Source organism: Megascapheus bottae, chromosome 17 (assembly GCF_031878675.1).
Source record: "Megascapheus bottae isolate mThoBot1 chromosome 17, mThoBot2.hap1, whole genome shotgun sequence".
NCBI classification, from domain to species: Eukaryota; Metazoa; Chordata; class Mammalia; order Rodentia; family Geomyidae; genus Megascapheus; species Megascapheus bottae.
The window spans coordinates 35,079,211-35,150,319 of record NC_143525.1 but is presented as its reverse complement, the minus strand read 5'-3'; the positions used below and the strand labels follow the sequence as shown (position 1 = coordinate 35,150,319).

The following is a 71,109-nucleotide window of genomic DNA, read 5'->3' as shown; positions in this document are numbered from 1 at the left end:
ATTTTGCAGGTGACTAGTTATTCCAGCATCATTTGTAAAAAGTCCATTCTTTCTCCATTGCATAGCTTTACAACCCTTCCAAAATCAGCTGACCATGGGGGGGTGTGTATGTGTGTGTGTGTGTGTGTGTGTGTGTGTGTGTGCACACGCTTAGTTCTGTGAATCTCAATTCTATTATTGGTGAATTCTCCATTTTCAGTTTCAATTCTCATATTGTTCTATGTGTCTCTCCAGGCTTCCCTGAACAGGATTTAAGAACAATTATCCAGGAAGTATAAGAAATCTGAACTGCTCATGCATGGAACAGCGTTTCTATTCTGTCACAAGATGTAAAATGAGTCTTATTTAATAAGGTTATGGGCCTGATTCTCTATTTGGTCTTCTGTTTGAGGAAGTATCTTATTCTCCTATCAGTAGTCAGAAAATTTATTTGCAAAGTTGCAAAACGAATTAGTGCATTAAACATTTGCATTCAAGTCAAAGCATGCCCTAGTAGAGAGGCCAATCATGATTAAGATAGAAGAGACTCCTTTATGACAATGCCTTTTCAGGAAGACTAGAACTACTTTATGGGCTAGGAGCTACCCAAACTGCATTGACTGAAGTGTGCAGAACCCCGTCTGACCCTACTGATGTGAATTGTGTACGTATAGGTTCCATGATTCTGAAATCTTTCACCAAATTCTTAGAAATTTTGCAATGACCAAAGATGATAAAATAAGGACTGAAACTCAATTATTTGAAATGATATCTAAAGTGAAAGTTAAGGGGGAGAGAGATTTCTGTCATTCTAGAGAAGGGATGTAAGCCTCCCCTTCGTACTTGCTTAGAATTTTCACCAGCAGTCCGTACAGTATACTGTTCAGGTGTTTCCTTCCTTACTCGAGTCCTCAAAATATCGAGGGTTTCAAATTTCATTTTTTTCTCATTTTTTTTTTTTTGCCAGTCCTGAGACTTGAACTCAGGGCCTGGGCACTGTCCTTGGGCTTTCTCAAGGCCAGTGTTCTACCACCTGAGCCACAGTACCACTTCTGGCTTTTTCCATGTATGTGGTATTGAGGAATAGAACCCAGGGCTTCGTGTATGCTAGGCATACACTCTGCCACTAGGCCATGCTCCCAGTCCCTCTCATTTTTTTTCGACTAAAATCGACCTTTTTTTTTTTTTTTGGTTGTCCCAGTTATGGATTTCTCAGTTTACTGGCAAACACTTTTCCATGGGTCATCTGCCAGAATGCATACTGCATGTTTTAAAGATGCCAGGTATAAATTGTGGTTTGGGAACGATCTGGATCTTCCTTCATGCTTCAAAACAGTTCAAATAACACAGTGTTTCTTTGCTCCTCTTAGGTTTGCTAGAACTTGCCGGTAAAATCATCTGGGCCTCCCCCTGTAAACAGTGCTCAGCATAGCCTGGACATGCTCTTAACTAAATTCTTCCTTGTATTTATGCCTCCCGCACGTGAGAAAAATATGACAGATACCCACCATCCAGAAATGACCTCTGCTTTGGAGCTTGAAAAGTATCCTCAAAATAAAGTATCATCCATAAAGCCTAAGTTCTTTTATACTTTCCTTCACTTCCTTTTCTTTTTTTCTTTTCACAATTTTATTATATTTAGCCCAATTAATTTATATTTAGTCAATTAATTTATATATAAAAGTGAGACAAGCTTCAATGCTTATAATGCAAGTCTGAGGACTTACAGAAACAAGGTGAAATAATGTCATTCACTTTTTTTAACTTCACTGTTACTTGAAATCAGGGCCTCATGGTCTTGTTCTGCTCTAACACTTGAGCCACACCCCTACTTTTGGATTTTTGCTGATTAATTCAAGATTAGAATCTCATAGTTTTTGTCTGCCTGGGCTAGTTTTAAACCTTGATCCTCAGATCTCAGCCCCCTTTTTGAATAATAGCATTCCTTCCTGCACTAATCATCTATTTTTGCACGACAAATTCTTTCCAAACCTAGTGATCCAAATAATCAACATATACTATCTTACCATTTCTGTGGGTTCAGAAATATGGATGTGTCTTAGAATCTGAGCTAAAGGTAGCAACTAAGACCCTAAAATCCGAGTTCATTTTAACTATGGTATGGCCTCCTAGCAAGCTTTAGACGCTGTATGTGCAGAATATTCAGTGGTGAATCTGTCCCCAGCTCTCTGTCTAACTGCCTTATTATGATTCCTATTCAGACTTCCAGCTTGAATTTAGTGTCAAGGGCTCATTATCATTAGATAAAATAAGATGCCAACATTAACAGTGAAATAGATCATGGTCAATTACCTTTGAGTTTAATCAAATTTTCTGAATTATCTGTTGTGATTTGGTGTCATTGGTCATATGTTTTATCTTTTTTTTTTCCCTAGGTATTCGTAAAGGATCACTTGAACAATTCATTTTAAGGAGTTTCTTCTGAGACAGACAAAAATCAAGCTTATAGGTATACATCCTATAGAAACTTGAAAAAGGTAGAATGGCATTTGCCCATCTCAACACACCAAGCACCTCTCATTCTCTAAAATTTTCTGAAATATCAGTGTGTTAGAAACTGGAAGTGGGCCGGGAGTTTGGCCTAGTGGTTAAAGTGCTTGCCTAGCATGCACAAAGACCTGGGTTCGATTCCTCGGTAGCACATACATTGAAAAAAAATAAAAAGCTGGAAGTGGTGCTGAGGCTCAAGTGGTAGAGTGCTAAGCCTTGAGAAAGTCCAAGGATAGTGCTCAGGCCCTGAGCCCAAGACCAGTACTGGCAAAAAATAAATAAATAGAAACTGGAAGTGTCTAGTCTAACTTAATCTGCACAGTCTATAGCAACCTGAATGTGTTTAAAGAATCTAAGTGTTTGTAAATTTATTTGTACTTAAACATGTTTAGTCTTTTCCCCTATACTAGTATTCCCCATTTTCTGAAAAGACAGAAAACAAATGAAAATATTTCCAGCATAACCCAGCCCATCAGGAGTCCTCAGATGTAATCTTTGTAATTTCCTCTCGCCATACCTGGTTCTCATATCGAAACAGAGCAATTCGGCTATTTGTTAAAAAAAACAGACAATTTTCCCATGTCCTTGTCTATCTGTCTTGGTTCAAACAAGAATAAATGAACTACAGTGTACGTTTGAGTGACTCACAGCAGGCAGAGGGAAAGGAAAAGGTGTGTGTGTGTGTGTGTGTGTGTGTGTGTGTGTGCGCCATTCATTATAAGTTGATGATATATAATCAATGAGTGAAACTGATACATTAAAAAAACTAAGGGTCAGTTCAGCATGATGATACTTCTGAGAATTCCTTTTATTTTACTTATTTATTTATTTTATCAATCATGAGACTTGAACTCAGGGCCTGGGTACTGTCTCTGAGCTCTTTTGCACCAGGCTAGAGCTCTACAACTTGAGGCACACAGCTCCCCTTCCAATTTTTGTTGTTGTTTGTTTGTTTGTTTTTGGTTGTTATTTGGAGATAAAAATCTCACAGACTTTCCTGCCCTGGCTGGCTTTAAAGCGAAATTCTTAGATCTCGGCCTCCTGAGTAGCTAGGATTACAGGCGTGAGCCAATAGTGCTCAGTATTTTTTTTGTTTGTTTACAAAGGTCCCCATGTTGCTTGAAATATCATCAATAGCTAAAATCTGTTTCTAGAGCAATGAAGTAGTTGAAAACATGGATTCCATCATGCATACTCACATTAAGTGAGGGTCCACAGATCTCAGCCTCCTGCGTAGCTTGGATTACAGGCATGAGCCACCAGTGTTTTGTTTTTTAAAATAGAAGGGTATCTTTAGAATCTACTGTACCATTCTACCACTGACTAAGAGCTGATTGAGTACATAAAACTATGAAAGTGTTAAGGATATATAGAAACTCAGTATTCAGGCGAGTGCTGGAGCAAAAGCTTTCCCTGCTCACTCAGTCAAGCAACTGCCACAGAGGGAGAGGGTGGGTCCCATATAGAGTCACATTACCATTGCGCTGGTGAGATCAATCCGTGCAGTCAGCATGTCCAGTGTTCTCCAACTTTTGACTCCCTTAATTCCCTGAGCTGATTCTTGGCTAGTGGTTATTAAGAAGTTCCTGCTAGTCAGTTCTCTTGTAAGGTAATAAATAGATGCTCTTGCTTTATGGGCTTGCTTAGGGCAAGTCTGGTCCACAGGAAAGCTTGGTATGCTTGGTATGTAAACAAAACCAGGTTTGTGAGGCTGCAAGTCTGAAAGACAGCCCCTGCTTTATGTATGGGGTTTGTAAATTCTGTCCCGAATGCCTTTTGGAAGATAGCCTTTAAACATTTTTTTTTTCTCTTCAAGAGAATTCCATTTATCATGACAATGGGTTTGTTTGCCTCATAGCACTGTGTTTGAATGCTTATGGACTTTTAATAATAATAATAATAATAATAATAATAATAATACAATCTAGGGCAAGACAAGAATTTATGGGTGCTTAGGAGGAATCCCAGGCATGGAAGGAATCTTGATAAACTCCCTGCTGGGGAACTGACAGACTCAATATCTGAATCTACTAATGACAAATGAGTAAACCCAGGTGGTCTGGTCCACTGATTACAAATGTGTAAGTAAACTCAGGGGATCTGGTCCATCCTTACAAAGCTCTTCTAGGGTTTCTTCATCTTTAGACTACATTCATGATAAGGTCCCTAAATGTTTTTCCTCACAGACCATGCACATCTATATATTTAGAATGACCTTTCTGAGCTCTTCTCTACCCTCATCCAGCTCTCTTCTTTCCTGGAGCCTTTTGCCAAGAAATCAGATTTCTCCCTGCAACATGTGGCATCTTTCTGCTCCACTAGATCACTCTTCCAGTCAAGCAAACATTTCTCTGCCTTACTGATGCTTTTTTTTTTTTTTGAAGATGGCTCACTGTTAAAATTGAGAGGTTTACCAGAAAGCCCAAACGCTTTCTATCCCCCATTCAATCTGAGATCTTGGATAGGAATTGTAATAGAAGGGCAGTTAGGCAGAGAGTTAGGCACAGATGCACTGGCACTTTAGCTCTAGGTACTCATGTCTAGACCATGAAGCTTCATACATTCAAACAGGCTTTTATCCTTACCTCACCAAGGCTCTTGGGCAGGTGCCTTTAGGTATACAAGTGAACAAGTGTCTAAATCTCTATTAGCCTTTTTCCTTTTCATCTTATGTAAACGTGGGGAGACTCAAAAGCCTTGCTGATGCTATCAGAAAGTTGGCTGATCAAGAAACACACAAACACATGTAAAACACAGCTTGATACTGGTCAAGATACATTGTACTCATAAATTGATAGGCTGAATTGGAACCCTTTTGTACAACTACTAAAAATTAATAAAAGTGAACAGGCCCAATGCAAGCTTCTCTGTAACTTTTGGGAGACCAACTACTCTGAGTTGTGAATTTAAATTTCCAAAAGATCATAAAATAAACTCTTGATTTGTCTAAAATTATAATTAGATTGGTTAAGCAAAATAAGCCAGACTCAGAAAGATGAATTGCACATGTCTACACTCCTATGTGGAATTTAAATAAGAAAGAATATCAATGTAGAAGGTATTTGTCAAAAGGACAGGAAGGGAATGATGGAAGTAGGTGGATCAAGAATGAAGAGGTATTAGGGATGTTGAACATGATCAAAATATGTTATATAGATGGATCAAATGCCAACGAAACCCATTATTTTATGCCATTAATATATACTAATAAAAGGTAATTATACTTGGAGGACAGGTAATACTATAATTGGCTTTAAAATGTTATGTTATGAAGGAATCAAATGAAAAGGTTGCCAGAGGGTTTGTGTGTGTGTGTGTGTGTGTGTGTACATGCACACACGCATGCATGCATGTGCATGCTACTAGGGATTGAACTCAGGGATTCATGCTTGCTAGATTGGCGCTCTTTCACTCAAGCCACTCATTTCTTCCCTGAACTATATTGGATAATATTCTCCGTATTTATGCTTTCATGTGTAGCTAGATCATAGCCATAAGCAACATTCATGTATGTTGGGATGGAGGTCTCGTGAAGTTTTTCCCTGGGCTTTACTTGAATCACCATCTCAAAGCCTGATTCTATAGCTTGTCTGTTTTGAATATTGCTGCTGGAAACACATATACAATTGTATGCTGATGTACATTTGTTTGGATCTATTTCCCAGGAATGATCTCAGCAGGATCATTATGTATGTCTATCTCTAGGCTTTTTCTTTTTTGTAGGTCATGGGCCTGGGTGCTGGCCCTGAGGTCTTCAGCTCAAGGCTACTACCCTATCCACAGCCCCACTTCCCGTTTTCTAGTGATTAGTTGGAGATAAGAATCTCAGGTTCCTTAGTGCTAGGGCTGGCTTTGAACCATGATCCTCAGATCTCAGCCTCCTGAGTAGCTAGGATTACAGGTGTGAGCCACTGTGCCTGGCTTATCTGTAGACTTTTTGAGGAATTATCATAATGACTTCAGTTGAGGCCACACTAATTTATATTCCTACTGATAGTATTTTGCCTTTTCTTGTCTTCCTGTCCCTGCATCCCATTTGTGTCTTATTTGTTTTCTTGATTATTGCCTCTTTGACTGGAGTGAGTTGAAACCTCATGATTTGCATTCCCTTTATGGCTAAGGATGTTTCACCATATATGAAAAAGTGAAAACGGTTCTTTCCATTTGTTACTTGCCAGTTGGGTTGCTTGTTCTCTTTCTTTTGAAAACTGTTCAATTTGTTTGTCATTGGCTAATTGGATAGCTTGTTCTACAAGTTCTTGATGTTTGAACTTTTTATATATTCTGGATATTTATCTTCTGTATGATGAATAGTAGCAAATATTTTACCCCCATGTTCTAAGTTGTCATTTCATCCTGGTAGTTATTTCCCCGTGATATATAGAAGCCTTTTTACTTTGCTACAATCCCATCAGTCAACTCGTGCTCTTATTTCCCAAGCTACTGAAGTCTAATTCAGAAAATGGTTGGCTCTGCCTACATCTTTAATTATATATGTATTTTTATGTTTCATAGACAAAAGCATATCAGAGCTCAACTTCATCAATGAACTCACCCACTGGGAGTCTGCTGAAGGACTACTGGAAGGTAAATCCTAGTTAAAGGAAGAAAGTTCCCAAGAGTGTTTTTGAAGGGACTATATTGTTATTGGACATTTCCTCTGTGTCTACTTCTTGGCTGATATGAAATAAACATGGTAGAGCTGATTTATCTGCCATGCTCCTGAACTCATGGCAGAAATGGACTAACTCAAGATGCAGCATGCCTGGGAATCTATGTTAAGAATGCTGTACAATGAAACAAAACAAACATAGAACAAAAATGGTTCAGAAGTTTTTTAAATTAGCTAATTATCTGCGTTACTGGGAGGATAACTCCAAGTGATTATGAAAAATAAAAAGCACAAGGCAGGGAAATGTGAGTGCAGTGAAAGGGAAAACACAATTATACAGATTCTCAATCAGTTGCAGAAATCTAGGAGAAAGCTGTGAGACTTTATTTTCCTAAGTTACTTGGAGAGAAAAGTGTGAAGGCATTGGCTCTGAGTCAAAGATGACACCCTAACTCTCAACTGAGGACAGGGGAAGATGTTTCTTAATCCCCAAGACATAGGAAAGAAGAAAATCAGGATGAATCACTCTGCACATGCTGATTCCTAAGGGTGGTAGCTGTTGCAAGGCAACTCAATCAGGAAACAAAGCGAAGCCGCATTTTGAGAGGTCTAATCCGAAGTCTTTATTGGACTGCAGGTGGGCACAAAGAACTTCAGCCTTTCGAATACACCGAACATTGTCAGAACACTGAGCTACGAGAGGAAAGAAACAGCAGAAAAACCATACCAGAAAACCAGATCAAGCTCAATGGAAAGCTGAAATGGGACACCATGGTGATCGGAGGAGAGCCAGGAGACACAAGAATATGAAGCTTGGAGTAATGGTACCTGATCAGGTCTTGGCCTAAATAGGGTCTGTCACAGAAAATGACTGACAGGTTCAGTAACCTATCATTCAAGTCCCCGCCCCTGCCTCTAGGAATACAGGTTCGCCTATCACCTGGGAGGTGGGACTTCACCTTTCTCTACCACGAAGACAAACTGGTACTAGTAAACCCAATTCCCTATCATCCACCACATGGACAAGATGGTGCCAGTTGGACCCAGCATCCCCACTTTAAAACAAGCAGCTGGACAATAGAAATCTCAGTGACAATATGGGCTTGGAAGCAAATCCAGTGGTGGATTGTTGCACGAGGCCTATCATGTCCTCTGGGGAATTAATCAGCAGCAACAAGGCTGGCAGCAGGTAGCCCTGTAGCCCTGGGGCAGGCAAGTGGTCATGCAGACACAGGTGAGGTGGTAACAGGTTCTGGTACAGTACACAGGCCCAGAGCAACCTGGCTGGCAGCAGATGTGGCAGCAGCCAGACTCACCACAGCTGGGTTGGCAGCCACAACTGGTCATACAGGTTGATCTGCAGCAGGTAGCCCTAGAGCAGGTAGACTGGCAGCAGGTGGGCTGGCAGCAAGGGGAACGCCAGGAACTGGTCCTATACCTGGACTCCAGAATTGGACCAATTGGTAAACATTTTCCTTGTTGCTTGTTGATGTGTTTTTCTGTATTCAGTTTAGGAATTGACCTGGAGGAAGTTTCCCCCCTCCCTCAATGGTATGAGTCTTCTGAAAGCGTTTAATCTTTTTTAAATTAGGTATAACTCATAGAGGCCTTTTTTTAGATAAAAGGAGGGAGTCATGTCACCAGCATCTTTCTTGTGGTGATCATCATCTGATCATGTGGTACCTCTTGCTGACCTGGGAGTCTCCAGATATTAGTTCCTCTGTGACTTTGCTTCATTGGCTGCGCTTAGATTATCTGTGGTTTGGAAGGGGTGTGGCTGACTGTGTTATATTGTCAGTGCTGCACTGAGAACATAAATGTCTGGTTTCATGTCTGTGTGGTTATACCAGTATAGGTATTTACTCTGTATTAGCAACCCAACTTGTGTGTCAAATACACTGGAAAAAGGGTATTTGGTAAAATGAGTTCCCACTTATAGAGCAAAAGCATAGCAGGTGGGTAGAAGCAGAAGGATTACCCCCCCTTCAATCCACCTCTTCAAGGGATGACACAGATCAAGATACATTGTATACATAACTTGCTCTGTTAAGTGGCAAAAAATCTGATACAAAACATAAAAATTTAAGAAAAGTAAGGATGGGGTGAAAGATGTAGGTAAGAATAATAAAATGCGTGACATTGATCTGATCTGATCTGGTTTTGTCCAATTTGATACGGTTTTGTCCAGTTTCATCCAGTCTTATACGGTTTGATCCAGTGTGAACCTGTCTGATCTGGTCTGAACTTGTTTGCTCTGGTTTGAACCTGCCTGATCTTGTTTGAACCAGTTTGAACCAGTCTTATGCAGTCTGAACCTGTCTGATCAGGTTTTGTCTGGTCTGGTCCATTTTTGTCTTGTCTGAACTGGTTTTGTCCAGTACTGACCAGTCTTATCCAGTCTGATCTGGTTTGATCTGGCCTTATCCAGTCTGAATCCAGTTTGGTCTGGTCTCATCCAGTCCGGTGTTGTTTAGTGTGGTTCAATCCGGTCTGGTCTGCTCCCATCCAGTTGGGTCCCTTTTGGTCCGGTCTGGTATGGTCTTGTCCAGTCTGGTTTCACCCAATTGTGTCCAGGCTGGTCCAGTTAGGTTCAGTCTTGTCCAGTCTATTCTGGTTTGGTCTGGGCTCATCTGGTTGGTCCGGTTTCATATGGTCCGGACCAGTCTCTTGTCCGGTCTTGTCTGTTTTGGTCCTGTCTCATCCAGTCTTGTCTGATCTGATCTGGTCTTGTCCAGTTTTGTCTGGTCTCATCCGGTCTGGTCTGGTCTGGTCCTGTGTGGTCTCAGCTTGCCCAGGAGAAGTTTCTGACCACAGGTCCAGTCTCCAGGGTTCTGTGAGGTTACCAGTGTATCAGGATGTTTAATTATAATGCTTTCTCTGAGACCTGTGATCTTATCCTCCATTTTAAGCTCCCTTTTGTATTTCCCCATCTCTCATGGCTAGATGCTACCCAACACTACCTCAAAAATCTTTTTCTGTTTGTTTGTTTTTAAGCCTGAAAATGTGGCTTGGTGGTAGACTATTTATCTGACAAATGTCAGATAAAAAATGTCCCCAGTTGGGGCCGGGAGTTTGGCCTAGTGGTAGAGTGCTTGCCTAGCATGCACTCAATACCCGGGTTCGATTCCTCGGTACCATATACATAGAAAAAAAAAAAGCTGGAAGTGGTGCTGAGGCTCAAGTGGTAGAGCTCTAGCCTTGAGAAAGTCCAAGGACAGTGCTCAGGCCCTGAGCCCAAGCCCAAGACTGGCAAAAAAAAAAAATGTCTCCAGTGTCTCTCTGTTGTAAATTTTGGCTCCTCCAGTCATGGTGGCATACACTGATAATCAACAAGGAATATGAGGCAGAAGGATCATGAGTTCACTACCAGCCTGGGGTACATCTTTTTTAAAAAAAGGCAGAAGTAGAGCAGTGGGTCAAGTGTTAAAGTGGTAGCCTGGAGCACAAAAGCCCAAGGATAGCACACGCACACAAAATCAGCTCCTACTTTCAGTTCCAGGTAACCAAAGATCTTTCTGCCGCTACAATTTGCCTTTATAATTTTTAAAAAACTATTTTGTGTCTAACTTTTTGTTGTTGTTGTTGGTGGTGGTGGTGGACATGGTCTTGGGGCACTGTCCTTGAGCTCTTTCATTCAAGGCTTGCATTCTTCCACTTTAAGCCTCAGCTCCACTTCTGGTTTTCTGATGGTTAACTAGAGATCCAAAGGCAGGTGTGGCACGGTATCAACAGCACTGAGAGGAGCAAAACATGCCCCCTGCCTTCCAGACTTATCCAGTGAAGGGAGGAGGAGGTCTGATTTTCCATAAATCCCAATGGGCAAAATTGTAGTTAAAATTAAAAACAGTCATGAGGTTTAGGGTTTGCTATGGCTTTTTTGGTGGGGTGTGGGGGCGGAGAAGTGGGGTCACTCATTGGGCTTGAACTCAGGGCCTGGCTGCTGTCTCTGAACAAATTCCCTCAAGGCTAGCACTCTATCACTCTGAGCCCCAGAAGTATTTCTAGTATCCTGGTGGTTAGTTGGAGATGAGAGTCTCATCAAGGGCCGAGAGTTTAGCCTAGTGGTAGAGTGCTTGCCTAGCATGTACGAAGACCCTGGTTTGATTCCTCGGTACCACATACGTAGAAAAAGCTGGAAGTGGTGAAGTGGCTCAGGTGGCAGAGTGCTAACATTGAGAAAAGCCCAAGGACAGTGCTAAGGTCCTGAGTTCAAACCCCACGACTAGCAAAAAAAAAAGTCTCATCGATTTTCCTGCATGTGTTTTGAATTGCAATCCTCAGATCTCAGACTCCTGACTAGCTAAGATTACAGTCATGGGCCTCTGGTGTCCGGCTCTATATAATAGTTTTGTTTTTTAAAAAAATACAATTTTACTGTCAAAGGATGTATACAGGGGCTACAGTTACATTTATATATATATATATATATATATATATATATATAAAATGGTAGTGAGTACATTTCTTGTCAACCATTGTTACCCTCTCCCATGTTTATCTCTCAAATTGCCTTCCCCCAATTCTATCATAGTTTTATATAGACTTACTGTAAATCTTGAGCACCCTAGTACTATGAAGATGTTGCTTATTTTCTTCCATGAAATTTATATTATTTTAACTTTTTATAGTTATATCTAAAATGCAGCTTTGATTGATTTTATATGGTTTCACCCTCCTCCCCTCAGGTAAAAAGTTCCATAAGAAAGTCAAGATTCATATGTATGTAAGTGGTTGAAAACATTTTTATTCTCTTGTGTGTGGGACTAAACTTTCTTCTATTTTTGTCATGTTATCTTTCATGGAAAGCTAGGCATTTAAAATAATATAATACAATATAATAATGCCTCTGGAATTAAGATTATTCTGTAGGGTTTGTTGTTACCCTTTGACTTTTCTCAGCTAATTCTGTTAAGTGTATCCATTTTTATCATATTTCAACTACTGAAATCTTAACTGGGTTAGCTAATAATTAGCCAAAGTTTTCCTCAACTACCTCAAACCAGCTTGGAACTCTAGAAGTGGTCAGCTGTTAGCATGCTAGGTTAAGAAGCAAGCTCTTTTAGAAGCCAAGGAAATTCTATGTTTCGACTTCTGGTAGCTGCTACTGGAGCTCATTTTCCTCTCAAAGGAAGGCCTGGCCTACAAAGAGACAGAGAGAGAGAGAGAGAGAGAGAGAGAGAGAGAGAGAGAGAGAGAGAGAGAGAGAGAGAGAGAGAGAGAGAGAGAGACAGAGAGAGAGAGACAGAGAGAGAGAGAGAGACAGAGAGAGAGAGACAGAGAGAGAGAGAGACAGAGAGAGAGAGAGACAGAGACAGAGACAGAGACAGAGAGACAGAGACAGAGAGAGAGAGAGAGAGTCTTCTTCACGTTCATCTACCTGTACACAGAAAACTACCTCGCAAAGGAAAATATTGATTTCTTCTGCAAGGAAAAGGCAAAGTTGTACAGAGTGACCCGTACTCAGGGCCAGTCAGGGCCAGTCAGTTCTGCTTGGAGAGAAATAGATATTGGAGTACCTGTCAGGTAAAATAAGAAGTCTAAGGTGCCGGGCCGATGACATTGGACAAGTAGGTTTACTCAATCACACTGAAGATAATCTTGGTCCTGAACACCTTTTCAGGTTACTGTGGGCCTACGAAGGAACACTAGAAGCCGGGAACAATGAATGTAAGGCCTTGGGCACTGAGTGCCATAGAAACAAAAAACAAAACACAGAAACTTGTAAAGGAGTACACGTTTATTAGGAAAAAATGCAAAATTGATTAGATAGGGTCCTTGTCTCTAAGAAGACAATTTTATAAAATAAGCATACCAGGGAGAAGAGTAAGCCACAACTGAGGAAATAGTCATCATTGAGAAGAGTTAGGAAAGGGGCTAGATATTTGTCAGCTTAATTTTTAGGTTGCTTAAAGCAAAAGGACATAAATTACTTTTCCACATCTGAGAACATGACTTAGGGTCAAAAGCAGATAAGGTAGAGAACAGCGAAGCAGACGAGCAGCCAACAAAATGAATTTTCTCCTAGCAAGGAGTCTCCCTCTTTGCAAGAAAACAACCAATGGATGATTGAAGAATGCAAAGTCTGGCAGTCACGTTATTGCCAGGCTTGGGTTGGTAGATGGAAAGATGGAATGTGAGGGTAAGCGGCAATAAGTTTAGAAGCAGCTGGATCCACAACCTAGGGACAGACAGCCAGGCACACGGACACAAGTGGGGTGGTAGCAGGTTCTTGTAACATACACAGGTCCAGAGCAAGCTGGTTGGCAGCAGCTGGACTGGCAGCAGGGCTGAAAGCAGCTAGGCTCACAGCAGCGAGGCTCACAGCAGCTGGGCTGGCAGCAGGGCTGGCAGCAGCTAGACACACAGCAGCAGGGCTGGCAGCAGGGTCTGCTGCAGCAGCTGGTGGCACAGGATGGGCTGAAGCGGGTGGTGCAGCAGGTAGTCTGGCAGCAAGGCTGGCAGCAGCTGGAGCCAGAGCAGCTGGGCTGGCAGCAGGGCTGGCAGCTGCTGGTCACACAGGTGGGTCTCCAGCAGGTGGTCCTGCAGCAGGTAGTCCTGCAGCAGGTGGGCTGGCAGCAAGGGGAGCAGCAGCTGGTCATGGTGGCAGGGGTGGTGGATGGGCTCCTGTTCACAGGTGAGATTCCCAGGTTCTGAGAGCCTCTTTGGTTCTGGGGCTTTTATACACTGGGCACTGGTGTAGGGACCAATGAAAGAGCAGGACTTTTCCTTTGTGTTGTTTGTTTTCTGAGGGTTCACGGGGAAATGGCTCAAGGAGGAAGTTTTTCCCCAAGTATTTCAAATCTTTTGAAAATCATCCATTAGGCAATTAATCGTGGATAATTCACAAAGAGTAAGTCGGGAAGTCACCACCATCATTCTTCCAAATTTAGTCACCATCTGCGGTCATGTGATGGCTTTGTGGCCAGGAGAGGAGCTGCAACATCCCCTTCCTTAGCTTGCTTGCCTTCCTACCCCGCTGTGGGGAGATTGAGAAGTGTCTATGATGTCCATCTGTTCACAGTGACAACCTGAATCTATGTCTGTGTCCAGATGGATTTAAGCAGAAGCCAGTTTATTCAAGACTACAATAAGTATGTCTGTCTGAGCAAACATGTGTTATATACTTGTTTTATTAAAAAATATATGGCACCATCCTTTTCCATATATGTATATATGGAATATATATCTATTCCATCTATCTGTCTATCTATCTATCTATCTATCTATCTATCTATCTATCTATCTATCTATCATCTATCTATCAATACATCTCTGCACCAAGGACTGAGGACAGGGACTGAAGGAAGATGCCGGGTTTCAGAAAGCATCCATCCATCCATCCATCCATTTAGATGTCTTGCGGAGTTTATCAGCAGCATGTGGCATCTCGGGCAGACATCCCTACCTGCCTGCTATTTCCATAAACTAAGAAAATTATATTCCTCATGATGATGCCATCCATTTTTAATCATTTTCAAAGAAATTGAAACATACTATACTATGGGACAAGGACATACATTATTTTTTTTTCCAGTCCTGGGCTTAGGCAGGGCTTAGGCAGGACTCAGGGCCTGAGCACTGTCCTTGGACTTTCTCAAGGCTAGAGCTCTACCACTTGAGCTACAGCACCACTTCTGTCCTTTTTTTTCTATGTATGTGGTACTATAGAATAGAACCTGGGTCTTCATGCATGCTAGGCAAGAACTCTACCACTAGGCCAAACTGCCAGCGCAGGACATACAATTTTTATGTATAGCTTGATCAAATTTGACAAAAGGACTGTGTGTTCATTTTTCGTGTGTGTGTGTGTGTGTGTGTGTGTGTGTGTGTGTGTGTGTGTGCCAATACTGGGACTTATACTCAAGGCTTGGCACTCTTGCTTAACTTTTCCCACTCATGGCTGGTATTCCACCACTTGAATAACACCTGTGCGTCTTCTTCTTGCTTTGTGTCTTATATTTTTTCCACTATAGAACATTTAACTATTTTGGTTGTACATTTGTTATGATTTATATCTTAAAATGTTCACCCAAAGCTGAAGTGTTGAAGCCTTGAATTCCACCTGTCAGCCTTTTGGGAGGTGGTTGCAAGTTCAAGGGATGGGCCTGTTTGGAGGAAGTAGGCAATAGGTTGGGCTGCAAAGGTATATTGGGAATCTTTCCTTTTCTCTCTCATTGATTCCTGGCCACGAGGAGATGTGTGCTCTTCTTGGCCCTTCATCAGAGACCTCAAATCCACCATGCATTGCAGCATCTGCACAATGAAAAGAGACCATGAGAATAAACATATTCTCCTCTTAGCTAATTTGTCTTAGGCAATTTGTGGCAGTACTAGAAAATTGATTGTCATACCACGGATTTTTGTGCTGTCTCATTTCTGTGAAGGTGAATGTATTGAAGTTCCCTAAATGTAATGGACGATGACATTTGCATTCATAAGGTATAGATTGTGTCTTTAATTTATAGCACTATATCATCTTTCTCTTTTAGTTTTTGCCTTGACCCCTCCCTTTTATTTTATTGTTATATAGTATATTTGACTTCAATGGTATTTACCAGTGCTTCCTGATTCTTAAAGAATGAATCAATTATTACCCCAAACCATTGCCTATTGCCGTGTATTAAATCCTGGAAATGCTATTGCCCTACTATTTACTTATATGTATGCAGTATTCCTAGAGTTGGCCTGTTTGTAAGACTGTAGCACAGTTTTCTTTTTCCCTTAGTTGGATATATAAATATCATAGACCATTGAAAAGTCCAATATTTCCCTCACTTGTCTCCATGCCACATGGCTGCCGATCATATGATCACACAGGTGTGGCCTTGGGATTTAATGTTTATTCTTATATTTTTCTCTTTCATGAAGAAATATCACCCATAACATGGCTAGTTATAATTATCCATCCTAGGGAGCCAGTAATCACTCTTTTAGCACTGAACCCTTGACAACCATGGGTCCTCGTGGTGCCTGCTTCTCTCTCAGTGCCTCAAATACTTGTTCTTTGGCTTTCATGTACCTCAGGTGGCTACTGTTTTCTTTATAGAACTCCAGGAGTTACTTTGATCTTTAAGGAGATCCAAAGATTATGGAAGGATCAGAGGCTGAAAGGCCCACTGCACTCTTACCATGAAACCAGGATTTGTTGTTTCTTTTCTTTTCTTTCTTTCTTTCCTTTTTTTTTTGGCCTGTCCTGGGGCTTGAACTCAGGTCCTGAGAGCTGTCCTTGGCCTTTTCAAGGCTAGAGTTCTACCACATGAGCCACAGCACCACTTCTGGATTTTTCTGTGTATGTGGTACCAAGGAACAGAATTTTGTGCATGCTAGGCAAGCACTCTATCACTAGGCCAAACTCCTGGCCCTTGTCATTTATTTTCTGAATAATATTATGACCTGAAAGCCATTCCCTCCCTAAGTCTGAGTTCAAATGAAATTGGGCCTGTGTTTCACAGAGTGTGATGGGATGCTATTTGTATAGTTGACTATCACAATTGAAGTTTCTACTGGATAGAAAACATTTTTCCATATATTTTTTATTGTAATTAATAGAAGGGTTACATCACATTCTCCAGATGGAAGGTGCATTACTTCACATACACTGATGCCCTTTCTCATGTCTTGGTCCCCATTTCCCTCCCCTCTACCCCCAAGAAAAAAATTTTTTTAATGGAAAATTGTACCCATGTTTGCCAGAGCTGACGTGAGGCATTCTGGGTTCTTCAGCAGCTTCTCTTCCTCATTCACAACATGGCATCATGGAGGTTACTTAACTCATGTTGGTTTGCTTACCTGTCATGGCCTGAGTAAGAACTGCTTTCACAGGCTCAGCTGGTCCATGTTTGAATCCCAAGCGGTGATACTTTTGGGGAGAGGTTCAGGAATCTTTAGGAGATGAGGCCAATTTGGGATAAATTGACAAATTTTGTATGTCTAGCAAGACTGTCTGGTCTCAGGTCCCATCTGTGCTCTGCTTCTTGTCCATCACGAGAAGGGAGCACAGCCTCCTGAGCCCAGGAGGCTCTTCTCAAGTCTCTGAGACCACGGATAATGGAAAGACCCTCGGAAGCCAGGAGTGCCATCAATCTTGCCACTTGTATAAGATGTCGCCTAGATATTTTAGGTGTAATGGAAGACAGTCTGACTAATGCACTAAATTTGGAACAATGAGGTGAATTAAATGAGATAATAATATGAAATGGGGAACAGTTATATGAACAAAAAACCCATCCAGAACAAGGTTACTATAGTAATTCCTTTATTAGCAAATAAAGAGGCAATGATATTTCAACAAGGGAGATAGTAAAAGATGACCTGTAAGAGTCACAACAGGAGGCAGGAAAGTGATGAGTGTTTGGAAACAACATGACAGGTTTTGGTATGGCAAAGATACAATCAAGCCATTACCAGAGTCTGCTTTCCTTCCTTTCTTAACTTCTTACTGTAAAGGCAACTGCCACTTTTTGAAGAGTAGGACCAAGAAGCCAGGTGAAAAACACACTGAGCTCTCAAGTAGGGAGCTGAATGAAGAGACTACCAACTTAGACAGGACATCCTTCCTGAGCAATTGGGCAAATCTCTTAGCAAGAGGATGACCAGAAGTCCTATGGCAGTGTGTGTCTGATAGACAGAGACAGAAAATTATGTGCTTCCCAAGTGTGGGCCTCTGTCAGGTCTGCTAACTGAAGGTTATTCTAGGTAGGTATGGATTGGGTCTGTGGTGAGTTGATCAATAGTTACAGGGCTCGCAACAGCCGGAACCACAGCCTTGAGGCAGACAAGCAGGCATAGGGAGGAAAGTGGAGGGGTAGCAGATTCTGGTAGAGTACACAGGTTCAGAGCAAACTCTGTGGAAGCAGTTATACTGGCAGCAGGATTGGCACAAAGGCTAAGCAGCAGCTGGACTCACAAGAGCAGGGCTGGCAGCAAGACTGACAGCAGATAGGCACACAGCAGCAAGGCTGGCAGCAGCTGGTCTCAGGGCAGCAGGGTTGAGAGCATCTGGACTCACAGCAACAGAGCTGACAGCAGGGCTGGCAGCAGCTGGACTCACAGCAGCAGGGCTGGCAGAAGCGAGGCACAAAGTAGTAGGGCTGGCAGCAGGGCTGGCAGCAAGGCTGGCAGCAGCTGGTCTCACAGCAGCAGGGCTGGCAGCAGCTGGTCACACAGGTTTTCTTGCAGCAGGTGTTCCTGCAGCAGGGCTGGCAGCAAGGGAAACAGCAGTTGGTCATGGTGGTGGGTTTGGCTGATGGAGTTCTCTTTATTGTAGAGTTTCCTGAATTCTGAGAGGTTCTTCAATCCCGGACATTTTATACTCTGTGCATGCTAGGTAAGAACCAATGAGCAGGGCTTTTCCTTATTGTTTGTTTGCTGTGTTGCATTGGGGAAATGGACTGAGTAGGAAGTTGTTTATTAAGCTTTAGAAATCCTTTGAAAATGAGGCTTGAAGTAGTTGCTTGTAGATACTTCATTTGAATATTGGTAGAAATCACCACCCTTGTTCCTGCTGTGATTTGGGTCTGGTGATGGGATACTTCCTGCATCCAGGGTTGGCCTACAGGCTGTCCTCTCTTGACTTGTTTCAGAGCTCTTGGGTGTCTGTGGAGTGGAGTGTAATACTGATTTGTTCCTGAACTCAACTTGGATCCATCCCTGTGTCCAAGCCTGTGCCCCAGAAAAGCCATGTTCTTTAACTGCAGCATTTGTGTCTCTCTGGCACAAACACTTTCCACATAAAAGTATGTTTATGAAGGAATGCAAGGATAGACTATAGGTGAATGGATCGCACATCGACCCAAAGCCTGAGCGTACTGGTAAATACAAAACCTAAAGTTCCTGACTACATGCATGAATTTACTCTGAAATCCTGCTTACCCAGAGGATAGGTACGCTCGGGTTGTACATCCATATTTGGAGATATTTTGATAAAAACGAGGGGACCATATGGCATGGGATTTTGTATTAAGTACATTTTGAAAGCTATGGATGCATAATCTACGGTGAGAGCAGGTTGCCTGCAGCCTTGCCTGAAGTAGTACTGTGCCTGCCAGGCAAGCACAAAACTCTGATTTTCTGTGATAAAAAAAAATAGAGCAAGAAAGAAGAGGAGAATGAGGAGGACTAAAGAGGAGGAGGAATATAATCACAGAGACAGAGACATAGACCGAGATAGAAGAACAGATAGGCAGGGACAGAAATCATTAGGGAATAAGTCAATGTGTATTTTAAAATATAAGAAAGCAAAGAATGTTCACAAACCATGTTAGGTAATACTAGGCCCCATACTCTAGAACCTTCCTTCCTGTTTTCCTTCCTGTTATTTTTTAACTCTCCTTAAGAAACTAGTTTGTTAAGTGGTCAATTCACAAACTTTCCTTTTTTCTTTTTTTTAATGGGCTTGGACTGAGCCTGGGCGCTGTCCCTGAGCTCTATAGCTCAAGGCTACTTCCCTACTGTGGAGTCAAGCCCCACTTCCCATTTTCTAGAGGTTAATTGGAGATAAGAGTCTCTGGTCCTTTTGTGCCTGGGCTGGCTTTGAACCATGAGCCTCAGATTTCAGCCTCCTGAGTAGGTAGGATTACAGTTGTGAGCCACTGTGCCCAGCAAATTTTCCTTTTTTGAAATTTATCCTAATTGAAATTAAGGAGCAGACTGTTTGGGAGTTCATTTTATTTTGCTCTACATTTATTTTGTTGAGGTTTAGGATTTTCCACCCTATACAGAATTCATTTGATTATTTTATTCAGATAGTTTCCTGTCATTTCTACTGAAACAACAATTTGAAAGTTTTCTATTTTCTTTTTTTTTTAAAGACTGAGATTCTTTATTTAAATCATTGAACTCATATTCCTCGAGTCTCAGACCACGGTGGGTGGCCCTTCTGCCCCCTCCCTAACCCCACCCCTTAACCACAGCAAGGGCAATGGAAAATGAGAAGCCAAGAGGGCTGCCCCAGATATGTGGTAAATGGCAGCCACGATAAGCCCCTCTCTATCAATTAAGTCCCTGCAGCCACAGCTGTGCGAGAGGCACCTTTGTGGAATGAAAGGCCAAGGTGCACAGGGCCCAGGAATGAACTGAGAGCACAGGGTTCAAGGTCAAGAGAAGTCAGAGAAAGAGGAGAGGCAGAGTGGAGGAAAGAGTGCTAAAACCCTCCAAACTTTGGTCCTAGGGGAAAACGTTGGTCGAGTTTTGGTGAGTGTAAGGATGGAATGTGTTAGTAAACATAGGAAAAAGGCTGCCAACAGGTAGCCATGACAGGATAGGTTGGTTCTCCTCCCCCACACCCTGGCAGAGGGGAGCTTGGGTGCTCCAGGGACTCTCAGGGAATATCATTGTAGATATATATATATTAACCATTCAAGGGGGGGAGGGGCATGGGCAAGATGGAATCAGAGGATCTGGTGTGGCATCCCATAGCCAGTCCTGCCTGCCTGAGAAGCCCCACGGTTAGTGCCCATCTGTAAGCCAATCACATTCTTGCCCTCTTGCAGCTGGTTGTCTGAGAAGTTCCGAGGGTTCTCCTTGGATTTCTTAGAAAACCAGTTGGGGATCCCCAGAGAAGAGTCCATCCTCCCTGGCTACTGCCAGCCCACCCAGATTCATCAGTGTCCGCTGCACACAGGCCTTGTTCTTTGCTTCCCAGAGATCCACAGTCTGGAAGATGTCAGTGGTGTGGATGCCTGCAGGAACTGAGAGGTCTGTTCCATCTGCCTGAAGGCCAGGGTAGAGGCCTGGACCTTCTTGACAGGGGCCTGCCCCTCAGAGTACAGTGCATTAATGAGCTCACATAGCACCGTGCCATCCTTGAGCCAGTTCTGGAAGTTCCCCCGCCCAGGCTGGGGCTGGCCCACATCTTTGCGGCACTGCGTAATGATCCACTGGATCAGGATCTGCTCTAGGTCCGCGTCATATTGTTTCTCAATCTTCTGTTGCACCTCCCTGCTCAGGCCAGATGAAGGTCCCCTGTTGGCCATTTCTGAACAGTTGTGGTAGCTATGGAGAGCTAAAGGGCTTGGTTGGTTGTGCACACTCCGCCTGGCTTGCAGCGGGCGAGTGGCTCTATTTTCTTAAATATATTTTTTATTGTAGTTAATAGAAGGGTTACATTATATTTGCCAAATGGAAGGTGCATTACTTAACAAACATTGCTACCCCTTCTCATGTTTTTTGTCCCCATTTCTCTTACCCCACACCATCCCCTCATCTTATTTCCCCTTTTCCCTATCTTATTTCAAATAAACAAATAAACATATATCCAATATATCAGATAACAAAGTACAATACTTTAACAATAATAACCAAGGGACAATGAAAGAGATGAGAAGTAACATAGTACATTAAGAACAACAATCACATATTATATGGGTCTTGTTTCTATATCCTGGAGGTCCTTTCATTTAGCCTCATTTTATATGGCCTATATGTCTAAGCTTTGCCCTATTGTAAAATGCTACGAGAGTCCAAGGTTTATACTAATTATGACAAATGAGGGAAACCATTGAGCCTATGTTCCTTTGAGTCTGGCTTACTTCACTTAATATGATTTTTTTCTAAGTCTTTCCATTTCCTTACAAATGGGGGCAATGTTGTTCTTTCTGACAGCAGCATAGAATTCCATTGTGTACAAATACCACATCTTGTTGATCCACTCATCAACTGAGGGGCATACGGGTTGGTTCCATATCTTCACTATGGTAAATAGTGCTGCAAAGAACATCGTTGTGCTAGTATGTCCTTGTTTCTGGACGATTGGGTAAATGCCAAGTAGTGGAATTGCTGGGTCAGAGGGGAGCTCTGTGTTTAGTCTTTTGAGGAACTGCCATACTGCTTTCCATAGTGGTTGAATGAGTTCGCACTCCCACCAACAGTGTAGTAGTGATCCCTCCTGATCACATCCCCGCCAGAATCTGTTGTTATTAGATTTCTTTATTATGGCCATTGTAAGTGGAGTGAGGTGGAATCTCAAAGTTGTTTTGATTTGCACTTCTTTTATGGCCAGAGATGTTGAGCATTTCTTCATGTGTCTATGGGCCATTCTTATTTCTTCTTCAGAGAAGACTCTAAGTTCTTTGATCTTTTAATGGGATGGTTGTTTCCTTGGAGATTAGTTTTGGAGTGATTCAATGTTTTTAGCTGTTGATATATTGTAGATATGAGGCCTTTGTCTATTGCATGGTTAGTGAAGATCTCCCACTCAGTGGGCTTTCTGTTTAGCTTGCTAGCTATGTCCTTTGCCACACAGAAGCTCTGCAGTTTAATGCAGTCTCCCTTATGCAAACTGTCTTTGATTTGAAAGTTTTCTATTCCTGATGAACATTTTGTCATCATTAGGACTTTTAGGAATCCTATTTCTGGGAATATGTTTCTTAAATCAAGCCTGAAACATGCTTGTGTTTCTGCAGATTCATTCTGCTGCTGAAATTACTGGATTCTGAACGGTGTATATGAACAACATTAGAAAATGGTCCTAAAAGCATTTCTTTTTCCCAAAAGAAAATGGTTGTCAGTTATTATTATGTTTGCTTTAAAATATGTGTGAGTGTGCACATGCATGTGTGTGTGCTTGTGAGTGAGTATGTGTGTGTTTGCCAACACTAGAAATTATATTCAGGTCTGGCACTCTTGCTTGTTCCCAGGCATGCCTAGAAGTCTACCACCTTTGTCCTCCTTGCTTTATATTTAATATTTGTTTTACTGTGAAACTTTTAGCTACTTGATTATGCACTTGTAATGCCATGTACCTTCAGTGTGCACCTAAAGCTCAAGGGCTGAAGGCCTGGTTCTCACTTGTGGGACTATTGGGCAGTGCTGGCAAGTTTAAGTGAGGGGCCTATTTGGAGGAGCTGAGCAATTGGCGGGCCTCTGGAAAGATCCTGGGGATTCTTATCCATATTCACTCATTGATTCAAGGCCATCAGGAGGTAAGTAGATCTTCCTTGCCCCTTGTATCTGTCATGACATACTGCTTCACCAGAGACCTGGAAACCACCATGCATTGCAATATCTGAGCCATGAAAATAGGCCAGGAAAAGAAACGTGTTCCCCTTTTTAGCTTACTTGTGTATAAAACTACATGCAGAGCATGTCAGAAGGGATGAGGCATTCTGGGTCCTTCAGCAGATGCTCTCCATCATTCACCACATGGCACCGTGGAGGTTCCTTAACTCATGTTGGTTTGCTTCTTTGTTATGGTTTTTATAAGGCTCATGAATTTGAAGCTAGGATCCCAGTGGGTAGCACTTTGTAAAGGAGGTTCAGGAGTCTTTAGGAGATGGGGTCCATTTGGGATGAAAGGAGTAATATTGCATGTATAGGAAGATTGCGTCTGGTCTCAAGTTCCATCTGTGCTCTGTTTCCTGTCCACCAGGAGAATGAAGAACATCCCTCTGACCCCAGGAGGCTCTTCCCAAGTCTCTGGGGCCATGGACAATGGAAAGACCCTCTGAAGCCATGAGCGCCATCAATCTTTCCACCTGTATGAGAGGTCTTTCAGGGACTGTTGTTGTAGTACTGAAAGACAGCCTGACTAAGGCACTAAATCTGTGACAATGGGAGAATTAGATGAGACAATGATGTGAACAAAAGAACAGATATAGAAACAAACAAACCATCAGAGAGGAGTTTGTGGAGCAAATCTTTATTAGCACATCAAGAGCAAATGCTGTTTCTACAAGTTTACAAAGCTGTAATGGGAGAGCCACAAGAGGACTCAGGGAAGTGACGAGTGCTTGGAAGCAACATAAGAGATATGGGCACTGCTAAGATTTGTTGGACCAGTAAGACTGTCTGCTTTCCTTGTTTTCTTAACTCCTCAGAGTCAAAAGAAATCCTCAGTTTTCTAAGGCCAACACAAGAATCCAGGTTAAGAGCACATTGAACTCTTAAGTAGGGAGCTGAATGGAGAGACTCTCAACTTGTACAGGACCATTCTTCTTGAGGAAGCTGGCAAACCTCTTAACAAGAAGAAAAGCAGAAGTCCTATGGCAGTGTGTGTCTGATAGGCAGAGACAGAAAGCTAGGTGCTTCCCAAGTGTGGGTTATCTGTCAGGTCTGATATCTGAATAGTATTGTAGGCAGGTTTGAATTGCCTACACCTGGTGTGAGTTGATCATCAGGTACAGGGATGGCAGCAGTTGAATCTACAGGGCTGGGAGAGACCATCAGGCATACAGAGAGAGGTGGAGTGGTAGCAGGTTCTGCTAGAATACACAGGTTCATAACAAAATGTCTGGAAACCTACTGGCAGGGGACTGCCAGCATTCTAACAGCAGCTGCACTGACAAGAGCAGGGCTGGCAGCAAAGCAGATAGCAGGTAGACTCACAAGAGCAGGGCTGGCAGTAGGGCTGGCAGAAGCTGATCTCAGAGCAGCAGGCCTGACAGCAAGGATGGCAGTGGCTTGGCACACAACAGCGGGGCTGGCAGCACGGGTGGCAGCAAGGTTGGCAGCTGCTAGGCACACAGTAGCAGGGCTGGCAGCAGCTGGTCACACAGGTTTTCTTGCAGCAGGTGGTCCTGCAGCAGCAGGGCTGGCAGCAAGGGGAACAGCAGTTGGTCATGGTGCTGGGTTTGGCCGATGCAGTTCTTTTTATAGTAGAGTTTCCTGAATTCTGAGAGGTTCTTCAATCCCGGACATTTTATACTCTGTGCATGCTAGGTAAGAACCAATGAGCAGGGCTTTTCCTTATTGTTTGTTTGCTGTGTTGCATTGGGGAAATGGACTGAGTAGGAAGTTGTTTATTAAGCTTTAGAAATCCTTTGAAAATGAGGCTTGAAGTAGTTGCTTGTAGATACTTCATTTGAATATTGGTAGAAATCACCACCCTTGATCCTGCTGTGATTTGGGTCTGGTGATGGGATACTTCCTGTATCCAGGGTTGGCCTACAGGCTGTCCTCCCTTGTCTTGTTGTTTCAGGGCCTCTTGGGTATCTGCGGAGTGGAGTGTAATACTGATATGTTTCTCAACTCAACTTGGATCCATCCCTGTGTCCAAGCCTGTTCCACTGAAAAAGCATGTTCTTCACCTCCAGCATTTGTGTTTGTCAGTCACAAGTTTTGTCCATATTATGAAGGAATGCTACTGTTTGGCTCTGGTTGACTTGATCTTTCCATTCACACATCATCCACGATACCCGAGCAAAAAGTCAAATACAAAACACAGAGTTTCTGAATGTTTGGGCAAATTTACACCAAAAGCCTTCTTAGCTGCACGATAGGTCCTCTCAGGTTCTACGTACATATTTAGACATATTTTGACAAAAATGAAGGGACTATATGGCATGGGATTTTAAATTAAGTACTTTCATTATGAAAGCGATGGATATAAAATCGCCTATGAGGAAAGGGCACATGTAATCTTGACCTTCGTAGGACTGTGCCTGCCTGGCAAGCACATGACTCTGATTTCACATACTGGAAGAAAACAGAGCTAAAAGGAAGAGAATGAATAGGAGAATGAAGGGAGAGAAACAGAGAAAGAGTAGGAATATAACCAGAGATTCAGACATAGAGACATAGAGACAGAGGAATAGATAGAGACAGAAGGATCATTAGGGAATATGTCTTGTATATTGTAATACATAAGTGAGGAAATAATGTTCACACATCATGTCAGGCAATAAATGGCTCAAATACTCTGGTATCATCCTTCCTGTTTGCCTTACTATTATCTTTCTACTCCTCTTAAGGCTCTAGTCTGTCAACAAATTTTCCTATTTTTGAGCTTCATCCTATTTGCGATGGAGATGCAGGCTGTTTGGGAGTTCATTTTTTCCCCTCTACATTTAGTTTGTTGAGGTTTAGAATTTTCAACCCTATACAGAATTCATTTGATTATTTTGTATGGATAGTTTCCTATCATTGTCTACTGAGACCGCAATTTGAAAGTTTTGTATTGTTCATGGATATTGTTTTAGCCTTGGGGTTGTTAGGAATCCTGATTCTAGAATATGTTTGTGAAGCCATGGCCGATACATTTTTGTTTTTCTGTTGGGTTATTCTATTGCTGAAGTGAGTGAATTCTGAATTTTGTGTGTGATCATCATTAGGAATGGTCCTAAACATTTCTTTTTCAAAGAATATTACCTTGCTGGGTATCACTTATTCTTGTCCTTGTTTTATAATATGTGTCATGTGTGTGTTGTCTGTGTGAGTGTGTGTGTGTGTGTGTGTGTGTGTGTATGTGAGCCAATCCTGGGGCTTACATTCAGGCCCTAGCACTCTTGCTTGTCTTTTCCTCTGCATGGCTGGGAGTCTATCACCTGAGTCCCACCTCTGCATGACCTTCTTGCTTTATGTCTCATATATTTTCACTGTGGCAGGTTTAGTGACTTGATTATACACTTAGTGTGGTGTTTACCTTCAGTATTTCCCTAAAGCTCGCGTGTTGAAGGCTGGGTTGCTACTGTGGGACTGTTGGGTGTACTGGCCGGTTTAAGGGAGGGGCCTATTTGGAGGAAATGCACAACTGGGTGATCTCTGGAAAGATCCCTTGGGATCCATATTCACTCATTGATTCGTGGCCATCAGGAGGTGAGTAGCTCTTCCTTGCCCCTAGTTTGTGTCCTGACATACTGCTTCATCAGAGACCTGGAAACCACCATGTATTGTAGCATCTGAGCCATGGAAATAGGCCATGAAAATAAATGTAATCCCTTTTTAGCTTACTTGAATATCAAACCAAATCCATGAGTGAACCAGAGCTGGGATGAGCATGGTGGGTTCTTCAGCACATTCCCTTTATCATTTGAGGCATGGCACTGTGGAGGTTCCTTAACTCATGTTGGTTTGCTTCCTTGTTTTGGTTTGTATAAGGAATGTCTTCACAAGCTCATGTATTTGGAGCTAGGATCATAGTTGGTAACACTTTGTAAGGGAGGTTTGGGAATCTTTAGAAGATGAGGTCTGCTTGGGATAAAGGAGTAATATTGCATGTGCAGGAAGATTGTGTCTGGTCTCAAGTTCCATCTGTGCTCTGCTACCTGTCCACCATGAGAATGAGGAACATCCTTCTGACCTCAGGAAGCTCTTCCCAAGTCTCTGGGGCCATGGACAACGGAAAGATCCTCGGAAGCCATGAGCGCCATCAATCTTTCCACCTGTATGAGAGGTCTGTCAGGGACTGTTGTTGTAGTACTGAAAGACAGTCTGACTAAGGCACTAAATCTGTGACAGCTGGGTGAATTAGATGAGACAGTAATGTGAACAAAAGAACAGATATGGTAACAAACAATCCATCAGTGAGTTTTTTTGTGGAGCAAATCTTTATTAGCACATCAAGAACAAATCGTCTTTCCACAACAGAGGTAATATAAGGTTGTGATGCAAGAGCCACAAGAGCAGTTAGGAAAGTGAGGAGTGTTTGGAAGCAGCATAAGAGGTGCGAGCATAGCATAGATACAATTGGAGCAGTGAGCATGTCTTCTTTCCTTGTTTCCTTAACTTCTTAGTGTCAAAAGAAATTCTCACTTTTCTAAGGCTAACACAAGAAGCCAGGTTAAGAGCACAATGAACTCTCAGGTCGGGAGGTGAATGAAGGGGCTATCAACTTGTATAGGGCCATCCATCCTGAGCAAGCTGGCAAATCTTTTAAGAAGAAGAGAGGAATCCTAAAGCAGTGTGTGTCTGATAGGCAGACACAAAAAACAATGTGTTTCCCAGTGAGGGTATCTGTCAGGTCTGGCATCTGAATATGATTATAGGCAGGCATTAGTTGTGATTGTGGTGAGTTGATCATCCGGTACAGGAGGGCAGCAGCTGAATCTACAGGGCTGGGAGAGACCAACAGGAAAAAGAGGGAGATTCAGTGGAAGCAGGTTCTGCTAGAGTACACAGGTTCAGAACAAAAATAACTGGAAACATACTAGCCGTAGACTGCCAGCATTCTAACAGCAACTGGACTCATAATAGCAGAGCTGTCAGCAAGGCACACAGAAGGTAGTCTTAAAGGGTAGGGCTGGCAGTAGGGCTGGCAGCAGCTGGTGTCAGAGCAGCAGGGCTGGCAGCAGCTAGGCACACAGCAGCAGGGCTGGCAGCAAGGTTGGCAGCATATAGGCACACAGCAGCAGGGCTGGCAGCATGGTTGGCAGCAGGTAGGCACACAGCAGCAGGGCTGGCAGTTACTAGTCACACAGGTTTTCTTGCAGCTGGTGTTCTTGCAGCAGGTGGTCCTGCAGCAGCAGGGCTGGCAGCAAGAGGAACAGCAGTTGGTCATGGTGTTGGGTTTGGTGGATGGAGTTCTCTTTATTGTAGAGTTTCCTGAATTCTGAGAGGTTCTTCAATCCTGGACATTTTATACTCTGTGCATGCTAGGTAAGAACCAATGAGCAGGGCTTTTCCTTATTGTTTGTTTGCTCTGTTGCATTGGGGAAATGGACTGAGTAGGAAGCTGTTTATTAAGCTTTAGAAATCCTTTGAAAATGAGGCTTGAAGTAGTTGCTTGTAGATACTTCATTTGAATATTGGTAGAAATCACCACCCTTGATCCTGCTGTGATTTGGGTCTGGTGATGGGATACTTCCTGCATGCAGGGTTGGCCTACAGGCTGTCCTCCCTTGTCTTGTTGTTTCAGGGACTCTTGGGAGTCAGCGGAATGGAGTGTAATACTGATATGTTTCTCAACTCAACTTGGATCCATCCCTGTGTCCAAGCCTGTTCCCCAGAAATATCATGTTCTTTAACTGCAGTATTTGTGTCTGTCAGTCACAGTTTTGTCCATGTGATAGTGTTCTTATAAAGGAATGGTAAGTGTTGGCTCTGGTTGATTCGATCTTCTTGTTTACACATCATCCACAATGCTTGAGATAACAGTCAAATACAAAACACAGAGTGTCTGAAAATGTGGGCCAATTTATACCTGCATGATAGGTTCTCTTAGGGTATACACCCATAAATGGACATATTTTGATAATAATGAGCGGACTATATTGCATGAAATTTTATACTAAGTACCTTTGTTATGAAAGGTATGGGCGTATAATCTCCTATCAGGGAAGGGCACATGGAATGTTGGCTGTGGTAGTACTGTGCTTCCCTGGGGGGCACATGATTCTGATTTCACATACTGAAAGAAAACAGAGCTAAAAGGAAGAGAACAAATAGTAGATTGAGGGGAAAGAAACAGAGGAGGACTAGAAATACAAATCAGAAATTTAGACATAGAGACATAGATAGAGGAATAGTCAATGGCGGAAAGATATTGGGGAATATGTCTTCATGTATATTTTAAAACATAAGTGAGGAAATACCGTTCACATATCATGTCAGGCAATACTAGCCCCAATACTCTAGTATCTGCCTTCCTGTTTCCCTTACTATTATTCTACTCCTGTTAGGCTCTAGTCTGTTAACAAATTTTCTTATTTTTGAATTTTATCCTTATTGCAATTGAGATGCAGGCTGTTTGGGAGTTCATTTTTTCCCCTCTACATTTAGTTTGTTGAGGTTTAGGATTTTCAACCCTATTCAAAATTCATTTGGGGGCTGGGAGTTTGGCCTAGTGGTTAAAGTGCTTGCCTAGCATGCATGAAGACCCGGGTTCGATTCCTTGGTACCACATACATAGAAAAAAGCCGGAAGTGGTGCTGAGGCTCAAGTGGTAGAGCTCTAGCCTTGAGAAAGTCTAAGGACAGTGCTCAGGCCCTGAGCTCAAGCCCAGGACTGGCAAAAAAAAATTCATTTGATTAATTTGTATGGATAGTTTCCTGTCATTGACTACAATTTGAAAGTTTTGTATTGTCCATGGATATTGTTTTAGCCTTGAGGTTGTTAGGAATCCTGATTCTAGGAATATGTTTGTAAAGTCATGGCTGAAGCATGTTTGTTCTTCTGTTGGGTTATTCTAGTGCTGAAATGACTGGATTCTGAATTATATATATGCTCATCATTAGAAAATGATCCTAAGCATTTCTTGTCAAAGAAAATTACCTTACTGTGTGTCACTTATTTTTGTCTTTGCTTTATAATGTGTGTGTGTGTGTGTGTGTGTGTGTGTGTGTGTGTGTGTGTGTGTGCACCAATCCTGGGGCTTACATTCAGTCCCTGGCACCTTTCCATGTGTTTCCACCCATGGCTGGGAGGCTCTCACCTGAGTCCCACCTCTGCTTTGTCCTCCTTGCTTTATGTATTTTTTTCACTGTGTAACTTTTAGCTGTTTGATTGTGCACTTGTTATGGTGTGTACCTTCACTGTGCACCTAAAGCTCATGTGTTGAAGGCTGGGTTCCCATCTGTGCACTGATATCGGGTGATACCAACAGGTTGAAGGGAGGGGCCTATTTGGGGGAACTACGCAATTGGCTGATCTCTGGAAAGTTCCCTAGGGATTCTTCTCTTTTGTTTCTCATTGATTTTTGGCCATCAGAAGGTGAGTAGCTCTTCCTTGCCGCTTTATTATACCATGACATACTGCTTCACCAGAGACCTGGATCTACCATGAACTGCAGCCTCTGTGCCATGAAAATAAATGTTTCCAATTTTTGGCTTATTTGTATAAAAACTACACCCATGTGTATCCCAGAGCTGGGATGAGGTCTCCTGGGTTCTTCAGCCGATTAGCTTCATCATTCACCACATGGCACTGTGGAGGTTCCTTAACTCATATTGGTTTGCTTCCTTGTTGTGGTTTGTATAAGGAATGTCTTCACAGGCTCATGTATTTGGAGCTAGGATCATAGTTGGTAACACTTTGTAAGGGAGGTTCGGGAATCTTTAGAAGATGAGGTCTGCTTGGGATAAAGGAGTAATATTGCATGTGTAGGAAGATTGTGTCTGGTCTCAAGTTCCATCTGTGCTCTGCTTCCTGTCCACCATGAGAATGAGGAACATCCTTCTGACCCCAGGAGGCTCTTCCCAAGTCTCTGGGGCCATGGACAACGGAAAGACCCTCTGAAGCCATGAGCACCATCAATCTTTCCACCTGTATGAGAGGACTTTTAGGTACTGTTGCTGTAGTAATGAAAGACAGTCTGACTAAGGCACTAAATATGTTCCAACTGAGTGAATTAGATGAGACCATAATGTGAACTAAAGAACAGATATAGGAATAAAGAAACCATCAGAGAGGAGTTTGTGAAGCAAATCTTTATTAGCACATCAAGAGCAAATGCTTTTTTCACATGGCAGATAATACATGGCGTCAGGAAAGTGATGAGTGCTTGGAAGCAACATAGGAGGTTTAGCATTGCAAAGATATGATTGGAGCAGTGAGCATGTCTGCTTTCCTTGTTTTCTTAACTTCTTAGACTCAAAAGAAATGCTCACTTTTCTAAGGCTAACACAAGAATCCAGGTTAAGAGCACAGTAAACTCCCAAGTAGGGAGTGAATGAAGAGACTTTCAACTTGTATAGGAACATCCTTCCTGAGCAAGCTGGCAAATCTCTCAACAAGATGAAGAGAGGAATTCTATGACAATGTGTATATGCCAGACAGAGAGAGAAAACCATGTGTTTCCCAGTGTGGGTATCCTTCAGTTCTGACATCTGAATATGATTGTAGGCAGGCATGAATTGTGCCTGTGGTGAGTAGATCATCAGGTACGGGGATGGAAGCAGCTGAATCTACACGGCTGGGAGAGACACCAGACATACAGAGGGAGATGGGGTGGTAGGAGGTTCTGCTGGAGTGCACAGGTTCAGAGCACACTGTATAGAAGCAGTTACACTGGCAACAGAACTTCAAGCAAGATTAGCAGCAGCTAGACTCAAAACAGCAGGGCTGGCAGCAACATAGACAGCAGGTAGACTCACAAGAGCAGGGCTGGCAGCAAGGCAGACAGCAGGTAGAGTCACAAGAGCAGGGCTGGAAGTAGAGCTGACAGCGGCTGGTCTCAGAGCAGCAGGGCTGGCAGCAGATAGGCACACAGCAGCTAGGGACATAGCAGCAGGGCTGGCAGCAGCTGGTCACACAGGTTTTCTTGCAGCAGGTGTTCCTGCAGCAGGGCTGGCAGCAAGGGAAACAGCAGTTGGTCATGGTGCTGGGTTTGGTGGATGGAGTTCTCTTTATTGTAGAGTTTCCTGAATTCTGAGAGGTTCTTCAATCCCGGACATTTTATACTCTGTGCATGCTAGGTAAGAACCAATGAGCAGGGCTTTTCCTTATTGTTTGTTTGCTGTGTTGCATTGGGGAAATGGACTGAGTAGGAAGTTGTTTATTAAGCTTTAGAAATCCTTTGAAAATGAGGCTTGAAGTAGTTGCTTGTAGACACTTCATTTGAATATTGGTAGAAATCACCACCCTTGATCCTGCTGTGACTTGGGTCTGGCGATGGGATACTTCCTGCATCCAGGGTTGGCCTACAGGCTGTCCTCCCTTGTCTTCTTGTTAGAGGGCCTCTTGGGTGTCTGCGGAGTGGAGTGTAAGACTGATTTGTTCCTGAACTCAACTTGGATCCATCCCTGTGTCCAAGCCTGTTCCCCAGAAATATCCTGTTCTTCAACTCCAGCATTTGTGTCTGTGAGTCACAAGTTTTGTCCATGTGTTAGTGTTCTTAGGAAGGAATGGTAAGGGTTGGCTCAGGTTGACTGGATCTTTCCATTCACACATCATCCACAATACCGGAGCAGTTAAATACAAAACACAGGGTTTCTGAATGTTTGGGCCAATTTACACCAAAAGCTTTGTTAACTGCATGATTGGTCCTTTCAGGGTGTACAACCATACTTGGACATCTTTTGATAAAAAAGAGGGGACCATATATCATTGGATTTAATATGAAATTCCTTCATGTTGAAATCTATGGATATATCATCTAATGTGACTGTAGGTTGCCTACAGCGTTGACTGAAGTAATACTGGGCCTACCAGGCAAACACAAGACTCTGATTTCCTGTGATGCAAAATAAGCAGATCAAGAAGGAGGAGAAAGAAGAGGAGAATGAGGAGGACTACAGAGAAGGAGGAATATAATCACAGGGACAGGGACATAGATAGCGGTAGAGGAGTGGATAGGCAGGGACAGAGATCATTAGGGAGTATGTCATTGTGTATTTTAAAACATAAGAAAACAAAGAATTTTTCACAAAATATGTTAGGTATTAGCCCTATACTCTAGTATCTTCCTTCCTGTTTTCCTTACTGTTATTTTTCCACCCTTCTTAAGGCACTAGTACGTTAACTGCTCTATTCCCTAATTTTGTGCTTTTTTTGTTTTGTTATTGGGAGGCGGGGATTATGGGGCTTGAACTCAGCCTAGGCATTGTTCCTGAGCTCTTCAGCTCAAGTCTACTGCCCTAATCTTGAGCCAAGCCCCACTTCTCATTTTCTAGAGGTTATTTGGAGATAAGAGTTTCAGGTCCTTTTGTGCATGGGCTGGCTTTGAACCTTGGTCCTCAGATCTCAGCCTCCTGAGTAGCTACGATTGCAGGTGTGAGCCACTGTGCCCAGCAAATTTTCCTTTTTTTGAAATTTACCCTAATTGAAATTGAGGCGTAGGCTTTTGTGGAATTCATTTTATTTTACTCTACATTTAGTTCACTGAGATTTAGGATTTTCCACCCTGTACAGTATTCATTTGATGATTTTGTCCAGATAGTTTCCTGTCATTGCCTACTGAGACTATAATTTGAAAGTTTTCTATTGTTGATGAACATTTTGTCATCATTAGGACTTTTAGGAATCCTAATTCTAGGAATATGTTTGTTAGATCGAGCCTGAAACATGCTTATGTTTCTGTGGATTCATTCTGCTGCTGAAATGACTGGATTCTGAACTGTGTATATGATCAACGTTAGAAAACAGACCTAAGCATTTCTTTTTCAAAATAAATTACCTTAATTATTGTCACTTACTATTGTCTTTATAATATGTGTATGCGCACACGCGTGCATGTGTGCGTGTGTGCGCGCGCATTTCTGAGTGTGTATGTGTGTGTTTTCCAATATGGGAAATTACATTCAGGCCTGGAACTTTGCTTGTCTGTCCCTAGGCATGGCTGGCAGTCTACCACCTTTGTCAGTTTTGCTTTATGTGTCATATTTTTCCACTGTGGAACTTTTAGCTATTTGATTGTGCATTTATTATGGTGTGTAACTTCAGTGTGCCCCGACAGCTCATGTGCTGAAGGCTTGGTTCCCACCTGTGGGACTGACTACTGGGCGGTACCTGCAAGGTTAAGGGAGGGGCCCATTTGGAGGACCTATACAATTAGTTGATATCAAGAAAGTTCCCTCGGTATTCTTTTCCTTTCTCTCTTATTGATTGATGACCATCAGGAGGCGAGTAGCTCTTGTTGGGGGCCAAGTAACGCCATGTCTAATAACTTTCTGCTGAGACAAGGCAAGACTCAAGAGGCAGGGTGCAAGACTTGATTACCATTGGTTACAAATGTGTTATTGTTTATCACTCTCTGCTGGGACCTAGAGAGAAGGTATATTAGCTGGAGGGACTTCCTCAGGAGGAGGTTTTTTTTGGAGAGAGATTTTCCTGCCTTGGTGACACTGCGTGGCGTCTCTGTTCGTGCTCCGGGGAAGGAAGGCTGAGTGCAGGAGGACAGTGGGTCTCTCCTCTCGTGGCTTGGACTGGTCAAGAGGGACTGGGGATGAAGGACCCCGACAGCTCTACCTTGCTTCTTGTTCCTATCATGACACAATGCTTCATCAGAGACCTGGAGACCACCATTCATGCCAGTCTCTGAGCCGTGAAAATAGGCCATGAGAATAAACATTTTGTCCTTTTTAGCTTATTTGTATATAAGAACACACTCATGAGTATGCCAGAGCTGGGATGAGACTCCTGGGTTCTTCAGGTTCTCCTCATCATTCACCACATGGCATTGTGGAGTTTCCTTAACTCATGTTGGTTTGCTTCCTTGTGGTTTGTATAAGGAACGTCTTCACAGGCTCATGTATTTGGAGCTAGGATCATAGTTGGTGACACTTTGTAAGGGAGGTTCAGGAATCTTTAGAAGATGAGGTCTGCTTGGGATAAAGGAGTAATATTGCATGTGTAGGAAGATTGTGTCTGGTCTCAAGTTCCATCTGTGCTCTGCTTCCTGTCCACCATGAGAATGAGGAACATCCTTCTGACCCCAGGAGGCTCTTCCCAAGTCTCTGGGGCCATGGACAATGGAAAGACCCTCGGAAGCCATGAGCACCATCAATCTTTCCACCTGTATGAGAGGTCTTTCAGGTAATGTAGCTGTAGTAATGAAAGACAGCCTGACTAAGGCATTAAATCTGTGACAATTGGGTGAATTAGATGAGACCATAATGTGAACTAAAGAACAGATATAGGAATAAAGAAACCATCAAAGAGGAGTTTCTGGAGCAAATCTTTATTAGCAAATCATGAACAAATGCTCTTTTCACAAGGGAGACAGTACAAGTTTGTAATGCAAGGGCCACAAAAGAAATCGGAAAGTGAGTGTTTGGAAGCAACATCAGAAATATGAGCATTGCAAAGATACGATTGGACCTGTAAGCATTTCTGCTTTCCTTGTTTTCTTAACCTCTTACTGTCAAAGGCAATCCTCACTTTTCTAATGCTAACGCAAGAATCTAGGTTAATAGCACATTCAGTTCTGAAATAGGGAGCTGAATGAAGAGGAAGTCAACCAGGATATGAACATCTTCCCTGAGCAAGCTGGCAAATGTCTTAACAAGAAGAAGAGCAGATGTCATATTGCTGTGTAGGGTTGATAGGCAGAGACAGAAAGTATGTGTTTCCAAAGTGTGGGTATCTGTCATGTTTGATAACTGAAGATTTTTCTAGCCTGCCATGGATTGTTTCTCTAGTGAGTTCATCAACAACTATGAGGCTGCCAGCATCTGTATCTATAGCTGTGGGAGAGACCACCAGGCATACAGAGGAAATTGAGTGTTAGCAGGCTCTGGTAACGTACCCAGGTGTAGAACAAACTAGCTGGAAACAGTTATTCTGGCAGCAGGTCTACCAGCAGGTAGACTCACAATAGCAGGGCTGGTAGCAAGGCAGACAGTAGCTAGACTCACAGTAGCATGGCTGACAGCAAGGCTGACAGCAGCATGGCTGGCAGCAGTTAGAATCACAGCAGCAAGGCTGGCAGCAGCTGGACTCATCACAGCATGGTTGGCAGCAAGGCTGGCAGCAGCTGGGCACATAGCAGCAGGGCTGGCAGCAACTATACTCCCAGTAGCAGGTCTGACAGCAAGGCTGGCAGCAGCTAGACATATTGCAGCAGGGCTGGCCGCAGCTGCTCACACAGGTGGTCCTGTAGCAGATGGGCTGGCAGCAAGGGGAACAGCAGTTCATCATGGTGCTGGGTATGGAGAAGGATGTAGTTCTGTTTAGAGTTGATTTTCTTGGACTCTGAGAAGTTGTTCACTATCGGAGCTTTTATACTCTGGGAATGGCATGTAACAACCAATGAGCAGGACTTTTCTTGTTTGTTTTTTATAGTTCCTTGGGGAAATGGATGATGAAGGAAGTTGTTCCCTAAGGTTTAGAAATCCTTCGAAAATTATGCTTTAACTACTTCATTTGAATATATGTAGAAATGACCAGTCTTGTTCCTGCACTTGTATATAACTTATAATGGGACACTTCCTGTATCCAGGTCATGGCCTATAAGCTGCCTTCCACAGCTTGTTCTTTTTGAGATTGTTATGTGTTTCCAGGGTTGAGTTGATGCTGCTAGGTTCACAGAGGCAACTTGAATCCCTGTTTTTATCCATGTTCATTCTCTGGAAAATCCAGATTAGTTAACTACAACATGTATATGTCTCTGTCACAAGTTTTGTCCATATGATGCCAGTTTGGTGAAAGAACACCAGTGGTACCAATTGGTAGGCAATGCAATCTCTTCATATACATATCAGCACCAAAGCCTGAATAGAGAGACAAAAACAAAACAGAGATTATGAACACCTTCATCAAGTTAGACCATAAATCTTTGCTTACCAGCATGATAGGTCTTCTCAGGTTGGACTTCCACATTTTGACATTATATGGCATGCAATTTTTATATCATGTGCCCTTACTTTCAAGAAGTTGATACATAATATACATTGAGAGAAGGTAACCTGTGGTCTTTGCTAAAGTGGTATACTTTCTGCTTAGCAAGCACAAGACTCTGACTTCAATTATTGAAAGGAAAGGAGAACAAGAAGGAAGAGAAATAAGAAGAGAAAGAGGAGGAAGAAGGAAGGAGGAGGAAGACAAGTAGAACAAAAAAAAAACAGGAAGAAACAGAGTTATAGATGAACAGAAACAGAGACGGGGACAGAGAGACAAGAAGAGAATTAATTTTAATAGAAATCTTAAAATTTAAGAAAGGAGACAAGACTGTGGCAGATGGTGGAGGTGCAGCTGGGTTCTAACTGAGCTCTCCCCAAGAAACCATTTTTATTTTTATTTTTATTTTTTGTGGGTCATGGGGCTTGAACCCCACTCGGGCGCTGTCCCTGAGCTCTTCAGCTCAAGGCTTCCACTCTAGCCCTGGGCCTGGGCGTTGTCTCTGAGCTCCTCAGCTCAAGGCTTCCACTCTAGCCCTGGGCCTGGGCGTTGTCTCTGAGCTCCTCAGCTCAAGGCTTCCACTCTAGCCCTGGGCCTGGGCATTGTCTCTGAGCTCCTCAGCTCAAGGCTACCGCTCTACCCTTGAGCCAAGCCTCACTTCCCCCCACACCCCAAAAAAGAGACTCGATACTGGACACATGGGAGACACAACACCCTCCCTAAGGAATTCTCTTTATAATCATAAATTTTAAGATGTTCTACTTTTTCATTTTTATTTTCATTTTTATTACCCCCCCCTTTGCCCATTTTTTTTCTTCACCTTTTTTCTTTCTTTTCTTCATTGTGGTTCTGCTCATTCCTAGAAATACAGATGTCAGTGGTTAGCAGTCTTTCTCCTTTAGTGTGTACATTCTTAATTCAGAGTATATTTGATTACTCAGTCCTGTAGTTTTCAAACTTAGTATTTTTCATTTTAGTATTATTTCTTTATTCTCACATAGTTCTTTAAGTTGTTTTTATTGATTTCTTTAAAAATCTTTCTTTTGTTTGTTTGTTTCTTTTTTTGGTTCATTTTTCCCCTTTCTCTGATTTTGTCTTATTTATCGTTCCTCTAATCCATTCCCTCCCTATCTCCTTATATTTCTCTTCTCTTATTTTCTCTAGGTTTTGTTTGTTTGTTTGTTTGTTTTTGGTTGGTTGTGGAGCTTAGACTCTGGGCCTGCATGCTGTCCCTGAGCTCTTCAGCTCAAGGCTACCACCCTACCCCTTGAGCCACAGCCCCACTTCCCCTTTTTCTAGTGATTAATTGTAGTTAAGAGTCTCACAGTCTTTAATGCCTGGGCTGGCTTTAGTCACAATCCTCAGATCTCAGCCTCCTGAGTAGCTAGGATTACAGGCATGAACCACTGTGGTTTCTGTAGGTTTTCTTTATACCTCTTTATTTCAAGTCCTCTATTCCGTTTCTGATTTTCTTAGTTCATTGATCTACAGTGGTTTGCTGCTGACACAGACTGTATCCGTATTCATTGAATTATCCTTTTGGTTCAGATTGATCTAAAAAAAAAGCAAAGATAGATTGGGGACTATCTATGATTTTGAACACATAAAATTGGAGCATTCATGAAGCTCAGGTTGGTATTGGATCTGTTTTTAGATCTTGAAAAGGAGAGAGAGAGAGGGGGGGGGGAGGGAGGGAGGGAGGGAGAGAGAGGGAGGGAGGAAGGGAGGGAGAGGGAGGGAGGGAGGGAGGGAGGGAGAGAGAGAGAGAGAGGGAGGGAGGGAGGGAGAGAGAGAGAGAGAGAGGGAGGGAGGGAGGGAGGGAGGGAGAGAGAGAGAGAGAGGGAGGGAGAGAGAGAGAGAGAGAGAGAGAGAGAGAGAGAGAGAGAGAGAGAGAGAGAGAGAGAGAGAGAGAGACCTAAGATTGTAAACCTCTAAAGTCTGTGCTGATAGGGGTTTTGGGTTGGTTCTTATTTTAAATTGCATTCTTGTGTGGTATTATTAGACTTCCTGTCATTTACAAATGGGCAGAGAAAGCCTTAGAAACTGAAGAAAAATGGCAAGTCAAGGCACCTGATCTCCCTCTCAAAATAAACAAGAAACAGAGCAGTCAATGAAAAATCTAGAGTCCTCAAAATGCTCTACAAATGCTACTGATCAACAGGATGAACAAAAAAATTGAAAGCTGGAATAAGGCTATGTGAATGTGATGAAACCACTCACAGATTAATAGAGAAATTCCTGGAACCTACAAAGAGAAAGCCGAATGAATTCCAACAGAAGGAAAATGAGTCCAATAAGAGTATAGCCATTCAGCTAAAGGAGGCAAAGAAGACCATGCAAGATCCAGAACAAGAGATGGAAGTCATCAAAAATGACCAGCTAGAAAGAAAGGAGATTAAAAAGAAGTAGAAAGTATTGTTTGAATTAGGGAAGGGAAGGGGAAAACAAGATGGTGAGAAAAAGGACTAAGGGTGAACCAACGTAACAACGATATTCACAAGACAATATGTTGGAAATGAACTTTACAACTTGGAAGGAAGTGGGGGAGAGAAAGTGGAAGGGAAATATGGGAAGGGGTAACAATGTTCAAGAAGTAAGGTACTCACTAAATTATGAATGGAACTGAAACCCCTCTCTACATCACCCTGACAATTAAATTAGATATATATATATATATATATATACACACACATATATGTCAGGAAATTATGTTCATAAATCTTATCAGATAATATTAGCCCTATACTCTAGTAAGTTTCTTCCTGTTTTCCTTTATCCTTTTTTTCCCCTTCCTAATGCAACTGGTATGCTAACTTAAAATAAATTTTCCAATATTTGAACTTTATTCAAGTCAAATTTTAGGAGCATGCTCCTGGAGTTTGTTTTCCTCAAATTTTTTTTGTTAAGATTTAGAATATTTTCCCCCTATACATTAGGTTATTTTTTATATTTAGTTTCATATTGTTGCATGCTGAGATCACAACTTTATGGCATTCTATTGTTGATGGACTTTTTATCATCATAAGGACCTTTAGGAATCAGGATTCTAGGAATATGTTTGACAAATCCTGGCTCACAATATGCATGTGTTTCTGTGAATTTATTCTCTTGCTGGCATTACTCGACTCTAAATTATATATCTGATCAACATCAGAAAATATTTCCAAATATTTCTTTTTCAAAAGTAAATTAAAATGATGCTTTGTCACTTCTTGTCCTCCTCACTTTATAATGTGTGTGTGTGTGTGTGTGTGTGTGTGTGTGTGTGTGTGTGTGTGTGTGTGTTGCATTAAAGGCATGGTGCTCTTACTTGGCTTATTTACTCCTGACTAGAGCTCTAACAATTGAGTCATGCCTCCACTTCTAGCCTTGACGTTTCCTTTCAGTTGTAATATTTATAGACAGTCAGGCTTCCATGGTACTAACTAGTGTTTCCTGCTTCTTCTATAATAAATGATTATTATCCAATACCATTGACTATTATTACCCTATATATAACCGTAGGAATGCTATTGCCCTTCTGTTTGCTTTTATGTGTGTAGTATTCCTGGAGTTGGTTTGCCTCTGAGATAGGAGGTGATTTTCCTTTCTGTCTTAGCTGGATATATAACTGTCACAGACAACTAGAAAGTCAAACATTTCCCTCCCTTGTCTCCATATCAACCTTGTTGCTAATCAAATGATCACATAGAGGGTAGCCCTACTGATTTATTGTTTATTCTTCTATTTTTCCCTTTCTTTTAACAACATCAACCATGGATAATTGTTATTTCCTTTCATAGGAAGCCCAGTGATCACTCTTTTCTCTTTTAGCACTGAACCCTTGCCAACCACGGTTCCTAGTGGTACCTACTTCTCAGTCCCTCTTACCTTGAATGCTTGTTCCTTGGCAACTTGTTCCCCAGTTGTCTAATCTTTCTTTCTCAAAACTCCAGGAGAGTTTGAATCTTGAAGGAGATTCAAAGATAATGGAAGGATCAGAGGCTGAAAGGCCTGTTGCACTGTCACTGTGACTCCCAGCATTTGTCATTGCTTTATTTCCTAAATAATATTTTGACCTTAAAGCCATTATCTTCTCAAGTCTGGCTTCAAATGAAATTGGGCCTGTGTTTCACAGACCATGGCTTACTACTTTATGGCTACCTGGATAGGTGACTGAAACAACTGGAGTTTTCTCTGGACAGGACTACCTTTTAGTATATAGAACAGCATCCATGACTTTGCCTCTGCTGGAATGAGGCATCCCAGGCTCTAAAGTGGATTCTCTTCATCATTGATCACAGGACATGATGCAAGTTACTTACCTCATGTTGGTTTGACTAAGAAATGTCTTCACAGGTTCATGTGCTCCATGTTTGGATTGCAGTTGGTGACATTTTTTGGGGGGGGAGATAAATGGGCTATTATTTAGTTACATGCCTACAAAGATTGTGTCTGGTCTCAAGTTCCATCTGTGCTCTGCTTCCTGTTTGCCATGAGAATGAGGAGCATCCTTCTGACCCCAGACGCTCCTGGGGGTCCCAGATGTCTGTGGGGTCAAGTGACAATGGATGGACCTCCTGAAGCCATGACCTCAATAAATCTTTCCACCTGTGCAAGATGTCTTACAGATACTTTAGTTGTAGTAAGGAAAGAGTCTGACTAATGCGCTAAATGTGAGACAAGGATGTGACCTAGATGAGATAAAAATGTGAAATGTCAGGGCTGGGAGTTTGGCCTAGTGGTAGAGTGCCCACTTAGCATGCACAAAGACCCGGGTTTGATTCTTTTGTTATACATACATAGAAAACGCCAGAAGTGGTGCTATGGCTCAAGTAGTAGAGCTCTAGCTTTGAGAAAACCCAAGGACAGTGCTTCACCCCTGAGTTCAAGCCCCAGAACTGGCAACAAACTAAAACTGTGAAATGTAGAAGAGGTGCAATAAGAAATAAACCATCATAGAGGTGTTAGTGTATTAAATCCTTTATTAGTAAATAAAGAGGTAATGCTCATTGCACAAGGGAGACAGTACAAGGCTGTTATGCAAAAATCATAGCAGGAGTCAGGAAAAGTGATGAGTGTTTGGAAACAACATGACAGGTTTTGGCATGGCAATGATACAATAAGATTATTGTGAGTATCTGCTCCTCCTCCTCCTCCTCCTCCTCTTCCTCCTCCTCCTCCTCCTCCTCCTTCTTCTTCTTCTTCTTCTTCTTCTTCTTCTTCTTCTTCTTCTTCTTCTTCTTCTTCTTCTTTTTCTTCTTCTTCTTCTCCTTCTTTTTCTTCTTCCTCTTCCTCTTCTTCTTCTTTCTCTCAAAGGCAATCTTGACTTTTCCAAGACTAGACCAAGAATCCAGGTTAAGAGCACACTCAACTCTCAAGAAGGGAGCTGAATGAAGAGACTATCAAACTGGATAGGCACATCCTGCCTGAGCAAGCTCACAAATCTGTTAACAAGAAGATGACTGGAAGTCTGATGACAGCGTGTGTCTGATGGCAGAGATAGGTCAGTGGGTTTCCCTCAGTGTGGGTATCTTGTAGGTCTGATCATTGAAGACTATTCTGGGCAGGTATGGATTGTATCTGTGGTGAGTTGATCAACAGCAGCTACAGGGCTGGCAGCAGCTGGATCCACAGCCCTGAGACAGACAGCCAGGCACACGGACACAAGTGGGGTGGTAGCAGGTTCTTGTAACATACACAGGTCCAGAGCAAGCTGGTTGGCAGCAGCTGGACTGGCAGCTGGGCTGGCAGCAGGGCTGGCAGCAGCTAGGCTCACAGCAGCGAGGCTGACAGCAGCTAGACTCACAGCAGCTGGGCTGGCAGCAGGGCTGGCAGCAGCTAGACACACAGCAGCAGGGTTGGCAGCAGGGTCTGCTGTAGCAGCTGGTGGCACAGGATGGGCTGAAGCGGGTGGTACAGCAGGTAGTCTGGCAGCAAGGCTGGCAGCAGCTGGAGCCAGAGCAGCTGGGCTGGCAGCAGGGCTGGCAGCAGCTGGTCACACAGGTGGGTCTCCAGCAGGTGGTCCTGCAGCAGGTGGTCCTGCAGCAGGTGGGCTGGCAGCAAGGGGAGCAGCAGCTGGTCATGGTTTGGGGTATAGAAGAGGATGAGGTTGTGTTTATAGTTGAGTTTCTTGGGTTCTGAGAAGTTCTTCAATCCCAGACCTTTTATACTCTACGCATGCCATGTAAGGACCAATGAGCAGGGTTTTTCCTTGTTTGTTTTCTATGATTTATAGGGAAAATGGCCTGAGAAGGAAGCTGTTTCCTAATTGTTGGAAATATTTTGAAAATTATGCTTTGGGTAGTTAATTGAAGATAATTCATTTGAATATTTCTAGAAATGACTCTTATTCCTGCTCTGATATGCACCTGGTCATGGGATACTTCCTGCATCCAGAGCATGGCCTATGAGCTGTCCTTCCTCAGCTTGTTCTGAGACTCGTGTCTCCTCAGGGTGGAGTGTGATGCTACTGTGTTCCTGGTAACAACTTGAATCCATCCCTGTCTGTTCACTAGAAAATCATGTTAGTCAAGAACACATGTGTATCTCTCTGTGACCAGTATTCTCCATACAATACCAGTTTTATCAAAGAATACCAAGGGTAGACTGTGAGCCACCCAATCTTTTCATATGCACATCTTCCCCAAAGCCTGAGAATAGAGGCAAAAATAAAACACAGAGATTCTGAACACATGCATCAGTTTAGACCATAAGCCTTCTTATCAGCACCGTCGGTCCTCTCAGGTTGGACAACTAAATTTGAACTTTTTTTTTATAGAAATGAGATTATATGCTAGGTGATGTACTTTAGGAAAAGTTAGCCTGGGGTCTTGGCTGAAGTGGTATAGTGCCTGCCTGTATAACTCTGTTTTCAAGTAGAGAAAGAAAAGAGAGCAAGAAGGAAGAGAAAGAAGAATGGGAGGAAAGGAAAGAGGAGGAAAAGGAGGACTAGGAGGAGGAAGATAGAGAGGCAGAAACACAGAGACATAAATAGAGACAAAGAGATAGGGACAGACTGCAAGAAAAGAAGAGAATTCTTTCTAATATATATCTTAAAGTGTGATACATATCATGCCTGGTAATATTAGTTCCCATACTCTAGTAGCTTTCTTTTTGTTTCCCCTTACTATTCTCTTTCCCCTCATTCCTAAGGCAGCTTGTATGTTAACTTAGAATAAACTTTCCAATTCTTGAACTTTCTCCAAATAAAAATTAAATAGCATGCTTTGGGGAGTTTACTTTCTTTGAAATTTTCTTTTTTTGAGATTTTGACTCCTCCCCTCCCCTCTCATACAGTAGTCATTTGGTTTTTGTTGTTGTTTTTGTTGGTGGGTCACGGGGCTTGAACTTTGGGCCTGGGCACTGTCCCTGAGCTCTCCAACTCAAGACTACCGCCCTACCGCTTGAGCCACAGCGCCACTTCCCCCTTTCTAGTGATTAATTGGAGGTAAGAGTCTCACAGTCTTCAGTGCCTGGGCTGGCTTTGAACTGCAATCCTCAGGTCTTAGCCTCCTAAGTAGCTAGGATTACAGGTGTGAACCACCATGCTTAGCTCATTTGTTTATCTCTTATGAATAGTTTTATACCATTGCATGCTGAGAGTACAATTTTCATGCTCTGTATTTTGGGGGGACATTTGGTCATCATTGGCCTCTTTGGGAATCACGATTCTAGGAATAAGTTGGCCCACACATGTGTTTGTTTCTGTGGATTTATTCTTTTGCTGAAATTTCTGGATTCCAAATTGTTTATGTGATCAACATTAGATAATAGTCCCAAACATATCTTTGTAAAAAAATACAATATTCTTCAGCATAATGTGGTGTGTGTGTGTGTGTGTGTGTGTGTGTGTGTGTGTTTGCGTGCATGTGTGTGTGCATGTGTGTGTGCCAATACTGGGGCTTAAACTCAGGGCCTGGCACTTTTGCTTGGCTTTCCCCACTCATGGCTGGTGGTCTACTTCAGCCACAGCTTTGCTTTTTTCTCCTTGCTTTATGTTTGATATTTTTTTCACTTTTGGATCTTTAATTAGCTTGGTTATGCATTTGTTTCGGTTTATATCTTCAGTGTTCACCCAAAGCTCGTGTGGTGAAGGCTTGGTTCTCACCTGTACCCTTTTAGGAGGTCCTGGCAAGTTAAAAGGAGGGGCCTATTTTGGAGGAACTAGGCAATTGGTTGGTCTCTGGAAAGGTATATTGAGATTCTTTTCCTTTCTCTCTCATTGATTCCTGGCCATGAGGAGATGAATACTCTTCCTTGCCCTTTGTTTCTACCTTAACATACTGCTTCATCAGAGACCCCAAATGCCACCAGGCATTGCAGCATCTGAACCATGAAAACGGACCACGTGAATAAACACATTCTCCGTTTAGCTTATTTTTCTTAGTCATTTGGTTGCAGTACTTTCTAGTACCATCAGTTTTGTGCTTTCTCATTTCTGTGAAGGTGAATGTATTGAAGTCCCCAAGCATAGTGCACATTAGGGCATTTGCTTTCATGAGGCGTAAATCATGTCTTAAATTTTTAATGCTATGTCATTCTCCTTTTATTCCTTCATTGAACTTTCTTTAGGTGTTTTGGATCCTTCTTTGCTTATCTTTTGCTTGGGCAATGGCCTTCTTTATTCTGTGACACTGGTTCTTAATTGTGTGTGTGTCTGTGTGTGCGTGTGTGTGAATACCAAATTAAAGGCATTGTGCTGTTACTCTGTTTTCTTCACTCCTGGTTAGTGCTCTACCAGCTGAGTCATGCCTCCAGTTCTTGCCTTGATCCTCCCTTTTAGTATTATTGTTTTATAGCCAATCAGGCTCCCATGTTACTTACTACAGATTCCTGCTTATTCTATATGAATGGATTATTACCCAAGATTGCATATGACCCTAAACTAAATCCTAGAAATGCTACTGCCCTATTGTTTACTTTTGTGTATGTAGTATTCCTGGAGTTGGTTTATATATGAGAGAGGGGTCGATTTTCCTTAGGTTGGTATGTAATTGTCACAGACCATTGAAAAGTCCCACATTTTCTTTGCCTGTCTCCCTACCAAACTTGCTGCCAATCAAATTATTTCATAGCCAGTGGCCACAATGGATTATTGTTTATTCTTAAATTTTCCCTTTTTATTTAGCAATATCAGCTATAACATGAACAATTGTTATTTTCTTTCCTACAAATTCCAGTGATCACTCTTGCCAACCATTGGCCCTAGTGGTATCCACTTCTCTCTCAGTCCCTCTTACCTCAAATACTTGTTCCTTGGCTTTCATGTACCTCAGTTGTGTAGTCTTTCTTCCCCCAAACTCCAAGAGCTACTTTGATCTTTAAGGAGACCCAAAGATTATGGAAGGATCAAAGGCTGATATGCCCATTGCATTGTTACTGTGAATACCAGGATTTGTCATTACTTTATTTCCTGAATAATATTTTGAGCTGGAAGCAATTGTCTCCTCAAGTCTAAGTTCAAATGAAATTGACCCTGTGTTTTACAGAGCGTGACATATTCCTTGATGACTGCTTGTGTAAGTGACTAAAACAATGTTGACATGACTAATGCTATTTACATAACATCAAGAAACTTTCTGATGAGCTTCTCACATCAGAGTTTCAGACAGTGGCAGGAACAACAATAAAGCATCAAAAAGAATTTAATGGATTTCCATTGGCTAGCAGGAAACTGAGACGATAAAGATTTCACACCATTCGCTAGTGCTCTAAAAAAATAAACTGTGAATGCTCTTGGGATGTGGCCATTGGTTACCACATTTTGGGAAATGAATTGTGAAGATCCTTGTTAAAGGAAAATATATTTAAATTATAAGGAATTGGAGTTTCCACTGGAAAGATCAACCTTTAATATATAAAACTTAACCCATGAATATGCTAGCGCTAAAACGAGGCATCCTTGAATCTAGAGAAGATTCTGTTCATCACTGGCTACATGGCACGATGCAGGTTATTTAATTCATGTTGGTTTGTCTACATATTATGGTGTGAGTAAGGCTCATATGTCCCACGTTTGGATGTCACCATCTTTGGTGACACTCTCTTGGGGAGGTTCAGGAATCTTGAGGAGATGAGGTCTACTTGGGATAAAAGGAGTAATATTGCATGTGTAGGAAGATTGTGTGTGGTCTCAAGTTCCATCTGTGCTCTGCTTCCTGTCCACCAGGAGAATGAGGAGCATCCTCCTGACCTCAGGAGGCTCTTCCCAAGTCTCTGGGGCCATGGACAACGGAAAGACCCTCTGAAGCCATGAGCGCCATCAATCTTTCCACCTGTATGAGAGGTCTGTCAGGGACTGTTGTTGTAGTAATGAAAGACAGTCTGACTAAGGCACTAAATTTGTGACAATTAGGGAAATTAGATGAAATGCAGAACAATTATATTAACAGACAAACCATCATAGAGAAGGTAATGCACTGAAGACTTTATTAGCAAATCAAGAGGCAATGCTCTTTTCACAAGGGAGATAGTGCAAGGTCAACATGCAAAAGTCCCAAGAGGAGTCAGGAAAGCGATGAGTGTTTGGAAACAGCATGACAGGTTTGGGTATTGGAAAGATACAATTGTGAGTAAGGCAATCCTTACTTTTCCAAGGCTAAGACCAAGAATCCAGATTAAGAGCACACTCAACTCTCAAGAAGGGAGCTGAATGAAGAGACTATCAAACTGGATAGGCACATCCTGCCTGAGCAAGCTCACAAATCTGTTAACAAGAAGATGACTGGAAGTCTGGTGACAGCGTGTGTCTGATGGCAGAGATAGGTCAGTGGGTTTCCCTCAGTGTGGGTACCTTGTAGGTCTGATCATTGAAGACTATTCTGGGCAGGTATGGATTGTATCTGTGGTGAGTTGATCAACAGCAGCTACAGGGCTGGCAGCAGCTGGATCCACAGCCCTGAGACAGACAGCCAGGCACACGGACACAAGTGGGGTGGTAGCAGGTTCTTGTAACATACACAGGTCCAGAGCAAGCTGGTTGGCAGCAGCTGGACTGGCAGCTGGACTGGCAGCAGGGCTGGCAGCAGCTAGGCTCACAGCAGCTGGGCTGGCAGCAGGGCTGGCAGCAGCTAGACACACAGCAGCAGGGCTGGCAGCAGGGTCTGCTGCAGCAGCTCGTGGCACAGGATGGGCTGAAGCGGGTGGTGCAGCAGGTAGTCTGGCAGCAAGGCTGGCAGCAGCTGGAGCCAGAGCAGCTGGGCTGGCAGCAGGGCTGGCAGCTGCTGGTCACACAGGTGGGTCTCCAGCAGGTGGTCCTGCAGCAGGTGGTCCTGCAGCAGGTGGGCTGGCAGCAAGGGGAGCAGCAGCTGGTCATGGTGGCAGGGGTGGTGGATGGGCTCCTGTTCACAGGTGAGATTCCCAGGTTCTGAGAGCTTCTTTGGTTCTGGGGCTTTTATACACTGACAGGTAGACAGGGTTGTACAGGGCTTTTCCTGGTTGTTTGTTTTTCATGGGAGCTCATGAGGAAATGGCCTGGGGAGGAAATTGTCCTCTAAGTACTAGATATTGTTTGGAATGTATGCTTTCAGCATTTAATTGTGGATAACTCATTGGAATGGTTGTAGAAATCATCCACTTTGTTCTTGCTCTCATCTTCATCTGGTCATGTGATGCTTCCTGTAGCAACTTCCCCTTCTCCAACTTGTTCCTTTGGCTGTATGGGGCTGGATGTATCTGTGCAGAGGGCTAAGATGCTGATACATTCACAGGCCCAAGGCTTTGACCATGTTCACATCTGTTCACCAGAAATCTACATCAAGACTATTACAAACATGGTGTTCTGCAACCAAGACTGTACATATCATGCATGTTTTGTCAAAAAACTTCATGGATAGAGAATGGCTGAGGTAATCTTTTCTCCATATACAAGTTAGCATCAAAGCCTGGGAATACAGTCAGAAGTAAGGTGTAGTAGTCCCAAGAGCATACATTTTGGGTCCTAAACATGTTCACCAGCAAAATAGGTAAACTTAGAAGGAATTCTCTCAACATACATACAGTTTTCCTGAAATCATACACAATGTGAGAATTCCTTAGGTTACTTTGCTTTCAAAGCACTGAGTAGGATAGTATATGTTGAGGGAAGATCATTCTTATCTATCTATCTATCTATCTATCTATCTATCTATCTATTTATCTATCTATCTATCGATTGATCGATCTACCTATCTACCTATTTCTTATCTACCTATTTCTTAATCAACTAGGAGCAAAGATTCTCATTCATGTCAAGAAAGAGTTTACTTATACTCTAGTATCCTGACCCCACAGGAAAAAAAAAACAACCTTTTTCTCACTTACCTGGTGCATCCGTTTTGTTGCTCAGTCAAGTGGTCTCATGTGAGTGGTTGTCTTTCCCACCTATGATTTCTATTTCAACTAAACTCATTGTGAAGATAGAAATACCAAAAGCTGACCTTGCTTAGTTTTGCATCTTCTTGCATTCAGAGCTATTTTCACATTTTTAATGGTCTGCTGGTATTCTTTTGTTTGTTTAGGACACTTCTTTATGGTGTAAGCCTCTAAATCTGTGATGATAAAACAAAAACAGCAATAGGAAATCATTCCATATTTAACATTCCTTCCGTATTTAAACATGACATTTTTGATGTGATCTCCTCTTTAGGGTGGTCTCATAAGTCTTGAAGTAAACTATATCCCAGAGTTGGGGCTTGAAATCCAAAGTAGTTCACTTTGAAGAAGAAAAAAGGCCCATAACCAAAACTGAAGAGTAAAATTTCTGTATTTAAGAGAAAATCCTAAGGAGTGATGCTCAGTGGATCCTTGACTATGCCTTGGCTGAAGCTATTTTTAAGAGCAGGCAGCTTTACATGGGAAGGGATGCAGAAGAAACGTCAGGCTAGTAAGCCTGGATTGATGAAAAGCATCAGTACATGTTGGCTGTGTGCAGCAGGAAGCTGTACGAGATGATGCACTATCCTGCCTTCCATCACCCCATGAGATCCATTCCAGACTGCAGGCATCAGCTGCCATCGGTACACCCAGTCTTTCAAATCCCCTGTCCTACTTCCATAAGGCAAAAGTAAAACATACCTCTGAGTTTTATTTGGCTCTTTGTTGGAAAATTCCTAGGTAAGCTGTAGGGTATGTATTCCAGAGAACCAAACAGCTCCTATAGTACCATCCTTCCAGACAGTGCATGTCTAGAACAGTACTTTCTCTTGAAGAGGTCCTAGTCATTTGCATATTTATTTGAGGAGATTTCTCCCTCCCTTTCCTTTAGCAGTATGGGCCTCAATAATTACCACATATCTGAATTTTCTGTTACTGTCTGTTTCCTTTTTCTAGTGTTGTGGTATTTTGTTTCTTTTCACATCAAACTCATATTTACCAAAGTTCTAGTGACACCCAATCCTTTGCATGTGTCTCTTCACACATTCTTGCTCAATCCAGAAATCTAGACTTTTTCATTTTCTCCTAAATTTGATTGGTCATTCTCTCCCCAAACTCTGGAATCTATTTGGGATCTTTTGGTGATCCAGAGAATGTGTCATTACTCACTTTCCTCAATAGCATTTTTGACCTGAGAACAAAATGATCTCTCAAAAACCCCGTGCAAATGAAATTTGGCTTATGTTTCACAGGACATGACAGCACCTTTATGGCTGCTGGAATCAATGGCCAGAAGTAGCAGGAGCTTAAGAATGTCATTTTTGTAACATAAGCAGATCTTTTCTAGATTTGTTTACCTCAAAGTCCTAGAATAGTGGTGGGAATTCGGGGTAGAGAGGGTTCAACAATATTTAAAGAGCCAGGCATGGTGGCTCAAGTCTGTCAGTCTCAAGTATGGTAGAAGTGGGAAGGAAATGCAAGAGGATGTTGTATCTGAGCAAAAGTATAGATGAAGTCCTGAATCACAAATAGAATAAAGACATGCTAAGTCATAGCTCTTCTCTAACATACACAGGTTGTTATAAATGCTGTTCTTAAAACCTAAGTTTTTGGGAATGAACCAAGAGGGTTTTTGTTGTTGTTGTTGTTGTTTTTCCCTTTTTTTTTTCTTGATTGTGGGGCTTGACCTCTGGGCCTACGTCCTGTCCCTGAGCTCTCTTCTCAAGGCTAGTCATCTACCACTTTGAACCACAGTGCCACTTCTGGTGGTTATTTGGAGATTAGAGTGTCATGGACTTCCTGCCTGGGCTGGCTTTGAGCCATGATCCTCAGGTCTCAGACTCTTGGGTAGCTAGGATTACAGATGTGAGCCACTACCAGTGTCTGGCTGAGAGGAGTTTTCTTAATTGAAAATGTAAGGAATCGTTGACAATGTGAGGGAACAACCTGAAGTGCCACCGCTATGGTTTCCACCTGTGCTAGGCCCTTGATGTGATTCTGTCCATCTTTAGTTACATTGCAGGCTGCTGCTCATTTAACTTGCGCTATTTCTCCCCAAGGTTAGGATCAGATGTCATTTAGATGCATTCTCATGAAATCGAATCCTAGAAACAAAGCACAACCTAACATAGGAGGACATGCGGTATGAATTTTATTAGAAAACCGAGAGATGATACAAAGGCCTCAGGAAAGGGTTCAAAGATGAGTCATTAAAATAACAAATGTATTGAAACAAAATGACAAGTTTTGGATATTGCAAAGACCTAATAAAGCAGTCATGAGTGTTTGTTATCTTTTTTAAAACATTTAATCTTCTTAAAGAGATAGTAATCAGTTTTTCAAGGTGAAAGATCACGAATCCAGGTCAAGAAGAGATGGTGTCGCCAAGAAGCAAGCTAAACAAAGATGAGCTAGGCTGAGCACACACACACATCTGTTCACAGGAAGGTTGGCAGTTTGAGTGAGGATATGATTAGCTGAGAGAATATGGTGAGGATGTTGGCATGGTTTTTGGAAGATCTGATAGTAGAAGGTTTTTCCGGGCAGGTGTAGATTGTATCTGTTGATCAACAGCAGCTACAGGGCTGGCAGCAGCTGGATCCACAGCCCTGAGACAGACAGCCAGGCACACGGACACATGTGGGGTGGTAGCAGGTTCTTGTAACATACACAGGTCCAGAGCAAGCTGGTTGGCAGCAGCTGGACTGGCAGCTGGGCTGGCAGCAGGGCTGGCAGCAGCTAGGCTCACAGCAGGGAGGCTGACAGCAGCTAGACTCACAGCAGCTGGGCTGGCAGCAGGGCTGACAGCAGCTAGACTCACAGCAGCTGGGCTGGCAGCAGGGCTGGCAGCAGCTAGACACACAGCAGCAGGGCTGGCAGCAGGGTCTGCTGCAGCAGCTCGTGGCACAGGATGGGCTGAAGCGGGTGGTGCAGCAGGTAGTCTGGCAGCAAGGCTGGCAGCAGCTGGAGCCAGAGCAGCTGGGCTGGCAGCAGGGCTGGCAGCTGCTGGTCACACAGGTGGGTCTCCAGCAGGTGGTCCTGCAGCAGGTGGTCCTGCAGCAGGTGGGCTGGCAGCAAGGGGAGCAGCAGTTGGTCATGGTGGCAGGTGTGGTGGATGGGCTCCTGTTCACAGGTGAGTCTCCCTGAAATCTGCCATTTCTGGATCTATCACCCCTTTTATATGGGGTGCTTGAAAGTTTAGACCAATGAGCATAACGTATGATCATTATTTTTTTATGCTCATTTCCTTATTCCACTGTGGGAAGGAGGAAGTAGTTCCTAGATGCTCTCCATTTCCTTTGAGTGCTTTACCTGTTTGCGTCCCTAATTGGCCATCAACCAACCTAGTCTCTTTTCCAGGAATGAGGAGTCAGTCATCATTCTCTATGTCAGTGAAATGGTGACTCCCTATCTCTGAAGTCATGTATAGTATTTGGTCATCCAACAGGTCCAGCTTAGAATGGTGACAGAACTATTCTTAGTCTTCATCTAGTTTGTCCTGGGTGGTACTTACTTTGGGAAGTATCTCTAAAGGGAAGGCGGTGATATTCCTGAGTCATATTGCTTCAAATCAGAGTGAGTGATGCTCTGCACGCCGTCATTCCTGCTGTCAGCAGGGAGGCTCATTTCTGCAGGAGACAAGAGAACTGAGCATTGGATCTACTCCATCAATTACTAGCTTGGTTTAAACTAATTTTTCTTTGCTCTCAAAGTGAATGGCAGTCTCTCTTTGGGGCAAAGGCATTCTGAGATGAAAATGAGAGAATATATGGAAGATCAAGCTCAAGAGTAAGGCTTCAGACTCAAAGGAACATAGGCCTAATAGTCTCCCTCATTTGTCATAATTAGTAGAAACCTTGGGCTCTTCTAGCAGAGATTTACTATAGAACAAAATCTAGAGATATTAGGCCAAATAGTATGACGCTAAATGTAAGGACCTCCAGGATAAGGAAACAAAAGCCATATAATGAGTGACTGTTGTCCTTAATGTACTATGTTATCTCTCATCTCTTTTGCCATCCCTTGGTTATCTCATATTGTTATAATATTTCACATTGTTATCTGATATATTTTATATGTACTTAATTGGTTATTTGAAATTGGATAGGGAAGGGGGGAAATCAAGATAAGCGGGGGGGAGGGGGGAGGGAAATGGGGACCATGTCATGAGAAAGGGTATCAATGTTTGTGAAGCTATGCACCTTCTATCTGGTGAATATAATGTATCCCTTCTATTAATCACAATAAAAAAAGAAAAGAAAAAAGATTAATATGTATCTATGATATACAAACCCTTAGCCTAATTTTGATTGTTCTAAAAACTAAGTGCCAGTGATTGTCTAGAGTCCCTTTTTGAACACTTGCTTGTTAAAAATGTCATTTGAATATGATATAAAAATCAGTGTTAATAAATTCTTTAATTAAAAAAAGAGTAAGGCTTAAATATGTGCCGTATAAAATAAGCCAACAAAGTGAACAATAAAAATTATATGGTATAGGATACAGTGATTGTTTTAGCCTGGCACTGTGGCTCATCCCTGAATTCCCAGCTACTTGCAGGGCTGAGACTGTGGTTTGAGATATCAGTCCAGGCAGGAAAGTTCTGAGAGAGCTCTTCTCAGTCCTTAGCTGAGCGTAGTGGTGTGCGCCTGTCATCCCAGGCACCATGGGAAGCTGAGATCGGCAGGATCATGGTTCTGTGCCCAGCCTGAGCAGAAAAGTCCATGAGACTTCATCTCAGGGAAGAGAAAGGTCTGAGGACTGAAATTTGGAGCCAGCCTGGGAATGAAAGTCTGTGAGACTCTTGTTTCCAATTAACCACCCAAAAGCTAACATGGTAGAGCTTTGGCTCCAGTGGCACATTGCCAGCCTTGGGTGAAAAAGCTAAGAAGCAGCCTTAGTTCAAGCCCTGAGTTCAAGCTTTAGCATTGGCACGTGCGCGCGCACACACACACAGACACACAGACACACACACACACACACACAGTTGAACTCAGGCACCTTAACACTAGTCACGTGTCCTACCTTTGTTATACTTTACAAGTGTGTTTTGCTGATTTTATTACCAGACATGTTGCTGCAAAGCCCTAAGGTCTTTCTTGTGTGTTAACTTATTTACATCTTTTTTGTTGTGGGGAGGTCGGTTGTGGGGCTTGAACTCTGAGCCTGGGTGCTGTCCCTAAGCTCTTCAGCTCAAGGCTACCACTCTACCCCTGGGCCTGGGCATTGTCCCTGAGCTCTTCAGCTCAAGGCTACCACCATACCCTTGAGCCACAGCCCCACTTCCCATTTTCTACTGGTTAATTGGAGATAAGAGTCTCACAGACTTTAGTGCCTGTGCTGGCTTTGAACCGAGATCCTCACCTCTCAGCCTGAGTAGCTAGGGTTACAGGCGTGAGCCACTGCATCTGGCTATTTACATCTATTTTTAGATCATATTCAAATTAATGGGACTCAAGTTTTCTATTTCATTCAGGAACAGCAAGTTAATTGGTCGGAAGGTAAAAAGAATGACTCATTCCATACTCAAAATACCAATAGCATACCCAAGAGTGCAGAAGGAGATGGAGGAGATGGTGAGGAAATGCAGAAGGATTTGGATACTTGTAGGGATAAAGAGTTGATTAAATGAAAAGGATGTAAACATCCACTGAGGTTTTGAAAAAGCTCAGAAAGCCTAGTAAGTTCACTTTCAATAATGTAAGCAATAGTAAGGGGGAAAAAAAATCCCAGATGTAGTGATGGTGGCTTCTCAGCAAGATATAGAAGACTTCACAGGAATAGGGTATTTGTCCTCAGGAATCTGGGAGGGGGCACAGGGGAGGTTGTAGGGCTTGAACTCAGGGCCTGGTCTCTATCCCTGAGCTCTTTTTGCTCGAGGCTAACACTCTACCACTTGAGCCACAGCACCACTTCCAGTTTTAGAGTGATTCGTTGGAGATAAGGAGTCTTTTGGGGACTTTTTTTGTGTGGGCTGGCTTCTCACCAAGATCCTCTGCTCTCAGCCAGGATTATAGGCATGAGCCACTGGCACCCAGCTTGGTGATCAATCTTGACAAGTCGGTCAGATTGACAGGCACATAGCAGATGAGCAGTGCTCACCCCTGAGTGTCCACAAAGGCACTTTTAGAGATGATGAGAGGACAAAGGCTATTCACTCACAAGCATTTAATCCATTTCTGGATTCAAAACCTGAGTAGACCTAAGACGTGCAGTAGCAGTTCTGTGAAAGGGGACCTTGGTTGAAGGAAGGAAGACACTAGAAGTTGTTCTTGGGAAGGGGTATAACTTGCCCTGGCCTCTTCTTGTTACGGCTGTTTTCTGCTTCCTGGCTGCCAGGATGTGAACTGCTCCTCCACGGCTGACATGTCTGAGATTGTGAGTCAACCTCAATCTTTCCTTTTCACACACTGTTTCTGTCAAGAATTTAGTAATAGCAATGGTATCACTGTCTAACACAGAATCTTGTGCTATTGGAGACCCATCTAAAATTTAGCCCATGACCCTACTCTGACTAGGGTTATGATGAAAGCCTCTGCTAGGAGCAGATCTGCTTCTGCTTCCTACTGCTGTCAGCCTAGCTGATACCAGAATCCTGTGGATTCTCTTGAGAGAGAAACCTAACCACCAGGTTTAATAACATCCTGTGTTGCCAGTCCATTCACCTTGCTCAGTTTCTTTGTCTATTGTCCCTGGCCTTGTGCTTACAGTCATCATGTATATTTATCTCCCATGGGCCAAGCCACCGAGCAGCTAGTTAAAGTAGCTATTTAAACCAGAAAAACCCCAGAACCACTAACTTCTGGGTCGATTACCTTGGCATTCAGTCAGATGACCAAATGTCTCACACTATTTCACTGAGCACGTGTCTAATCACCACTGCTGAGCATAGGTTAGCTGTTGTAAGGAATTATGTGTGATAGAGTGACTGTGTCCCAATAAATACTTACTCTTGGTATCATAACCATTTGTGGTTCTTAATTATTATTTTTATTTAACTATATTATAAATTATTTAAATAAATTCATTTGTTTAAGCTTATTCATTTAAATAAAATATGGAGGTGTTCTTTCACATGAACAAAGGAAACAACTTGAATATAAGAATCAAAGCCTGTATTAAAGAAAAGGTAAAAACATTAGATTTCTCCAAAACCAGAGTGCCTACTTAACCTGTGCTCCAGATTCTTGAGATCAAACCAGAACTTCTCTTCAATTGTATTTGATCCAAGGGTCAAGCAGGAAGTTCTCTGGGATATGCATGTTTCAGTTCCCATCCTGAAGATAATTCACCATGCAATCTTCCTGTGCCAATGGGCTGCAGGTGTGAATAGTACTCACGTGCCTGTTTAGAGAGCAATAGATTCTGATTCCAAACCCAACTGCCACCAAACCCCACTTCCACCTTCTTGCTGGTCAATTAGAGATAAGAGTCTTATAGACTTTCTTTCATTGGATGGCTTTGAACCATGATCCTCAGATCTCAGCTTTCTGAGTAGTAGTAGGCGTGAGCCATCAGTGCTGGGCCCAATTTCTTTCTATTACACATTTTTAAATATTGTTTTTATTGCTATTAACTTTTCTGTCTTATGAAAGTCATAAGACAGAAATATTCAAATATTTCTTCAAATATTTCAAGAAAACATTTCCGAATTTTGTTCTGTACTTTCACATGATTTGCTGTTGGCTTCAAAAGAGCCTAGAACATAAGGAATGGGGTCGCAGAGGATGCAAAGCCATCATGCTAACACATAGAAGGTGGATGTTCATGTGATATTTCACATGGTAACCAATCAGAGGTGCAACGTTAGGAGTCCTTGTCCTTAGATGGTAAACAGAAGGAAGTAGACCGAGGTGACTCAGAAGAAAAAACCCAATTTGATAAACTTAAGGCAAAAATGCATACACCCTGACTTTTATAGAGAATCTCCCACAGCTAACTCATTTGGTAATTGCTTCTCTAATATATAAACAATAACAAGGAAACAGCCCTTCACAGAACAAGACCAGCTGAGTATAAAAGTGGACACAGTGTTGGAGTCTCCCACATCTGAGAAACTCACTCTCTTGGAAACCTATCCAGAACTTCTATCCCCAAACACCATGGTCAACTCCTGTTGTGGCTCCACCTGTTCCGAGCAAGGCTGTGGCCAAGACCTCTGCCAGGAGACCTGCTGCCAGCCCAGCTGTGGTGCTTCTAGTTGCTGTCGCCCCACCTGCTGCCAGACCACCTGTTGCCGCCCCAGCTGCTGCGTGTCCAGCTGTAGCCGTCCCAGTTGTGGTGGTTCTAGTTGCTGCCGCCCAGTCTGCTGCCAGACCACCTGCTGCCGCCCTGCTTGTAGCCAGACCACCTGCTGCCAGACCACCTGTTGCCGCCCCAGCTGCTGCGTGTCCAGCTGTAGCCGTCCCAGTTGTGGTGGTTCTAGTTGCTGCCGCCCAGTCTGCTGCCAGACCACCTGCTGCCGCCCTGCTTGTAGCCAGACCACCTGCTGCCAGACCACCTGTTGCCGCCCCAGCTGCTGCGTGTCCAGCTGTAGCCGTCCCAGTTGTGGTGGTTCTAGTTGCTGCCGCCCAGTCTGCAGCCAGACCACCTGCTGCCAGACCACCTGTTGCCGCCCCATCTGCTGCCAGACCACCTGTTGCCGCCCCAGTTGTGGTGGTTCTAGCTGCTGCCATCCCAGCTGCTGTCAGACCACCTGCTGCCGTACAACGTGCTGTCGCCCTGGCTGCTATGGTTCTTCCTATTGAACCTCCAATCTGATGACCAACCTGTGAGACAGCTGTCCTTACAGCAGTGTGAAGGTGCCATCTATAGCAACTTTTCCCTGCATTGAATGGTCACCAGCTTTCTTATCCTGCTAGGCTAGTAAGAACTTTGCCGAAGGACATGTCTGAACAATCAGCACTACTCATCAGTCCCATGAGTGCATGCAACCACACCATAGATACACTAAGCCCTCGAGTCTAATTGTTCTCTTTGTCTTTGTCTTTGCAATGATGTGTTAACTATTTTTCAACAATTTCAATAAATATTACTTTAGCACCAAGAATTCTTGTATTTTATTCTTCTTCTTTTGAGGCTGATTGTCACTTTCTTTTCTCATGCTCTTTCTTTCAAGATGAAGAAAAGTTTCTGTAGCCAGGATAAAAGCTGGTTCTTGTTAGAATATTGATTTTTCTAGAATATTGATTTTTTACCAGTACATTCTTATGCTTATCATGGCCCAATTCACATCAACCAAGAAATGGAATCAACCTAAATGTCCACCAACTGATGGGTGGATAAATAAAATGCTGTAATGCATAATCGAATGCAAGTCCTCCACAAAAATGAATGAGATCCTGTCATTTGTAACGTGGAATTAAAATTAATTATGTTAAATAAAACCAGCCAGGTAAAGAGGAAAAAAAATTCTACATGATGTCACTCACATGTGGAATCTTAAAAAGTTACTCTCATAGAAGTTAAAAATAGAAAAGTGGTTCCCAGAGGCTGCAGAGAGTAAGGGGAGAAAGATGGAGCAAGGTTAGCTAATAATAAAATTATACTTAGATGAGACAGTTCTGGTGTTCCATTGCATAGTAAGGTGTCTATTTCTTTGAAATATATAGAATCTAATGTAGTCTACATATTTTACAGAAAGCTAGAAGAAATGGTGTCTAATGTTTTCACCATCAATAAATCATAACTATTTGAGGAGATAAATATGCTTATCTTGATTTGAACATCATGTCAGACGTGCATGCATCAAAACATCATGTGATGCTCTATAAATACATACAAGTTTTATATGCCAATTATAAAAACAAAGAAAGGGCTGGGTGTGGTGATGCATACCTAGAGTCCTTAGCTACTTCAGAATCAGAAATAGGAGTCACTGTTTGAGGCCAGTCCAGGCAAAATGTTAGTAAGATTTATCTCAAAAAAAAAAATAAAGCCAGATATGGTGGTACACATCTGTAATCCTAACTATTTGGAGAAGTGAAGAAAGGAGACTCATGGTCTGAGGCCAGCCCAGGAAAAGATATGGAATCTTATCTGAAAACAAAACCCCAAAACAAAACCTTAAAGCAAAGCAAAAGGGGCTGGAAGTGTAGCTAAAGTCGCAGAGTCCTTGCCTAATAAGCATGGACACTGAGTTCAAACTCCAGAAGAAAGGAAAGTAGGAAGAAAGGAAGGAAAGCAGGGAGAGAGAGGATGACAGAAGTGAGGGAAGAAGAAATATTAACTGACAATAGCCTTCTAATTCAATGGATAAGATGACTAATCACCTGGTGTGTCCATTGAACTTTGGGATAATTCATTATACAATCTTAGATTTAACAGGGAGACATGTCAGGTAGAATATGTTTGAAATATTCCTCTTTTTTCATGAAAAAGAGGAATGTATAGATGGAAGAGCAATATACATGAATTGGTTCACATAACTCAGGCAAATATACCTAGCTACAATACATAAACCAAGACAAAATCAGAGGATTGAATGACTGTTAAATGTTCATATCCTTATAATGTTTCTCTTAGTGACTCTTATACTAATTTTTTGGTGGTATTAAGATCAGAGGCTTGAAAACACTAAATAAAATGCTCTAGTACTGAGCTACATTGGCCAGCTCTAAATATTCATGTTCTTATGGGGGAAATATTGGATAAAAGATGCCATGAAAACGTTGTAATCATTTCAAGGAGAAGATAGATGTAAAAACTAATTCATAGGGACTTAAATCATTCATTCATTAATTCACAGGGGCTTGCTGTGGTAAATCCTCTGAGTAGAACAGGCTCAGAGATGTCAGATCAAAGCCATAGATGCAGTAGGAGAGTCAGCAAGTGTAATGGATACAAAGTGCTACAGCTTAAGTTGGAAATACTGGGTGAGCTCAAGTGCTTGACACTTGAGTGATGAGTGACATCTATTCGGTCATGCTCCATTAAAGTTCCCCAAAACAGGGTTTACAGGCATATCTAACTATGCCACTTGGACTCAATCTCTCAACATGCCCTGGAGAAGTCATCCAGCTAGCTTCCTGTGTTTTCTCTGCACTGTGCTGGGCGCAGGGGCCTTCCTGGGACTTTTCAAGGATTCCCTTTCCATTGCAAAGTCGTAGCAACAGATTTAAGAGCTGAACATTGAGAGTCCGAGCAATGGGAACAAAAAGGAAATAAAGGTGCACAGACATAATATGTTCAGACATGAATGGAGAGGTCATGGAATACAGCAATTAGATCCTCGGGTTCAAGCTCTGCTCCTCACGTGAGGAGCTACTTAGCTAAATTACAGGGAATATTCTTCAGCCTTGAGAAGGAAATCCTGACATTTAGTACAATACATTAAATAAATAAGCCAGACACGGTTCAGTAAAAAGTATGTGATCTCACTTATAGTTAGTCCAACAAATTCAAACTCCCTGAAGCAAACAGAGCATAGATGTGAGTGTTGGCAAGAATAGTAGTAAGAGAAATGAGAAAACGTTCATAGAAGAGTTTGGTTATGCAAGATGAACAGGTTCTGAAAATCTAATGTACAACAACGAGATGGCAGTTACCAGTACTGAATTGTATAATCACACTTGATCAAAACAGTACATCTTCAATATTCTCTCTGTAAAAGGGTCATCGTGTGAAGTAAAAGGTTTGTTAATTAGCTTGATTGGATATTTCACAATGGAGACGTCTATCAACATACCTTAAATGCATGCAATTTTGTTTGTTAATTGTATCTGAAACATATCTAAGATGAAACACTTCCAATAATATAAAATAAAAGGAGCACGGTGCCAGAAAGCAAGACATGGCGACTTAAAGGGAGCAGCGGCTTGAGCTGGGAGTGTTGGAAGAGATTACTGGAACAGATAATGTCACCAAAGTCTTAAAGTACAAGTTGAATGGAGTTTCTGTGGTTTCTGAAATTGAAATGGGGCCTCTTATGCACCATTTACTGGCTATGAGTAAATCAGTCTGTAGTTCTACAGGACTCCAGCTTTACAATTCTCTGCAAAGACGTTCTAAGAGCAACACAGGTGAATATAAAGCTCATTTGTAAACACATGTCTTCTGATGTGAGCCCAGGTGTGAGTCACTGGGGATATTTCAGTACCCAACCTGTCCTCCCTCTTCCCTCCCCCTCCATCTCACCCACCATGATATGGATATGGAATATTGCAGACTGTGGAATCAGTAGCTCACTTTCTCTCTGAGAATGATTCATCTCTAAGGGCAGTAAATACTCCTGGGGAATGTTACGCGTTGGGGCAATCATTCATTCCTTGCTGCTTTTACCTTTGCTCCTCCAATGATCCATGCTGTTGCTAGCAAAATAAAACCTATTTTAAAATACAATATCCATTAACATAATTTAATCTTAGTAAATTTTAAAATATTGGCTTGTTAACTTTGACCAGGTTCAGTTCTTGGGTATGGAGGGAGGAGCTGTGGAAAGTACCCTTCATTTGTTGTTCTTTAGCATCTCAGAGTTTTTCTAATTATTATCCATCAGTTCTACAATAAAAGTTAATACAAATATCAGATGCATCTGGAACACCTGGGGATTTAGAATATTGAATATACAGTGAAGGACTGTAAGAGAGAATTGATGGTTGTTGTTTTTTTTTCTTGCTAGCTCTTCATTGAGCTAGAGAGAATAGTCATTGACAGTACACAGTAAGCCTGTTGAAAAGTGCTTCTTTGATCTTTGTTGTCCATGGGGACTCTTGAATTTAAGAGGCAATCCCTTTGATGGGAGCTATAAAAATTAAGAGTGCTTGATGGGTGGTCAAACTTCTTTCAAGGAGACATGGAGACTTGGGTTTATTGAGGTGGGCAGGGGATGAAAGTCTTACTAATTACCTCTCCTGCCAATTCTTAGATGCCAGCTAGAAGCCTGATCCTGCATAGCAGCTAGGGAAACATGCATCAAGTTCCTCCAGTAGAAAAGCTGGGACTTGGTATTATTGCTTCCTCTGTATGATCTGACTTAAGGACTGAGAGTTAGTAAATTGAAGGAGGGATGGCTTGACTGCATATTTAAAGCCATTTCTTTGTTCTAGAAAGCTAGAAAACACTAGCCTAGCTAGTCTCTGTGCAAGGTATCAATTTTCTATCTCTCAATTGGAGGAAAATAAAGAACTAGAGTGAATTCTGATGGACAATTCAAATAATAAAAGAATAAGGAATATAAAGATCCCAGGCAAGCAACGTAACACAATGTAAGCTAAGGTAAGTTCAATTACTATGGCCTGGTGGAACTAGAGGAAGTCAAAGAAAGGAGAAAAATTAGCCCAACAGAGCAAAAGAGATCAAAGAACTGTATATCACAGTGTAACTGAACTTGGCAGCTAACTTTTGCCAGAGGCCCTAAAGAGTTTTGGAAGTTTATGTCCAAGGAAAGAGAAATATCAAACTTTCAGGACATTCTTCCCGATAGTTCTGTATTTGCCATGATAAATTCTAACAATGTTTCATGCATTACGTGGTGGTGGGCTGGGAAGTGGGGGGGGGGGGAGCTGTGCTTGTTTCCATGGCCTTCCTGCTCTCATGTCAGTGGTCTGTGTTTTACATACAGAAACTTCTTTACCATGGGACTTAGAACCCCTAAAAATGGGCTCTCTGACAGAATTGTCTTTCTGGATCTCCAGAAAAACAAACAAACAAAAAACACAGACCCATGAGAATCTTATTACTCAAGGGCAGACATAATTTGTTAGACAAACCGAGACTGAAACATAGAATGCCAGGAGATAAGATATCATGGGACAGCTCTCTTTGAAGATACAAGAGCAAGAAAGACATATGCGAGATGATTCAGGAGGAGCTGATAGATGAATCCTAACACATCAGGAAAAGGAAATCGTGCTTTGCATCCAGTGTAAAAATTCAACCAGGAAAACAATCATGTCTAATTTAATAGCCACTTAGATGTTATATAACACAAACAATCATAAGGAAAGAATGCTGCAGGCATGAGAGCAGACCCTTAGCAGGGTATAAAAGAGCATTGGATGGGGGCACAGACTATTCCACACTTTCCAAACCACCCTTTAGAAAACCTACTCAGATCCTCCATCCTCTGACACCATGGTCAACTCCTGCTGTGGCTCATCTTGCTCTGAGCAGGGCTGCTGCCAGCCTAGCTGCCTGCAGACCACCTGCTGCAGGACCACCTGCTGCCGCCCCAGCTGCTGTGTGTCCAGCTGCTGCAGGCCCTGCTGCCAGTCTGTGTGCTGTCAGCCTTGCTGCCGCCCCAGCTGCTGCAGACCTCAGTGCTGCACCTCTAGCTGCTGCCGCCCCAGCTGTTGCATTTCTAGCTGTTGCCGCCCCAGCTGCTGCATCGCCAGCTGCTGCCAGCCCTGCTGCCGCCCCAGCTGCTGCATCTCCAGCTGCTGCCAGCCCTGCTGCCGCCCCAGCTGCTGCATCTCCAGCTGCTGCCAGCCCTGCTGCCGCCCCAGCTGCTGCAGTCATTCTTGCTGCTAAATAATCTGAGCATCACCCTCCTGGTCTTCAGCAGCCAATATTCTCGATGGAGACCATCTGTGAGCCAAATCACAGAGTTCAGCTCCTACGAATCATGAGGGTCTGTCCATGTACTTCCCCGCTCCTGCTCAGGTTACTGTGTCTCTCTAGGACCAACACAAATTTGAATTTTCTCTGAAATCTGCCCATTAACCCTTTTGGGACTTTTGTTTTCTGAAATGTTGTTAATTCCTGCCTCTTAAATAAACCCTACTTTTACATACATACAAATGAAAAGGCATCGTGTCTCCTTGTTTTTTTTTTCTTCTTGAATATCCTTATCTGACAACTCTTTGACTAGTCCATCTCTAAAGAGGGAGAGGACCAGGGCAGGCAATTTTGTGTGTGCCATCTCTGTTTCCTAGGTATCCTCATTCTAAAGATGAAGAGGGTTTCGGAGAGCCAAAGGTCTTAGTGCTGGCTGGGTCTGAATGCTTTTTGTAGTTGAAGATCTAGCTTTGGGCAGTGAAGTGTCTAGGTACAGAGATCAACCATGAACAAGGGAGCGTGAAAGTCATCTGTAACTCACTTCTCACTGACTGGAAACACCCTCCTGTGGCTGTCAGGTGTTCTGTTCACTGTCGTTCTGTCTGGGTTTCCTCCCTACTCATAATCATTCCTGCAGTGCATTCTGAGATTATTCACCAAAGAAACTATTCTTACACTCACATGCCTTCATAAGCCTTAGAGGAGCACGGACTAAAGTGGCTATTTTCTTAGTCTCTGTCACTACCCTTCAGCACATTTGTGTGTGTGTGTGTGTGTGTGTGTGTGTGTGTGTGCGCGCGCGCGCGCGCATGTTGCATGCAGTGTGCGTGCCAGTCTTGAGGCTTGAACTTGGGGCCTACATGCTGTTCCTCAGTTTCTTTTTGCTCAATACTAGTGTTCTACTACTAAATCAGAGCTCTACTTCTGCCCTTTTCCAAATAGTTTACTAGAGATAAGAGTCTCATGGTCTTTCTTGCCTGGGCTAGCTTTGAACTATGATTCTTAGATCTCAGCCTCCCAAGTAATTAGAAGTTAGGATGAGGGATCAATTCTCATGGAATTGGAGGCTGTAGTTAAGGGACTACTACCTGAGCATCTTTAAGGGGAAGTATTGAGGTTTACTAGGTTGCCACCCTAAGGTGTGTGTACTGAGCTGGGTTCAGTTGAAGTAGAACTTTACACAGGGACAAGAGAAGATCTTTTTTTTTCCTGCAGAAAAGGGTAATAAAAAATATTGGGGAATGAACTGCAAAGAAAGCAACTTAGAACAGTAAAAGTGGATAAGCCAAAGTAAAGTTTCAGTAAATTCCATTTGAGTGCCTTAAGATGCTCTAGAGTTAAGAGCAATAACTCTTCCTCTCCTAGAGGTAAAGGTGGCCTTTACATGAACCAGTTTTCTGTATCTGTGACCTCCCAGGGAAGAGAAGCAGCTATGGAGAGGCCAAACACATCCAGAGGGAATGGCACCTTTAAAGGAGGCCCAGTTGCCTGGGTAGTAGAGGAGGTGAACTCTGAGCTGCAGAATCACTATGCCTGATAATGTCCACTTGCACTGTACATTCCCCATAGCTTTGGGATGGGAGATCATTAGGGTTCAGAACTCTTAGCATGAAAACAACTTTTGCAAAAGGCATGACCAGGCAAGTCAACTAGACCAAGAGACACCTGGCCGGCTGACCTACGCAACCTTCTTGGGTGAATTTGACTGACCAGATGCGCATGGGTTGGGCAGAAGAGATCATACTCTATCCTCCTGGGTGTCTCTTACACAACAGCTGGATTCACCAGAGCCAGTGAAAGAGGGGAGGGGGCCAGAAAGATAGAGTTGACTAGCAGTAGGGATGTCATAATCTTTTGCTATTTGTCACCAAAGGCTGCCACATTCTAATGGGTGGAAGGAAGTTGACCGAGGATAAGAAATTATGCAGATCATGAATACCACAATGGAAATAACTGGAGGTCTCTAGAAGCTGCCTGTTCCAGCTAGTACACAACACATAGCAAAAGCTTAAAGACCCAAAATATATAAAGATTCTTTTTTTAAATGAAATTCACACATTTGAAGTAAGCCAGACCCAAAGAAACATAGGCTCAATGGTTTCCCTCATTTGTAATAATTAGTACAAACCTTGGACTCTCCTAGGAGAGGATTACAATAGCTCAAAACCTAGATTCATAAGGCCATATCAGATGAGGCTAAATGAGAGGACCTCCAGGATATGGAAACAAGAGCCATATAATGTGTGATTGTTGTTCTTAATGTACTATGTTATTTCACATCTCTTTTGTTGTCCCTTGATTGTTCTCATATTGTTACAGTATCTTACCTTGTTATCTGGTATATTGTATATGATTATTTGTTTATTTGAAATAAGAAAGGGAAGGGGGAAAACAAGATGAGGGAAGGGGGTGGGAAGAGGGAAATGGGGACAAAAACATGAGAAGGGGTATCAATGTGTGTGAAGTGATGCACCGTCTAACTGGTAAATATAACGTAACCCTTCTATTAATTACAATAAAAAATTAAAAAAGGGATAATAAAATAGCAAGGATCATAAACAATCTTATTACCTAGACAACTGACAGATTGTAAAGTATGATTATTGCATTGCCTAATAAAAATCAAAGTAAAGGAACAAAAATTTACATACTTATTGCAGGATCCAACTGTGTTGTTTATAGATATGTATCAAATTTAAGATATGCACAAGTTAAGGAAAACAATACAATGACTATTATCACACTAGGAATTATAGCTGCGGGCTACAGATGGCATGCATCTGTAATTGCAGCTTTCACTCATTGACTGGCACTCTACCACCTGAGCCATACCTCCAGCCCCAGAAAGAGATTTCTTAATCCTCAAAAGCTTATAGAGAAGCCTTTCTTAACAACCCAGGAGTCTTCTATTTTTTATGTTTTCTATGACCGTCTTACATAGCAAATTCCAGTGATAAATCTTTCCATTTAGGACATAAAATTGTTTAAATCGTTCATGTTCACTAAATTAGCAAGCCCAAGGCAATGAATAGCATATAAACCAATCACTTGCTGAGCAAGGAAATAGATTGAAATATTGCGATGGGCTTGGTTTTTAAATGGTCTTAAGACATTTAATGATGTCATCATATTCTCTTTTTTTTGCCAGTCCTGGGCTTGAGATCAAGGCCTGAGCACTGTCCTTGGACTTTCTCAAGGCTGGAGCTCTACCACTTGAGCCTCAGCACTACTTCTGGCTTTTTTCTATATATGCAGTACTGAGGAATCAAACCCGGGTCTTCGTACATGATAGGCAAGCACTCTACCACTAGGCCAAGCTCCTGGCCCAATATCATCATATTCTTACAATGTGTCTCTGCCTATATCTTGAGCCACAGGAGACCAACTGAAGGAGCCGAAGTTAGAAATACTAATCACATAGAAACTTGAATAGAGCTATGCGCATCCTATAATCATTGATCATGTCCCTTCTTCAAATATATTTGAGATGATTTCTTTTCATCTAGATATCTGATTCCCATCTCTCTTTCTTTATACAAAAATGGTATTAAGCAGAGAGCAAGTTGCAATGACCATCTTGAACGATAGAATACGAGAATTTAGTGTATTCAGGAACCCGATAGAGAACAGGAAGGCCGGGAGACAAATTAAAATAAGAGGCTAACACGCTGGATCATCCAACTTAAGCTGGCAAAGAAAAGAAAATCCTTGGGAAAAGGGCATGAATCAGTATATCCTAAAAAAGCCAGAAAGACAGGATTCCAGAGACCGGAGGACAGGAAGTCACTGGTATAGAATTGAGGTTCTTGAATTTTAGGGGATAGGAGAGGCTGCAAACCTTCTCCACCACATGAGTTTTACGGGTTTGTTTCTGGTGAACAAACCAAGGACATGAGTATTACAGACTTTTCTTCTCAACCAGGAAGTAGCTCTGTGTTAGCAGACATTCCACAACAAGTCTAGAAAATGAATGGTGATTCACAGTGGAGGAAGGCACATTTCCTGATAGCTTTCCAGTCTCCTCGTCTTTCTCCTTCAAATGCCCCTGCCTACCTGACCCATTAGGGATGAGCCAGCAGACACAAACACAGCTTTCCACCTGGGTTACCACAAACAATTATAAGCTTCCCCGGATGATGATTAAGTGAGGATATCCCATGCACAGGGCCAAAGCAGACACAGAATGCCACGTGACAGCTCTCTTTCAGGCACAAAAGCCAGAAATTGACATGAAAGATGATTCCATACGAGGTGACAAATTCTAAAACATCGGGAAAAGGAAATATTTTCCATTTAACTTCAAAATTTAATCAGGAAAAGAGACTTGGTAATTTGATAATCACCTATTTATTAACACAAACAATAACAAGGAAAGAATGCAAACGGCAGACACTTAGCAGGGTATAAAAGGGAACCGGGGGCAGACAGACCTCCAAACTTTCCAACTACATCTCCTTAGACACCAACTCAGAACCTCCATCCTCTGACACCATGGTCAACTCCTGCTGTGGCTCATCCTGCTCTGAGCAGGGCTGCTGCCAGCCCAGCTGCCTGCAGACCACCTGCTGCAGGACCACCTGCTGCCGCCCCAGCTGCTGTGTCTCTAGCTGCTCCAGGCCCTGCTGCCAGTCGGTGTGCTGCCAGCCCTGCTGCCGCCCCAGCTGCTGTATCTCCAGCTGCTGTAGGCCTTGTTGTCAGCCCAGCTGCTGCCGCCCCAGCTGCTGTGTGTCCAGCTGTTGCAAACCTTGCTCCCAGTCTGTGTGCTGCCAGCCCTGCTGCCGCCCCAGCTGCTGCGTGTCTAGCTGCTGCAGGCCCTGCTGCCAGTCTGTGTGCTGCCAGCCCTGCTGCCGCCCCAGCTGCTGCATTTCTAGCGGCTGCCGCCCCAGCTGCTGTGTATCCAGCTGTTGCAAGCCTTGCTGCCAGTCTGTGTGCTGCCAGCCCTGCTGCCGCCCCAGCTGCTGCATTTCTAGCTGCTACCGCCCCAGCTGCTGTGTGTCTAGCTGCTGCAGGCCCTGCTGCCAGTCTGTGTGCTGCCAGCCCTGCTGCCGCCCCAGCTGCTGCATTTCTAGCTGCTGCCGCCCCAGCTGCTGTAGTGGGTCTTGCTGCTGAGCATTCAACCCAGCTCCCTCATGGTCTTCGCTAGTCAACCTTGTGGATGGAGACCACCGTGAGCGGAATGTTCCACTCATGGGAATATTTGTTCTCTGTCATGTTTTCTCAAATGCTGTCACTCCTTTGTCATAAATAAACCTGACTCTTACAGGCCTCTAATTACAAAGGCATAATGTCTCCTCGTTGTTGTATTTTTCCTTTCTGGGATTATTTTTCATACCTGTTAGTGCTTTCCTCCCATCTTCAAATGATAGGAAGATTAAATCAAGGGATTTGGTGGGTAGGGCATTGGTCCTTCAACACTCCCCACATGAAGACAGCTCCGCAGGCTCGGCAGCTGCTCCTCTCTTGCTGAGGAATCTTGTCACTTGAAGGCCAAGTAATAGGCAAAAGGATTCAACACCCTTAGCCACAGAGTCAATGAAAGGTAGCTGGGGAATCTCCTGCTCTAGCTCACTTCTCCTTCCATAGACCCGTGTCATTCCATTGACCAAAAGGTCCTCGGAGGGATCAGAGTCCATCTGCCCTCACAGAGGGACTGTGTCACTCTGCAGCAGTCCCCTCCCTACCTTGGTTCATATCCCAGCTTCCCTCCAGATCTTCTTGGCCTCATTTCCCAAGTACTTTCTCTCAGACCTATGTCTGGGTCTCTGTAGAGGGCACTCAGGCTAACTCATCACTCTCATAATCTTAGTGTCACTGCCCTGTCACACATTTTCTAATACAATGTGAATGATTGGGGTGGTATGTGGGCAACCTGTGGGTTTTCCATCCACTGGCTTCTAAGATTTCAGATCATCTTACTCTATGTCTGATTTTTGAACATTTATTTCCAGACTCATTGTGTTCAGTCTCTTTGTTTATGTGTGTATGTGTGCTTTCATAGGAATATATCTAAAGCTTGAAATCAGTGATCATTATTGTCAACTTCATGGGTACAGTGTGTACACAAAGTATGCCACAATGCTGTTGGTGAAGAAGGCTCTGGAAAGGAGTTAGTGCTCTGACCTATAAGAGGCTGTGTGGAAGGAGATACAAACCTTGTATGTGTAACAGAAAACTCAGAATAAAAGGTTAGCCTACTAAGTTGTGTGGAATAAGTTGGATTTGTGAAAAGTCCCCCTGGAGCAAGGGTTTCTTTTATTATTTTTTTAATTGATTGTGGAACTGGAACTAGGATCCTGGGTGCTGTCCCTGAGCTCTTTCCCTCAAGGCTAGCTCTCTACCACTTTGAGCCATAGCTCCACTTCTGGTTTTCTGGTGGTTAATAAGAGTCTCACAGACTGTTCTTCCCAGGCTGGCTTTGAGCCATGATCCTCAGATCTCAGCCTCCTGAATGGCTAGAATTACAGGTGTGAACCACCCATATCTGGCTGCAAGGGATTCTCAAAAAGGCCACTTACAAGGAAGTTCTCTGTGCTAACAAAGCAAAGAGAACATGGGTACTAGAAACAGATGAGAAGAAATGGAGTTTCCAAGCTTCTACTTCATGTCACCAAAGGTGAGCTCTAGAAAGTGAATGAGACCCAAAGTGTTTCTCACCTAGAGGGAAGGGGGCTGGGGGAGGGGGAGGGAGAGGCTAGACCTTTGCTGAGTATCATCACTGATACTCAGTTATGAGCACCTGTGAGCTTCCTGGCACAGGAGGGGAAAATAAAGTATATAGGGAAGATGTAAGTACAGGAACCTATGCCTGACAACAGGTAACTAGAGAATAGAGTAAGTGAACCTATCAGCCCGTGGTACTCAGAGTAGTTTGGTGACAGGGATCTTTACAGTAAACACTATATATTTAGTAGATATCCTGTCTACCCTGGCTTCCCAGGAAGGCCGATCTGTTTCTCTGATTCAGGTCCCTGACCTAGGACAATCATAAGGTAGAGAGATACGAACCATTACTGGGTAGGTCTTCTGATCATCTAGGACAATTGTCTAGTAGAGTTAGCTGGGGCTTTTCCTGAGAGTTCTGAACTCAAGGTTACTATCATCCTGCTGGCTTAGGTAGTGATAGGACAAGCATATTCTCAGGTACAAGTGAAACTAAAAATACCAGAACATGGCCTGTGGATGCTACAACGCTAGGTATCTGCCTCCCTGGGCAGCGGTGATCTTATTTCCTCATGGCAATGAGGTCAGCCATC

General features: G+C 42.8%; 3 protein-coding genes and 1 pseudogene across 13 annotated transcripts in view; 2 read left to right on the top strand and 2 right to left on the bottom strand.

The window, feature by feature from the left end:
• The window catches only part of Krtap29-1 (keratin associated like protein 29-1), an 11,367-nt gene extending 3,455 nt beyond the window's left edge, over positions 1–7,912 (top strand). The window contains exons 2-3 of the mRNA XM_090351523.1: positions 7,006–7,077; positions 7,740–7,912. Coding sequence (XP_090207649.1) covers positions 7,006–7,077; positions 7,740–7,912 — 245 coding nt within the window. The remainder of the gene's footprint in view (positions 1–7,005; positions 7,078–7,739) is intronic.
• A 354-nt stretch (positions 7,913–8,266) lies between these two features.
• Positions 8,267–13,701, bottom strand: LOC150051756 (uncharacterized). Of its 5 annotated transcripts, XM_090350830.1 has the most exons (3): positions 13,356–13,701; positions 13,263–13,280; positions 8,267–8,520 (listed from the first exon to the last, which is right to left on the bottom strand). In XM_090350830.1, exons 1-3 carry the CDS (start codon positions 13,699–13,701, stop codon positions 8,267–8,269), a joined length of 618 nt encoding a protein of 205 aa, XP_090206956.1. The 5 variants fall into 5 exon arrangements, with proteins under 5 accessions (XP_090206956.1, XP_090206959.1, XP_090206955.1 ...); XM_090350833.1 differs by having other exon boundaries at positions 8,267–8,291; positions 13,268–13,701; XM_090350829.1 differs by lacking the exon at positions 13,263–13,280 and having other exon boundaries at positions 8,267–8,528; positions 13,343–13,701.
• A 6,789-nt stretch (positions 13,702–20,490) lies between these two features.
• LOC150051755 (transgelin-2 pseudogene) lies at positions 20,491–21,075 on the bottom strand (annotated as a pseudogene).
• Positions 21,076–57,462: 36,387 nt separating this feature from the next.
• Positions 57,463–68,965, top strand: LOC150051754 (uncharacterized). 7 transcript variants are annotated; one of them, XM_090350818.1, is made up of 2 exons: positions 57,463–57,614; positions 68,428–68,965. In XM_090350818.1, the coding sequence occupies exons 1-2, from the start codon at positions 57,463–57,465 to the stop codon at positions 68,963–68,965; spliced, it is 690 nt and encodes a 229-aa protein (XP_090206944.1). The 7 variants fall into 7 exon arrangements, with proteins under 7 accessions (XP_090206944.1, XP_090206945.1, XP_090206943.1 ...); XM_090350819.1 differs by lacking the exon at positions 57,463–57,614 and adding an exon at positions 63,434–63,618 and having other exon boundaries at positions 68,473–68,965; XM_090350817.1 differs by lacking the exon at positions 57,463–57,614 and adding an exon at positions 63,434–63,756 and having other exon boundaries at positions 68,431–68,965.
• The last annotated feature ends 2,144 nt before the right edge of the window (positions 68,966–71,109 follow it).

Excerpts from the sequence above, each read along its gene's own strand:
- LOC150051754 (XM_090350817.1), top strand. The coding sequence starts at position 63,434 with ATGGTCAACTCCTGCTGTGGCTCATCTTGCTCTGAGCAGGGCTGCTGC. Across the intron at positions 63,757-68,430 it reads TGCTGCCAGCCCTGCTGCCG|CACCTGCTGCCGCCCCAGCT; the intron begins CCCCAGCTGCTG and ends CTGCTGCAGGAC.
- LOC150051756 (XM_090350829.1), bottom strand. The coding sequence starts at position 13,701 with ATGACCAGCTGCTGCTCCCCTTGCTGCCAGCCCACCTGCTGCAGGACT. Across the intron at positions 8,529-13,342 it reads CCAGCTTGCTCTGGACCTGT|TTCCTGGCGTTCCCCTTGCT; the intron begins GTATGTTACAAG and ends GTATAGGACCAG.